This window comes from Gadus chalcogrammus, chromosome 13, assembly GCF_026213295.1.
Source record: "Gadus chalcogrammus isolate NIFS_2021 chromosome 13, NIFS_Gcha_1.0, whole genome shotgun sequence".
Lineage (NCBI taxonomy): Eukaryota > Metazoa > Chordata > Actinopteri > Gadiformes > Gadidae > Gadus > Gadus chalcogrammus.
The window spans coordinates 5,274,148-5,344,011 of NC_079424.1; the positions used below are offsets into that span (position 1 = coordinate 5,274,148).

Genomic DNA, 69,864 nt, shown 5'->3' on the forward strand with positions numbered 1-69,864 from the left:
AGTTACTCGTCTACTAAATAAATCAAATAATGAAATACTTTTAGTGCGAGTGTTTGTTCTGCACATGAAGGTAGCTAGGCCTAGCAAAAAATACCAATACTACTTATGTTATTATGCAGCTTTACAACAAAATACAACACGGCACAGGGAATGCACACGCATACACTACCTACTAAATGTGTTTTAAATACACTATCTATTAAATGTGTTTTAAATACAAGTGCTTTAGGGTTCGCAGCCAATGAGCTAGGATGCAGTACCGATGATTGAACAGCAGGGGCCACCGTCTTCCCTAGACGGCATCATTAATATTACGTTGCGATCATAGCCTAAAGAAATACGGCGTCTACCATTGGTTTACACACAACCACTGAAGATATTAAGTTTTTATGGTCTCACCTCGCAACCAGCAGCGGAAACAGTCCATTGAGGGCAAATTTCATTACTGCATTGCAGTAGTTAATGGCCAGAACTCCTTGATACTCAATCTAATAACGTTTTAATTAAATAAATGACAAACGGTATTTCTCCCAATAAAATGGAGATGATCTAGCCACTGAGAGACTTTTCTAACGAATGTGGTAGGAAGAGAATGAAATAGCAATCTTCTCATTGACTTCGAATGGTTGTGGACGTTAAATAAGAGGACCAACTACCAACCAACAGTTCAGGTCTGATCTATCACAGTCCCGCATGTAGGCTAATATAAACCCATAGGACCAGAGAGCTCCGGGTAAACAAGACTGTCCAACAAAAGCGCGCGTCCATGCGCGCGGGCACGGCTGCAGCCGCCAAAAAAACCTGAGCGCGTGACCTCTCACCCAGATAACGCAACAACGAGCGTCGAGCATTACGCATTACGCATTACGCACTGTGTTGTTCTGTGACGGGCGGCTGGGAAGTGCACACATTGGAGAACAACGCGACCCACGACGCGGCGAGCCGCTGTGAAGAGGTTCAGAACAACGGGACATCAGAACACAAACCATTGCGAGATTCAGACGGCTCCTGCAGCCAGACCAGTTAGACAACTGTGGTCTACAGTCAGTCAACCAGGAACCCGGTTCTGCGTGTCATCCCTCCTGGTCCTGAAACGTTTGACCCTAATCAGGTCAATGTTCCTTTACAGCCCCATAGTTCGGATAACTCTCACAGCACATTCATCTGGATCCAGCGCAATGGCAATAGATCTTTTATTTATTATCATTTATTTAAACAATATCAAAAATGTTAGTCTTGCTTGTTTTAATGCTCTTTCTTAGAAGTGACCTATATCGCATGAAGCCGCACATTCAGCGGTGGCAGTTCAGAGTAGAGATCTTTCCCAGGATGACAAAAATATCCCAAATCACTAACCATCCCTGAGGACACCACATGATGCACCGAGACACACTGTACCACCACAGGCCCACCAAACCATCGACTGCCCGGTCCCTCGTAACCCCACTACAGGACGTGGAGTTCCCTGAAGATGCTGAATTGATTTCCCCCCCCCCCCCTTTAGAGAGGATGACAGCAGGTATGAGGAACACGTCTCCACAGCCAGACGGACAGTAACCCTCACTCAACCCCTCACTACTCACTCAACCCCTCACTCAACCAGTCACTCCTCAACCCTTCACTCTACCCTTCATTCAACACCTCACTCAACCAGTCACTCCTCAACCTGTCACTGAACCACTCAACCTCTCACTCCACCTGTAGACCTACACAGAGTTATACTGTACAGAGGAAAGGTGTAGCTCACCTCTAAGACGGTTGAGCTCCACCTCCCCACAGAACAACAAGCTGCTACTGATTCACTTTAGTGTAAATGCTCCACTAAAGTCCGATGCCCAGGAGATGCTGGCCACTGGGGATGCTGAGCCAAGGAGAGGCTGCTCAGAGCCCAGGAGTCTGACAGTGGTGGCGGAAACTCGCAATACTAGTTTTCCATCTATTCGTTAATAGATCGACAACTAGATTCGTTGATAGATCGATCCATCGACGATTCAAAACAGGTTGGAAGTGTACCCCCTACCTGTCGGGTGTCGCGTGGCGGACCCTCTCATACTACGGCCGTTGATTTCCTCGAAGCTGTGCGGAACGCGTCAGTCTGCAGCGCCGGAGCCACCACAACCGTCAGACTCCATCTGGAGAACTTATCACCGCGACACGCCCCTTCTGCGTCCGCACACACCAATATAATAATAATAATAATAAATTAAATTTATATAGCGCTTAATATGGTACTCTAAGACGCTTTACATATTGCCCTATCAAAATTATGTGAGACAGACTAGGAATAAAAGAAAAACAGAGGTTTTTCTTTTAACCTCTACAGACACAAATGGGCGTTCTCGTGTGGTGGGAGTTCCCGTTTACGCAGACTGGAACGCCCCCATCTTATTCTTCGTCGCCTTTCTCGCTGAACTGTATTAAAATTAAAATACAAAAAAATATATATATTAAAAAAGTGTACTACTCCGAAACCATGTAAATAGTGTTGTAAATAAACTTCCAAAGCTTTTCAAATCTTATTTGGCAAATAACTTCACATGGTGTGTCTTTTTACAATTTATTCGTTACCAGCATTCGTAGTGTTGATCAGCAGTGAAATAGTCTGCTATAAGACGTTGACGTCGCTTAGCAACCGAAGACGCTGGGGTTGACAAGTTACCGGACTGCTACCCTTGCAAGTGAACAGAGCGTTCCACGGCATTGAGAAGACCAGTGTAATGAAGGCCTGTAAAATGTCTTTTTATGGCATAGATTTCTCCTCAGATTAGGCCGATAAAGCAATGATAACAAAAACAAAAAAAACACAAACGCTCGATCAAAGGCCCCCTCTCCCTCGGGTCAATCAAAACCCTCATTGTTTAACATGAATTGGCTAAACAAATGACCACTGTACCATATTTAAACACAATTCAAATTATTTCCATTGGTCATTCTCAGTGGCGGCTGACGATCAAACATGTTGGTGGGGCACAGTAACAGACAGGGGGTCTGAGGTCCCCCCCCCCCCCCCCCCCCATATTTTGTTTTGAATTTAATAGATTTGATTTCCTGTATTCTGGTGCATTTTGGGGATGGCCACTACCTATTTACCTACTTTTCATTCAGATTCATAGCCTACATAGTGGGCTGGTGCTGACCCCAATAACCTCATCAACTTCCGTCCTATCTCAAATCTCCCTTTCATATAAAAAATTCTGGAAAAAACAATAGCATCTCAGGTTCAAGCTCAATTATCCTTCAATAATCTTTACGAACAATTTCAATCTGGTTCCAGCCCCCTCCACAGCACAGAGACAGCCCTGGTTAAAATCACCAATGACCTTCTCATGGCAGCAGACTCCGGACACCTCACTATTCTCATCCTCCTTGATCTGAGTGCGGCCTTCGACACCATTTCACACAACACCCTCCTTGACAGACTGGCCTCCATTGGTATCACTGACACACCCCTGCACTGGTTTAAATCATATCTCTCCGGCCGTACTCAGTTCATCCAACTCAAAACTTTCAAATCCCAGTCACTTCCAGTCACTACCGGTGTTCCCCAGGGTTCTGTTCTAGGCCCCCTCCTGTTCATCATTTATCTACTTCCACTTGGCCATATTTTCCGTAAATTTAACATTCTTTTCACTGCTATGCGGATGACACCCAGCTCTACATATCCACCAAGCCCACTTCTACCCTTCCTCCCACCTCCCTCTCCGATTGCCTACAAGAAATAAAATCCTGGTTCACCTGCAACTTTATCAAACTCAACAGCAATAAAACAGAAGTCCTCCTCATCGGCACCAAATCAACCCTCACAAAACCTGACAGCTTATCCATCACTATCGACAACACCTCAGTCTCCCCCTCCCCTCAGGTTAAGAGTCTGGGTGTCATCCTCGACAGCACACTATCATTTCAAGCACACATCAATAACATCACCAGGTCTGCCTACTACCATCTACGCAATATCAACCGCCTCCGCCCATCCCTCACACCCCATAGCACAGCCATCCTTGTTCACACCCTGGTCACTTCCCGCATCGATTATTGTAACTCCCTCCTCTTCGGTCTCCCCCTCAAGTCCATCCGCAAACTCCAACTGGTCCAGAACTCTGCCGCCCGCATCATCACCAGAACCCCCTCCATTAATCACATCACCCCTGTTCTTCAGCAGCTTCACTGGCTCCCGGTCAAAACCCGCATCCACTTCAAAATTCTGCTCCTTACCTTCAAGGCCCTCCACAACCTCGCCCCTCCATACATCTGTGAACTCCTACGCACCAACACCCCCACCCGCACTCTCCGGTCCTCCTCTTCCATTCAATTCACTGTGCCTCCCGCACGCCTGGTTACCATGGGGTCCAGAGCCTTCAGCAGATCTGCCCCCCACCTCTGGAACACCCTCCCACCTGACATCCGTAATTCCGACACTCTTTCCACTTTTAAATCACGTCTCAAAACACACCTTTTTAAACTGACATATTCCATCTAACCCATCTCACCCCACTTATGTAAATTGTTCAATGTATCTTGTTCTTGTGTTTTTTTTATGATTGTTGATTATGTTTTCTGTTTTTAAACTGCCCTGTAAGGTGACCTTGGGTGCTTTGAAAGGCGCCCTCAAATAAAATGAATTATTATTATTATTATTACATCCTGACTTGCAGGGCCTGGACAAGCTTACACTGCAGACCTACTTCATGGCCATTCCACCAGCCATTGCTATTTGACCCATTGTTGACAAATCATGATCACTGTCCTTCAAATGCAGTTAGAAATATGGGACAGTTGCTTCATTTTGTTTATATGCTACAGGCCGAAAGACTAAATTAATACGTAACTTACTTGGTCCTTTTAAGTATAACATTGCTTGGGGAGTCCAATTCCTCCACTGAAAAGGTTGGAAAGTGCTTACAACTCTCTGCTAGGTAGCGATCTATTAAACTGTTGTTTTTTATTGGTCGTAATGAAAAAAAACATAAGGGGTAACACTGTTGTTTTTGATTGGTCGTCATGAAGAAAAACATAAGGGAAATAATAGAAAAACACACAAACATTTTAATGTCAAGTTTATCCTCTTTATTGAAGATTGATCATTGTGAATTTTCATCGCCTCAGTGGTGCAGTCGAGTGTACTCTGCCTAACCTCCTGGCGACCGCGGCTCAATTTCTGTGGAAAACACAATATCTTTATCTATCTGCAAAAACGTCGAAAGGGGTACAGCTGTCGATTTTTATTGGTCAACATGGAAAAAACATGAGGGGTAACTCTGTCGTTTTTTATCGGCCGTCATGAAATAAACATAAGGGGTAACACTGTCGTTTTATCAAATGAAACATGAGGGGTGACACTGTCATTTTTCTTTGGTCGTCATGAAAAAAACCATAAAGGGTAACACTGTTGTTTTTGATTGGTCGTCATGAAAAAAAACACAAGGGGTAACAATGTTGTTTTTTATTGGTCGTCATGAAGAAAAACATAAGGGGTAACACTGTTGTCTTTGTCAAATAAAATATAAGGGCAAACACTGTCGTTTTTTATCGGTCGTCATGAAAAAAACATAAGGGGTAACACTGTCGTATTTTTTGGTCGTCATGAAAAAAAACATAAGGGAAATAATAGAAAAGAACACATACATTTTAATGTCATGTATATCCTCTTTATTGATGATTGATCATTGTGATTTTCATAGCCTCAGTAGTGCAGTGGAGTGTACTCTGCCTAACCCACTGGCGACCGCAGTTCAATTTCTGTGGAAAACACAATATCTTTCATTTGAAACGTAATGCTATCATGTCTATTGCATCATATATAACCACAGACATATCTATATAATAAATCTCAGTGGGAAGTGGTGCGAGCTGTGAGCTAACCCCCTGGAGACCGGGGTTCAAGTACGGTTTATGTCCTCTGTTTGGAAGACTCTAATCTCTATTTCATGCGAATTATAAAGTCAAGTATAACCAATGTGTTGACTTTATTCGGTGTCTTGCTGGTGCATTGATAAGTTCGGAGGTTAATACTCTAAACAGCTCAGATTCGGATCCCTGCAAAAACGTCGACAGGGGTACCACTTTCGTTTTTTATTGGTCGTCATGAAAAAAAAACATGAAAAAAAAAAAATTTGTCCGTGTCAAATAAAATATAAGGGGTAACACTGTTGTTTTTCATCTGTGATCATGGGAAAAAAACATAAGGGGTAACACTGTCGTTTTTATCAAATGAAACATAGGGGGTAACACTGTCGTTTTTATCAAATGAAACATGAGGGTTGACACTGTCGTTTATCTTTGGTCGTCATGAAAAAAACCATAAGGGGTAACACTGTTGTTTTTTATTGGTCGTCATGAAAAAAAACATAAGGGGTATCACTGTCGTTTTTTATCAGTCGTCATGAAAAATCCATAAGGGGTAACACTGTCGAAATGTATAGAATAAAACATAGGGGGTAACACTGTCGTTTTTATCAAATGAAACATGAGGGTTGACACTGTCGTTTATCTTTGGTCGTCATGAAAAAAACCATAAGGGGTAACACTGTTGTTTTTTATTGGTCGTCATGAAAAAAAACATAAGGGGTATCACTGTCGTTTTTTATTAGTCGTCATGAAAAAAAACATAAGGGGTAACACTGTCGTTTTTCTTTGGTCGTCATGAAAAACACCATAAGGGGTAACACTGTTGTTTTTTTTATTGGTCGTCATGAAAAAAAACCTACGGGGTATCACTGTCGTTTTTTATCAGTGGTCATGAAAAAAAACATAAGGGGTAACACTGTCGTTTTTTATCGGTCGTCATGAAAAAAAACATAAGGGGTAACGCTGTTGTTTTTTATCGGTCGTCATGAAAAAAATATAAGGGGTAACACTGTCGTTTTTTATCAGTCATCATGAAAAAAAACATAAGGGGTAACGCTGTTGTTTTTTATTGGTCGTCATGAAAAAAAACACAAGGGGTATCACTGTCGTTTTTTATCGGTCGTCATGAAAAAAAACAAGGTGTAACGCTGTTGTTTTTTTATTGGTCGTCATGAAAAAAAACACAAGGGGTAACACTGTTGTTTTTATCGGCCGTCATGAAAAATACATGAGGGGTGACACTGTCAATTTTCTTTGGACGTCATGAAAAAAACCATAAGGGGTAACACTTTTGTTTTTTATTGGTCGTCATGAAGAAAAACATAAGTGGTAATACTGTTCTCTTTGTCAAATAAAATATAAGTGGTAACACTGTTGTCTTTGTCAAATAAAATATAAGGGGTAACACTGTCGTTTTCTATCAGTCGTCATAAAAAAAACATAAGGGGTAACACTGTCGTATTTTATTGGTCGTCATGAAAAAAAACATAGGGAAATAATAGAAAAACACACATACATTTTAATTTCATGTATATCCTCTTTATTGATGATTGATCATTGTGTATTGTCATCGCCTCAGTGGTGCAGTGGAGTGTACTCTGCCTAACCCACTGGTGACCGTGGCTCAATTTCTGTGGAAAACACAATAACTATAATTTGAAACGTAATGCTATCATGTCTATTGCACTCATATACAACCACAGACATATTTAAGTTGTAAATCTCAGTGGGATGTGGAGAGAGCTGTGAGCTAACCCCCTGGAGACCGGGGTTCATGTCCGGTTGATGTCCTCTGTTGGAAGACTCTTATCTCTATTTCATGCGAATTATAAAGTCAAGTATAACCAATGTGTTGACTATAATCGGTGTCTTGATGGTGCATTGATAAGTTCGGAGGTTAATACTCTAAACAGCTCAGATTTGTATCCCTGCAAAAACGTTGACAAGGGTACCACTTTTGATTTTTATTGGTCGTCATTAAAAAAAACCATATATCAAAAAAAAAAAAAAAAATGTCCTTGTCAAATGAAATATAAGGGGTAACACTGTTGTTTTTCATTAGTCATCATGGGAAAAAAACCTAGGGGGTAACACTGTCGTTTTTATCAAATTAAACGTAAAGGGTAACATTGTAGTTTTTTATCTGTCGTCATGAAAAATCCATAAGGGGTAACACTGTCGAAATGTATAGAATAAAACATAGGGGGTAACACTGTCGTTTTTATCAAATGAAACATGAGGGGTGACACTGTCGTTTTTCTTTGGTCGTCATGAAAAAAACCATAAGGGGTAACACTGTCGTTTTTTATCGGTCGTCATGAAAAAAAACATAAGGGGTAACGCTGTTGTTTTTTATTGGTCGTCATGAAAAAAACACAAGGGTTAACACTGTTGTTTTGTATCGGTCGTCATGAAAAGAACATAAGGGGTAACACTGTTGTTTTTTATTGGTCGTCATGAAAAAAAACATAAGGGGTAACACTGTTGTTTTTATCGGTTGTCATGAAAAATACATAAGGGAAATAATAGAAAAACACACATACATTTTAATGTCATGTATATCCTCTTTATTGATGATTGATCATTGTGTATTGTCATCGCCTCAGTGGTGCAGTGGAGTGTACTCTGCCTAACCCGCTGGGGACCGCGGCTCAATTTCTGTGGAAAACACAATATCTTTAATTTGAAACGTAATGCTATCATGTCTATTGCACTCATATATAACCACAGACATATACAACCACAGACATATTTCAATAATAAATCTCAGTGGGAAGTGGAGAGAGCTGTGAGCTAACCCCCTGGAGACCGGGGTTCAAGTCCGGTTGATGTCCTCTGTTTGAAGACTCTTATCTCTATTTCATGCGAATTATAAAGTCAAGTACAACCATTGTGTTGACTTTATTCGGTGTCTTGATGGTGCATTGATAAGTTCGGAGGTTAATACTCTAAACAGCTCAGGTTCGGATCCCTGCAAATACGTCGGCAGGGGTACCGCTGTTGTTTTTTATCGGTCATCATGGGAAAAAAACATAAGGGGTAACACTGTCGTTTTTATCAAAAGAAACGTAAAGGGTAACACTGTCGATTTTTATCTGTCGTCATGAAAAATCCAGAAGGGGTAACACTGTCGAAATGTATCGAATAAAACATAGGGGGTAACACTGTCGTTTTTATCAAATGAAACATGAGGGGTGACACTGTCGTTTTTCTTTGGTCGTCATGAAAAAGACATAATGGGTATCACTGTCGTTTTTTATCGGTCGTCATGAAAAAAAACATAAGGGGTAACACTGTCGTTTTTTATCGGTCGTCATGAAAAAAAACATAAGGGGTAACACTGTTGTTTTTTATTGGTCGTCATGAAAAAAAAAAAAGGGGTCACACTGTTGTCTTTGTCAAATAAAATATAAGGGGTAACACTGTTGTTTTTTATCGGTCGTCATGAAAAAAAACATAAGGGGTAACACTGTCGTTTTTTATCGGCCGTCATGAAAAAAAACATAAAGGGTAACGCTGTTGTTTTATATCGGTCGTCATGAAAAAAACCTAAGGGGTAACACTGTCGTTTTTTATCGGTCGTCATGAAAAAAAACATAAGGGATGACACTGTCGTTTTTTATTGGTCGTCATGAAAAAAAAAAAAGGGGTCACACTGTTGTCTTTGTCAAATAAAATATAAGGGGTAACATTGTTGTTTTTTATCGGTCGTCATGAAAAAAAAAAAAGGGGTCACACTGTTGTCTTTGTCAAATAAAATATAAGGGGTAACACTGTTGTTTTTTATCGGTCGTAATGAAAAAAAACATAAGGGGTAACACTGTCCTTTTTTATCGGTCGTCATGAAAAAAAACATAAGGTGTAACGCTGTTGTTTTATATCGGTCGTCATGAAAAAAACATAAGGGGTGACACTGTCGTTTTTCTTTGATAGTCATGAAAAAGACATAATGGGTATCACTGTCGTTTTTTATCGGTCGTCATGAAAAAAAACATAAGGGGTAACACTGTCGTTTTTTATCGGTCGTCATGAAAAAAAACATAAGGGGTAACACTGTTGTTTTTTATTGGTCGTCATGAAAAAAAAAAAAGGGGTCACACTGTTGTCTTTGTCAAATAAAATATAAGGGGTAACACTGTCGTTTTTTATCAGCCGTCATGAAAAAAAACATAAAGGGTAACGCTGATGTTTTATATCGGTCGTCATGAAAAAAACATAAGGGGTAACACTGTCGTTTTTTATCGGTCGTCATGAAAAAAAACATAAGGGGTAACACTGTCGTTTTTTATTGGTCGTCATGAAAAAAAACATAAGGTGTAACGCTGTTGTTTTATATCGGTCGTCATGAAAAAAACATAAGGGGTGACACTGTCGTTTTTCTTTGATAGTCATGAAAAAGACATAATGGGTATCACTGTCGTTTTTTATCGGTCGTCATGAAAAAAAACATAAGGGGTAACACTGTCGTTTTTTATCGGTCGTCATGAAAAAAAACATAAGGGGTAACACTGTTGTTTTTTATTGGTCGTCATGAAAAAAAAAAAGGGGTCACACTGTTGTCTTTGTCAAATAAAATATAAGGGGTAACACTGTCGTAATTTATTGGTCGTCATGAAAAAAATTATATTTGAAAATAAATAAATAATTGTATATATATATATATATATATATATATATATATATATATATTTTAACAAAATACATATTTATAATAAAATTACGAAATTATATAATAATGATTGATTTTACCATTGATTTTAGTTGATGGTGTGCGGTGGTTGTGCGTGCTGTTTGTCCAGTGTCCACGTGGAGGTTCCGTAGCTCAGCAGACGCTGTGGCTCTGTTGTTGAGGTTAGGATTTCTCAACTGCCTCTCTATTCAAATCCTTTCATAAGACAATAGTAATAATACTGTGCAGGACACATACTTTATGTGCACTTAACAAATCTGTACCGTTCTCTGTACATGTTTGTTATACCATCACGCAGCTTCTCTCCTTGACATCATAATTCAACGCATTCAGGTTCTGGCTGTGCTTGTCTATTACGTGTTGATCTATTTTGTGTTAGTGCCCCATTCAATCATAATTATCTTCACACAATCGTTCAAATCCAATCATACAAATTTTATTGAACATTTAAAACCGTTAAAACACATCAGAGGCACAAGGCGTGAGTTAGGGAGTTGGATTGTGAAAAAAACATAAAAGCTATGAATGTTTCAATCAGCCTCGGTCAGTCCAGTCCGCTCCTACTCCACCCAGACCGTTCCTACTCCACCCAGACCGCTCCTCCTCCACCCAGACTGTCTCTACTCCACCCAGACCGTTCCTACTCCACCCAGTCTGCTCCTACGCCACCCAGACCGCTCTCCTCCACCCAGACTGTCTCTACTCCACCCAGACCGTTCCTACTCCACCCAGTCTGCTCCTACTCCACCCAGACCGCTCCTCCTCCACCCAGACTGCTCCTACCCCACCCAGACTGCTCCTACTCCACCCAGACCCCTCCTACCCCACCCAGACTGCCCCTACTCCACCCAGACCTCTCCTACTCCACTCTTACTCCACCCAGATTGCTCCAACTCCATCCAGACATCTCCTACTCCACCCAGACCGCCCCTACTCCGCCCAGACCGCTCCTACTCCACCCAGACTGCCCCTACTCCACCCAGACCACTCCTACTCCACCCAGACCCCTCCTACTCCACCCAAACCGCTCCTACTCCACCCAAACCGCTCCTACTCCACCCAGAAGGCCCCTACTCCCCCAAGACCCCTCCTACTCCACCCAGACTGTTCCTACTCCACCCAGACCTCTCCTACTCCACTCTTACTCCACCCAGATTGCTCCAACTCCATCCAGACCACTCCTACTCCACCCAGACCGCCCCTACTCCGCCCAGACCGCTCCTACTCCACCCAGACTGCCCCTACTCCACCCAGACCACTCCTACTCCACCCAGACCACTCCTACTCCGCCCGGACCGCTCCTACTCCACCCAGACCGCCCCTACTCCACCCAGACCCCTCCAACTCCACTCAAACCGCTCCTACTCCACCCAAACCGCTCCTACTCCACCCAGACGGCCCCTACTCCCCCAAGACCCCTCCTACACCACCCAGACCCCTCCTACTCCGCCCAGACCACTCCTACTCCGCCCAGACCGCCCCTCCACCCACGCTGCCCTGCTCGTCCTCCCCCCTCTCCGCTGCCTCGGGCGCCGGCCTCTTGCGTCTCTTGATGAGCAGCGGGTTGTTGGAGGTGTCCAGGTCTTTGATCTTCACCTGGTCGTAATCCACGCGCATGGTGGCGAGAGCGCTGGTCATCTCCTCCTGCCAATGAGAACACAGGTTTATGTTGTTGTTGTTTATGCTTGAACCGGGCTCTCTGCCGCCCCCTGGTGGCTCCTCTTAAAGGACCAGGGCACAATGTATTGGCGTATTGGTGCTCTGCTGCCCCCTGGTGGCTCCTCTGGTATATGTGTGTCATCGCGGTGTTCAGCCTCACCTTCACGTCGTCCCACAGCTCTCTTTCCTCCGTCAGCACCCTGGAGGTGTGTAGCGGGGTGGGCGGGACCTCCATGGCTTGCTGCCGTACGGAACCGAGGGAACACAAAGTCACGCGATGGACACTAACAGGTTCACTGCAGCAGGCGTGTTCATAAAGGTACACTCACACTGATCCAGGGGTGGTTCATAAACTGTCCGATGGTCATCCTCTCATTAGGGTCCGTCTTCAGTAACTGGACAATGAGCTGTTTGGCTGAACAATCAAAACCAGGACCAGGACCAGCACCAGAACCAGGACCAGAAACAGTAGCAGAACCAGGACCAGCACCAGAGCCAGGACCAGGACCAGAACCAGAACCAGAACAGAGAACAGAGAGAGCAGAGGAGTCACACGCTGGCCTTCACAGAAACGCCAGAAACCAGAAACGCCCCAGAGGAAAGCAGTTGAGCTAGCAAAGAATCATGGGTAATGGAGTTCCTGTGCCTCACCTTGTTCAGAGACGTCCTCCCACTCCGGGGTGGGGAACTCGTACTGGCCCATGCGGATCCTCTGCTTCATGCCGGGGGAGATGGCCGCGCCCGTGTTGGAGTAGAAGGGGGGGAACCCACACAGCCTGCAGAGGAGAACCAATCAGTACGGGGCGGTCGGACACGCACGCCTCACGCACACACGCACGCACGCACGGATACCCACAGGATGTACATGACACACGGCCAGAGACCACATGTCACCCACAAATCCATACACTCACACACACACACACACACACACACACACACACAACGACACACAACTACACACACACCCACAGCGATACTCACAGGATGTACATGATGACACCCAGAGACCACATGTCACATGACTTGTCATACTTCTCCGGGCCGAGCACCTCGGGGGCTGACGGACAGACAGACACACCATCACCATGAGGACAGACAGACACACCATCACCATGAGGACAGACAGACAGACACAACGTCAACATGAGGACAGACTGACACAACGTCAACATGAGGACAGACAGACACGACATCACCATGAGGACAGACAGACACAACGTCACCAGGACAGGAGGACAGACAGACAGACACAACGTCACCAGGAGGACAGACAGACGGACACAACGTGACAATGAGGACAGACAGACAGACAGACACAACATCACAATGAGGACAGACAGACACGACATCACCATGAGGAGGAGACCCTCTGCATGCAGAGACCTTACCCACGTAGTAGGGGGTGTAGCAGGGGGTCTGCAGGGAGTTGTGGATGGTGGTCTCCTTGGCGAAGCCGAAGTCGGTGAGCTTCAGGACGGCGTTGCTCTCCTTAGTGGAGTACAGCAGGTTCTCCGGCTGGAGAGAGAGAGGTAGAGAGACTACAAGGTTACTACACTGGAGCGAGGAGGAGGACCATGCTATCACTACATGTGATCACTACATGTGATCACTACATGTTATCACTACATGTTTTCACTACATGTTATCACTACATGTTTTCACTACATGTTATCACTACATGTTTTCACTACATGTTTTCACTACATGTTTTCACTACATATTATCACTAAATGTTACTACAGCAGGTTCTCCGGCTAGAGAGAGAGAGGTAGAGAGACACCTGAATTTTACTACTGGAACCGGGAGGACCATGTTATCACTACATGTTATTACCAGTGCTGTCAGGCGATTAAAATATTTAAACGCGATTAATCGCATTAATGTCATAGTTAACTCGCGATTAATCGCACATCTTTTTCTATTCTAAATATCCCTTGATTTCGTGCTGCTAGCCTTTTAGTGAGATCAGAGAGTGTTGAGAAGGACAGTAAGAAGAGCGACCCGCAGTGGTAGGCCTATCGTAAAACGTCAATAGCAAAGGCTTTTATTTGTTTCAATCACTGAACTTTCGAACAAAACTCTTGCTCAGCAAAGATGGGAAATACTTATATTATTAACATTATTAATACTTATATTAATTATTTAAACCAGTATGAATATTCCTACCGTACGTAGGCCTATACACATTACCAGGCTATCGAATAACGCCTACACACACACACACACACACACACACACACACACACACACACACACACACACACACACACGGTGGCGGAGTGGTAATCGGGAGAGTCAGGAGAATTCGTGGTGGGGCGTTAACGTTTCGGGGCTTTCGGGCTGATTACTGCAGGACAACAATAATGCGTTTATTAAAGTTCCTTGCAGCACCGTCCGGCAGCCTGAGCTGTGCCCCCGCAACCTCTCACTCACTCAACAGACGCAACGTCGCAACCAAGTCTATTTTGTTTAGAGGGGAGTAACTGAGCGGCCCCTCCCGAAGTGGTACAGCCCAGGTGGGCCTTGAACTGCGATTGGTCAGAAAGACGTAACAGCATTGAACTCTCGTGCAGGCTCGAACAGAGTGTAGCTAGATCTGGTATGGTGTTGTCCTTTTTCTAACGTGACTAGTTGTTGCTAGACAGCAGGGGAAAAAACGACAACGTTTGCCAAGCCAAAAGAGCGTTAATCAAACGAAAAAAACAACAACTGCGTTAACGCCGTTAATAACGCGTTAAACTGACAGCACTAGTTATTACTACATCTTTCTTCAGCAGGTTCTCAGACTAGCAAGAGAGGAGGTAGAGAGAAACTCGATGGTTCCTACCCCCCACTGTAACGAGTAGATCATGATATCATTATGAAGCTCATCGTTAGGATCATCTACCTTCACGTCTCGGTGGGCCACGTCCATGCAGTGCAGGAACTGGATGGCTGAGCCGATGTCCCGCATGATGTCAGACGCCTCTGTGGACAGAAACCCCCGGTTACAGAGGACAGGACACCCCGGTTACAGAGTACCCCCCGGTTACAGAGAACAGGACCCCCATCACCTCTCTCTGTGAAGGCCTGGTCTCCTCTGTGCTGGATGCGACTGAACAGCTCTCCGCCCTCCATGCTGGGGACAGGACAGGACAGGACATCAAATATAGATCAAATGTAGGACATGATGATTTCATTGCTGATTGAGACAGTTGGTAATTTGACTTGTGTCTTTCGGATCAGGCCGTGAATGTTCAGGCTTTCACTTTAGAAGTCTGGTTACATTAAGCTAACCCTCTGACACCCAATCAGGACGTTAAGCTAGGCCTGTAGAACACCCACTAACCCTCTGACAGCCAATCAGGACGTTGAGCTCCACCAAACAGTCCAACCAAGGGATTGATAAATCACAAGATAAAAAAATACCCTTTAACACATAGTACCTGGTCCAGAATCAAACTCAATGTCAGAGACAGAATGAGGAGAAAGACCTCCTTGATGGAAGAACCAAACCGGCCAAGCTGAGATGTTCCTCACCACTCCATCACCATGAGCAGGCACCTCCGGCCCTGGTGCAGGTTCTCGTAGAGGCTGAGGACCCGGACGATGTGCGGCCCGGCCAGCGCACGGCAGTGCAGCTCCATCTCGCGCCGCGCCTTCGGAGTGTCGTACAGGATCTGGGGGGGAACCAGGTCCAGAGAGGCTTTAGATCAGACCCCGGGGAGCCTGGAGGCCACCAGACCACACCCACATGAAGATATGAACACATGAACCCGTGAACACATGAACAGGACCCCAAGCAGAGGCCCTGGTCCAGAGAGATGTAGGAGTGAGGAGCAGAACCATCAAATAAGCCAAGATCCGGGCTGGTTGAGTTCTCCAATGGGCCTCTACACTGGATAACCGAATAGAACTAAAGCGTGGAACCTTCTGTCTGAAGTGAGCAGGAAACCATCAGCCCCCCCACAACAAGGACTGCTCATAGACCGCCGGCCCTGGGGCTGGAACCCACAACCTCCCAGCTGGTAATGACGCTATGACCACTAGACTCTCCCGGGGGTCGTTTCCTTGGTTCCTTGGTCCCTAACCAATAGACTCTCTTGGTCTTTTTCCTTGGTCCCTAACCACTAGACTCTCCTCCCTTGGTCCCTAACCACTCGCCTGTCCTGCCCTTGGTTCCTGGGTCCCTAACCACTACTCTCCTCCCTTTGTTCCTTGGTCCCTAACCACTAGACTCTCCTCCCTTTGTTCCTTGGTCCCTAACCACTCGCCTGTCCTGCCCTTGGTTCCTGGGTCCCTAACCACTACTCTCCTCCCTTTGTTCCTTGGTCCCTAACCACTGGACTCTCCTCCCTTGTTTCCTTGGTTCCTTACCACTATAATCTCCTGGTCTTGTTTCCTTGGTCCCTAACCACTACTCTCCTCCCTTGGTTCCTTCGCCCACTAAGTGGAAGGCAGTGTGATATCAGACCGTTTAATGAGAGTGCTCTGAAAACATGAGCGTCACTCAGACCTTCTAATGGATCACCGTGTAGCAGGAAGTGCAACTGTTTGTTTTACAGAGAGAATTGGGATAATTGTATTATTTCTCGAGACTTTTAGCAAACAGTAGCCGACCCTGGTAGCGGGTTTGGACGGCGCATTGAGAAGTATAAATCTTGCGTGGTTAGGAGGAGATGGTGGAGCTGAAGCCAGTTTGGACTCCGCATCCCCAGGGGAAAGCCTAATCCTAACCATAAACCTTAACCTACCAAAAACCTAACACTAGCATTAACCCCAAACCTGACTCAGCATTATTGGTTAGCATAGCCATAACCACAAGGCCAAACACAAACCAGAGTCTGACTTCCTGTGTTTAGTCTCTGAAGGCTCCCTGACCATCACTGACGTCATCGACAACCTCTTCTCTACATTATTTACCAGTGAACCAGATGAGCTTCTAGGTCATACTGGTCTCCTGTCCTCCTCCTGTCCTCTATCCTCATCATCAACTTTTTTTTATTTTATATTTTTAGGTAAACAATCACTTCCAGTGGAGAAATCTGAACCGATGTATACCATTATAGAGGAACTGATAGCGAGCCTTCAGAATGAAGCAGCTGGACCAATCAGAAGCCTCCTGGACCAGTGACTGACAAGGACCAGTGATCGACCAGGACCAGTGATTTACACGGACCAGTGATGGACGGGCCTTATTGATGACTTGCTCATTCTTAGTCTACTTGTTCCGGTGTCGTGTGAACCAAGTGCAAAACGACCCAGACTCGAGCTCACCTTGAGGGCACACTTCTGACGGGTCTTCTTGCAGAAGCACTGCAGCACTTTGCCGTTGATGCCGAAGCCCAGGACCCGGGCCGTGAGCGTGTAGTCCTGGGTCACCGATGTCCTCCTGAACTCCAGCTGGACTGGAGCTTCTGTCGGGACCACCGGGTTCCCTGGACCGGAGAAGAACCCGCTCAGGGTGGTCCCCTGAGGATCAGGATTCTTCTGGTCCTCGGTTTGGTTCTGCATGTTTACCCGAAGACCCTCACTGGCTCCCGGCCAGTGGTCCTCCCCTCCGCGTCATCATCTTCAGTTCGAGTCCCGGAGGAGCTCGTTTCTTTCCGTGGTGAAATATATTTGAGTATAACAGCTAAGAAGCTTTTACAGCAGATGCACTCGAAGACGCGTTGATATGAACGGGTCCGATAAGTGATAACAGGAGATAACGGGACGGGAGACTAATCAGAAGACGTGACTCGGTCCTCTCCCTGCAGGGTGTGGGTTCCATCCCCGCTGCTTCCTGCTGATCATCTGAAGCCTCTTAAAGACACACGACGGATTAACGAGACGGCGCATTTGATCATGTTAAAATAATCTATTTCTATATACCATGTTAAAGATAAAGACTAGTTAAAACCGCTTCCATGTTTTGAACTGCTATGTCAATTCATGTGTTTACACCATGAAAAAAAATGACAAAGCATCTTCTTCACACGGTATTAACTTCAAAGGTCCCATGACATTAGTGTTATAGTTTTTTTATTACACGATTTATTTTTCACACAGTACTTTTATTAATAATTGTACCTCTTCAAAATGTACTGATCAATGAAAGGCAAAGAAAGATCTTCTCAAAGGACGGCTTCAGTGCTCTGATACTTCATGAATGGACGCCTTCTCTGCATCATAACAGCTCCCTGGGCTCCAAGGGACCGCAGCGTCCGTCTTGCCCTGCAGGGTCCCGGGCCTAATCCTAGTCCAGGGCCCGGTCCAGAACCTAATCCTAGACCAGGATCTAGTCCTGGGCCTGGGCCAGGGCCTAATCCTAGTCCACGGCCTTGTCCAGGACCTGGTCCAGGGCCTGGTCCAGAATCGAATCCTAGACAAGGGCCTAGTCCAGGGCCTGGTCCAGGACCTAATCCTAGTCCAGGGCCTAGACCAGGGCCTAGTCCAGGGCCTGGTCCAGGGCCTAGTACAGGGCCCGGTCCAGGACCTAATCCTAGTCCAGGGCCTGGTCCAGGGCCTAGTCCAGGGCCTGGTCCAGGACCTGATCCTAGTCCAGGGCCTAGTCCAGGGCCAGGTCCAGGACCTAATCCTAGTCCAGGGCCTGGTCCAGGGCCTGGTCCGGGACCTAATCCTAGTCCAGGGCCCGGTCCAGGACCTGGTCCGGGACCTAATTCTAGTCCAGGGCCTGGTCCAGGGCCTGGTCCAGGACCCTCTGGTCCTCCACGGCGTAGGGCATGGTGACGCGGAGCTGCGTCTCGGCCTCCATGCTGCGCTCCATGGTCTCATACGCGTTGGAGTTCCCCGACCAGCAGCGCCGGGCCACCTGTCAAACACCCAGGAGGAGGACTCATCAGACCCAGTCAGACCCTCAGGACCAGGTCTACCCAGGAGGTGGACCCCTCAGACCCTGTGGACCAGGTGGTCCGACCCTGAGGACCTCCTCCCCCCAGTTCCCCCTGTGGTCTCCCTCTACACCGCCTTACCCCGTTGGAGACGTCCCAGTTGAGCATCAGACTGGCTCGCTTCGCAGCATCCTCCGACCCGTCCAGAACCAGACCGAACCCTCCGTTCATCACCTCCCCCCTGGTGGAGAACAAGACCCACAACATTCAGTTCATCACCTCCCCCCCGGAGAGAACCAGACCGAACCCTCCGTTCACCACCTCCCCCCTGGTGGAGAACAAAACCCAGAACCTTCAGTTCATCACCTCCCCCCCGGAGAGAACAAGACCCAGAACCCTCGGTTCACCACCTCCCCCCAGAGAACCAAACCCAATCCGGAGCTGAACCCTGATCCCTGAACGCTGAACCCTCCGGTGCAGATCCCAGGTGTGTTTGGTGTCGCTGCCGGATGACCTCACCAGGGGGGTGTGTCTGGTGATGACCTCACCAGGGGGGTGTGTCTGGTGATGACCTCACCAGGGGGGTGTGTCTGGTGATGACCTCACCAGGGGGGTGTGTCTGGTGATGACCTCACCAGGGGGTGTGTCTGGTGATGACCTCACCAGGGGGGTGTGTCTGGTGATGACCTCACCAGGGGGGTGTGTCCGTTGATGACCTCACCAGGGGGGTTTGTCTGGTGATGACCTCACCAGGGGTGTGTGTGTGGTGATGACCTCACTAGGGGGGTGTGTCTGGTGATGACCTCACCAGGGGGGTGTGTCCGTTGATGACCTCACCAGGGGGGTGTGTCCGTTGATGACCTCACCAGGGGGGTGTGTCTGGTGATGACCTCACCAGGGGGTGTGTCTGGTGATGACCTCACCAGGGGGGTGTGTCTGGTGAGTGGCGCTACAGGATGACCTTACCAGCCCACGCCGCCGCCGTTGTGCAGAGACACCCAGGTGGCCCCCCTGAAGGCATCCCCCACGAAGTTCTGGACCGCCATGTCTGAGGGGAGGGGGGGGGGGGAACACCAGGAGAGAGACTCTGTTAGAGGGATGGGCTACGATCATCACAGAAGAACACAGACAGGATGGATGGAGCCGATGATCTGCTCAGAGCCAATGAAGGGGTCCCCTCTGGGGGGCGCCGTTCTGAAAGACCAGTCGCTCCACTTCCCAGCCAATCAGAACGGAGAACAGAGAACCAACGCACCCGCACAGAAGGCCGAGCCGTCGTACACGTTGGAGGTCTCTCTGAACGGGCTGTCGGTCCCACTGACGTCATGGTGGTCCCTGCTGATGACCACAGGAGCCTGACGGGGACAATGCAACACAGATCAGACCGGCCCCGACAACAGGCTCCCGTGAACCCCCTCTGAAGAGGGCAGAGGTCAAAGGGAACAGGAACAGGAAGTGAGGGCCTGTGTGCCTCTTACTGAAACCCTTCCATCGGCGATGGCCTTGTTGATGGCGAGTGCGATGCAGACTCGGCCCTTCTGGTCTGAGTACAGGATCCGAGCCATGGACCCCACCACCTGGGCACAGAGGACAGTGAACCACATGAGGCCTCATTTGTGTGCGTCACTGTGGTCTCCTAGGCAGCCAGACCACCTGACCTCAGGGCCTACCATCTGGTGTTTCCCGGCCTCCCTGATCCAGCGGATGTTGTCGTGGTACTGCTGCCGCACGCCCTCGCTCACGCCCACTGCGATCTCCTCCAGGACCGTGGCGGCGATCTGGTCCGTGACCTCCAGGTCTTTGGGGTCGCACGAGGTGCACACCCAGCGGAACGGGCCGAAGCCCAGCGAGAAGATGTCCCTGGTGGAGAGAGGGGGCGGAGGTCATCATGTTAGGAGGGGACCGGTCGGGGTCTGTCAGTCGTCTGTCAGTCCGTCAGTCAGCGTAGCTCTCTAGCAGCCTGTTAGTTCCACTCTGTGTTGAACCCACCGCTACTCCCATCACTCACCCCATGATGTGCTGCACGTAGGACGGATAGCGGAACTCCGTCGCGCCTCCACTCCCCTCCTCCTTCGCTACCTTGGCCCCTGAACCCAGAAACCAGAGGACTAACTGTTACTGTGGGTTACAACAGTGTATAGCTGTGTGTGTGTGTGTGTGTGTGTGTGTGTGTGTGTGTGTGTGTGTGTGTGTGTGTGTGTGTGTGTGTGTGTGTGTGTGTGTGTGTTATAACAGAGTGTGTAGCTCTATGTATGTATGTTATGACAGAGTCTGTAACTTCATGTGCGTTTGTATGTGTGTGTGTGTGTTTGTGTGTGTCTGTGTGTGTGTGTGTGTGTGTGTGTTATACCAGAGTGTGTAGCAGTGTGTGTGTTATAACAGTGTTTTTAACTGCGTGTGTGTGTGTGTGTGTGTGTGTGTGTGTGTACATGTAATAACAGTGTGTAGCTGTGTATGTGTGTGTGCGTGTCTTATAACAGTGTGAAGCTGTGTGTGTCTGTCCTCCTCTCACCAGCTCTCTGGGCCTCCAGCAGGAAGGCGTTCCCGTAGTCCCAGAAGAACATGCCGGCTTCCGCCAGCGTGTCGATGGCCGCCACGTGTCTCTTCAGGCTGGACAGACAGACGGGGGGAGAACGGACGGCAGGTCAGACAGGGTTCACTCCTCTCTAAACACCCTCAGGCCCCGTCCACACGGAACCGATTCTTTGGTGAAAACGGACGGTCGGCGTTTGGGCCGACCGTCCAGACGGATCCAGCCCTGACCTATGTGTTTTTAGTGTTCAGATTCGTGTGGATGCCTTAAACGCAAACAATGACATCATCGGCCCCCGACCAACTGGGCGACGTTAGAGTTGCGTTGATTTTTTGGGTGGGGTTTTTAAAATAATTTTTGGTAAATCTAATTACAGTACATTCAAAAGTATTTCTGCTCAATCTAAAAGGTTTAACAACTATGCTATCTCCTCCTCGACCGTTTGTATACAGCGCGCAGGCTGGATGCGCGCAGGCTGGACACGCGTGGCTGGATGCGCTCCACTCTGGTGGAGAACCAGCGCATTGAGTACCGCAGCGTTTCTACAGCTCGACGCGTTTTCGCAATGAGTCCGTCTTTACGGAGATATTCCTGAAACGCATCAACAGGGGTACAGGGGACAGGGGCCGGGGGACGAGGGGTGGACGGGGCTTCAGTCTCCTCTCCGTGGTCCTCACCTCTCCTCCACGGCGGTTCTGAACTGGCTCGGGCTGGAGGCCATGAGCTGGTTGGCCTGGCGGAGGCTGAGCTGCACGGGGTAGTAGCCCCCGCTGAAGGGGTTGTGGAGCGAGGTCTGGTCCGAGCCCAGGTCCACCAGCAGCTCCCCGCTCCGCTGGTACTCCAGGACCAGCCTCTCCCTGCGGCAGAGGGGAGGGTCAGAGGGGAGCCCCACACAGGGACAGGTCAGAGGGGAGGGTCAGAGGGGAGCCCCACAGAGAGGAGGGTCAGAGGGGAGCCCCCCCAGAGGTTAAAGGTCAGAGGGGAGCCCCACAGAGGTTAAAGGTCAGAGGGGAGCCCCAAAGAGGTTAAAGGTCAGAGGGGAGCCCCACAGAGGTTAAAGGTCAGAGGGGAGCCACTGAGAGGTTAAAGGTCAGAGGGGAGCCCCAAAGAGGTTAGGGTCAGAGGGGAGGGTCAGAGGGGAGGGTCAGAGGGGAGCCCCACAGAGGTTAAAGGTCAGAGGGGAGCACCCTTAAGTGCAAAGGGTCAATGGAACGGCGGCGGCAGCGGTTGAAGGGTTTTTCACCTTACACTCACCATAGGTCTACGATGTTTCCATGGTAACCCAGGCTGAGGGGTAACTTGGCCGCCCTCGCCTCTCTGTAAATAACATCAAAGGATCAGTCAGAGAGCCAATCACAAAGCCCAGAGGGGACCGTCCAATAGGGTAGAGCAGGGATAAGCGTGAGGAGAAGTGGGCGGGGTCAGCCTGATGAGAGGTGGGTGTGGTCAGCGGGCGGGGGGAGGTTGGCCGGTTCAGTGTGAGGAGAGGTGGCCGTGACCAGCGTGAGGGTAGGTGAGCGTGGTCAGTGGGCGGGGAGGTGGGCGTGGCCAGCGTGAGGCGAGGTGGGCGTGGTCACCTGATGCGCTGGATGCAGTGGTCCAGGCTGCTGCTCATCTCCATCAGCCAGCCCTGCTCATGCCTCTTCCTGATGGGGGCCTCGTCCACCTAGGGGGGGGGGGGGGGGGGTCAACCAGTCACTCAAGAACCGGGCCTACAGTCAACCAGTCACTCACTACCAGTCAACCAGTCACTTACTACCAGTCACTCACTAACCAGGCCTACAGTCAACCAGTCACTCACTACCAGTCCACCAGTCACTCACTAACCAGTCGCCCAGTCACTCACTGACCAGTCAACCAGTCACTCACTACCAGACCAGTGTCTCTCACGCACACACACACACACACACACACACACACACACACACACACACACACACACACACACACACACACACACACACACACACACACACACACACACACACACACACACACACACACACACTGACCTCGGCCACGACCCCGATGCAGCCGGCGATGACGGCGGCCTTGGCCTGCGCTCCGCTCATGCCCCCCAGGCCGGAGGTCACCAGGACACGCCCCCTCAGGTCCCCGGAGCCCAGGTACCGGCGGCCCGCGTTCAGCAGGGTCAGCTGGGGGGGGGGGACGACGAAGACACATGGGGGGGTCAACACCAGGGTAGGTTAACACCAGGGGGGAGGGGGGGACACACACCAGGGGAGTCAACACCAAGGGGGGGGGGGGGGGGGAGGGGCGGGGAGACACCAGGGGGGGGGGGGGGGGGGCACTGGAGGGGTCAACACTAGGGGTGTGTCTGAACCCACCATGGTGCCGTGGACGATGCCCTGAGGCCCGATGTAGCAGTAGCTCCCCGCCGTCATCTGGCCGTACCTGGAACAGACGGAGAGTCAGGGAGGCAACACTCACCCACCTCATCGGCCCATGAAGATCAGAAGGTAGGGAACAGAACACCTACATGGACACACCCAGGGCGAACATCTTCTCATACTGCTCTCTGGACGAGTAGTTAGGGATGACCTGCGTGGAGCAGAACACAAACACCGTTTTGAGTAAAGAAGGCCCTGAACCAAGACTAGAGGCCCTGAACCCAGACCAGAGGCCCTGAACCCAGACCAGTGGCCCTGAACCCAGACCAGAGGCCCTGAACCCAGACCAGAGGCCCTGAACCCAGACCAGAGGCCCTGAACCCAGACCAGGGGCCCTGAACCCAGACCAGAGGCCCTGAACCCAGACGAGAGGCCCTGAACCCAGACCAGAGGCCCTGAACCCAGACCAGAGGCCCTGAACCCAGACCAGAGGCCCTGAACCCAGACCAGAGGCCCTGAACCAAGAGAGAGGCCCTGAACCAAACCAGAGGCCCTGAACCAAACCAGAGGCCCTGAACCCAGACCAGAGGCCCTGAACCCAGACCAGAGGGCGTACCATGCCGTTGGTGATGATGGCCCGGGGGGAGGAGGGCAGGCTCGGGAACAGCCCCATGGGATGACCGCTGTACAGCACCAGGGTCTGCTCCTCCGTCATCACACTGAGGTAGTGCATCACCAGGCGGAACTACACACACACACACACACACACACACACACACACACACACACACACACACACACACACACACACACACACACACACACACACACACGCACACTCTTGTTATGGAATTATGTTTGGACTAATGTTTGCTGCTGCACCACACCCTTCTGGAGGCTCCAGTACTCACCTGGGCCCAGTTACTGAACACCTGTCCGTTGCCACCGTAGGTCACCAGCTCCTGCGGGAACTGCACGGCAAAACATAACGAGGTCGTTAATTAAGGTTGCAGTGTGTAACATTTTAACTAGCTTGCATCTTGTAATAACCAGCTTCTGATTGGAGGGTCTTTAACAGGAGGAGGTTCTGATTGGCCGACCTGGGCCACGGCGGGGTCCAGGTTGTTCATGATCATCAGCATGATGGCGGCTGCCTGGGGGGTCCGACAGGGGTACTGATGTATGGGGTAGGCTCTGTGGGGACAGCACACTCACACTGAGTACAAATCAATACAGACTGTACCACTGTTTACACCCCCCCTGAATACAGTAAACATCAATAAAGACTGTACCAACATTAATACAGACTGTACCACTGTTTACACACCCCCCTCCCCTTTATATATTACACATTATACAGACTATACCAACATGAATACAGACTGTTCCACTGTTTACGACCCTCACTAATACATGTGTTTGGGAGGACTTTTATCAAGCAGAGAGAGGTTTCATTGCTCACTTGATGCGCATGGGAGGGCAGAAGCGGTACATGTAGATGTGGCCGTGCTGCCGCAGCTCTTGAGCAAACTCTGGCGCCAATGTCGCATGATGGCAGGGAGGGAAGTACCGGAGGGCGTTCCTCAGGGCCAGCTGAGGAGACGGAGCGATGGACAGGGGAGACAGACAGAGAGACGGACCGGAGACAGAGAGATGGACGTGTCATTGGACATCAGTAGCGTCCAACAGGAGCCCCTTCACTTATCTCTCTTAATTATTGACTGCGGCCTTTGCTCTGAGTTTGGGCAAACATTACAGACAGAGTCACCCATTACTTTGGGGGTTGGTTAACACGTGACTTTACATCTGTGATCTTGTCATTGTGAATTGAAACAACAGGGACATGATATCAGACACGCTTACATGACCATATGGTACATCTTGAAGAGGTCATCGTCTTGACCTTTCCTAAGAGGCCCTGTAATCTGTATTCAGCTCGATTGCCCTTTCATCGCTCAGCTTCCGTACTTCATGCTCCCTTGTGGCTGTGTGTATCTGTCCTATGCAGCACACTACACACATGTACGTTCACCACTCCACCTTACCCGCTCCTCTGCTGCTGTGAGGTGGGGTGTCCGGGTCGGGGCGTGGGGTAGGCCGGGGTTTCTGCCGCGGTTCTCCGGTAAGGGCTCCACGAGCAGACCGCTGCAGATCTCCTCTAGAGTCGACATCCTGACCGAGTGCCCCCCGTAGTCCGCTTCAGCCTCACTGTCATCCAGAACGAGGGTGGGCCTGGTTTTACCTGACTGGGGAGGGGCTTTGGAATGGGCAGGCCGGAGGGGCTGTGCTGATTGGCTGCTGACCCTCGCCCCCTTCTTTCACTACAGACGAGCCGTTAGAAGGACACTCTGATAATTAGGGATTCACAAAGTATATTCTGTAGCGCAGCCCCTGATTGGTTAAGGCGCAGCAGTCCTAGTCATTATGGATTCCTTATGTACTCAAACCCCCCCCCCCCCCCCTCCCCCCCAAACACACACACCTCTGGGCTTAACGCTGCTCTTGTAAACATTGACCGACCATTCCCCTTTCTAGTCCTGATTTAGTAAGGCGTAGCAGTCCTTGTCATTATGGATTCCTTAAGTACTCAAACCCATCCACTTCAGAGCTTAACGTTGCACACGTAAACATTGACTGACCATTCCCCTTTCTAGACCTTTGGTCGGGTCATGTGGTCAAGGTTTTCATAACCAAAACAAAACATTGACGTGTGTAAATTATTTAGCGTTCAGAGATCAGTAGAGCAGGAGAATGCCTCTTTAGACCAGACCAGTTGAGCAGGAGAAGGCCTCTTCAGACCAGACCAGTTGAGCAGGAGAAGGCCTCTTTAAGACCAAACCAGTGGATCAGGAGGGGCCTCTTTATACCAGACCACCGGGCCATCGGCCAACTTGTCCCAGGATCCCCCTCCCCAACATAAGGGAGAAGACGAGCATGATGGACATATTTCAATTCGATTCATATTTACATGAGTTTCACATCAATATGTTCCATCGGAAACCACCGCCTTCAGGTCTGAAGAAGGTCCTTTGATCTTTTTTTTGTTTATAGCAGAATTGTCAATCTTAGATGCTTCTCATGAAATATCAACACCAGACAGCGGCCGTCCTGTGCGTGGTGGGGATTGTGGATGGGGGGGGGGGGGGTTACGTATGGATTTGAATTAGGAAAGGAAAACAAATTCATCATAGGGTTTACTACCTACTTTAAGGGAAAGTGTTTGGATGTATCGCTCTGTTCGAAGACATGCCATGTCTGTAACACTTTAAATCGGTTTAAATGGGTACCAGTCAATCTAATATTTAAAGCCCGCCCACTCGTCTACGTCACTTTGGCTGAGGCTGCCTGATGACGTCGTCGTCTGAACGGAACCCTTCGGTGCTCTTTATAATTCCTGTTCAAAAGGCTGTTTATACAAAAGTATTTTTTTTGAATAAAATACATTTATATTAAATGTTTAGCCCTTGGGTAAACGTAAGGATATAGATGCTCGATGGCAACTAACGGGCACGATATTACTAAATTAATGCTTCAGCCAATGCCCCCCCCCCCCCTCATTCCCCATCCGGCTGGGGGATGAGTGGGGGCTAATTATTCTCCCTAAACGTCTCTGCCTCCTTTCTGAGCTAACGGTCCCTTTCTTTAGCTCCAGGTTCCTTAAAGGTTCATGAACGGTCCGCAGCGTGTGGTCGGAGGGCGATTACGTTCTCCCTAAATAATCTACCGAAGCAGAATCTGTTGACGTGGGAATCAACGTAATGTTTACAGTCACGTTATGAATCTCAAACTTTCAATACGCTATGTCATGTTGTTTTGACCGCAGACACATCTACAGCTTGGTAGTAAGATAACCTTGTTTCACTATTATAATGAAGTGACATAACCAATGGCAGGGAATCAGACGTTCATGTAACCTTGTGAGGGGGACCTCTAGCGGCAGGATGACCAAACTACAGGTCCTGGAACGTTTGTGATCTCTCGCGACAGGACGAAAGCAATCGGGCCTGATCTCCGTTCGATCCGAGTAACCGAGGAACCAAGAAGCAGGAGTCGGACAAAACACGAGTCAAAGAGTACCCTCAGAAAAATGAGGTTTATTTGAGAATGTTTTCAAGAAAAAGTTTGTTCAGAACTCTTTTTACATAGTCAAAAGACATTTTACAATTTAGATGTATTCAAAGTGATGCAATTTATGGTCTATATACACAGGAACCAGAATTTACAACGCATGAGAACGTTTTGAAATGCAATACTTGAAGCAGACGATTAAAAAAACTAAACCTTGATTTTACAATGTGGATAATGTCGTGAAGTTGCAAAAGAGAATTATAATTTAACCGGAATTGAGTTTGCTGGTCCACATTGTTTCTGGATACGCAGGTTAGAACCACAAAGAACATCGATCACGTTGATCAATCAGGGATCGTAAGGATATCAATTTCTCTTTCCACCAAGCGAAGGTGAACATGTTTATAGGCTGAACATCAAACACACCTATATCTTTACAGTTTGGGGATGGACCAAAGCGGCAGGGAGAGGCCCAACAGGAAGAAGAACCCTTAGGTCCAGGTCTGGTTTGCACTCTGAACGGCTCCAAGGGCCTGGAGAGCGACCGGCTCCAGCTTCTTTCACCGGCTCACCTTGCGCACAGCGGAGGTTCCTTCAGCCGATCTCACGAGCTTGGATCGATCTCAGGGGGTTGGAAATCTGTACACGACTGTTCACCGATATGCGGGTCAACATTTCAAAAGGCCGAAAGAAGAGAGCGAGAGGGGGGAGGGGGGGGGTAGTGTATGACAGGATGCGGTCCCACAACCCTGCTGCATCCCTGCCCGACGCCCCACAGCATCCTAAAAAGGAATTTGATGGAACCTCCTGAACACCCTGAACCAGGAGAACTATTGCAGGGACGCGACGGACGATGGTAAGAGGAACACAGTCTGTGGGACGGGGCTGGTGCTTGTCCCAAGTATAAAAAAATAATAATAGCGAGCGACTTGATGGCTTTCTCTAGAAGAGCAGGGCGCCCATGCTCCCCATCTCACTCTGCTCCTTGACGAAGATCTCAAAGTACTGGTAGATGATAGTGACGGCCAGCAGGATGCCGGTGCCTGAGCCGATGGCGCCCAGGAAGTCGGCCATCACGGACAGACCTCCGATACAGAGGCCGCCAAAGGCAGCGGCGGTGGGGATGTACCTGGAGAAAAAACGGGGAAACCTTTAGTCCGACGCGTCGTACCTTACTATACCCATCAGTCAAGAAAGGAACATTCATGGATTCATGTCTAAATATTCACAAGAAGATACAATATATGACAAAGCTATGGAAGGCCAGATGTGGTACCACAATAGTATTCACAGTTCTTGTATTTAATGGATACGGTTCTGAGATACTCAAGTCCAGCTGTGGCTCCTCTTATTTGAAGAGATGATTACCTGTTGAGCTCGTGGACCATGGAGGTCTCCCTGTGTCCCCTCATCACCATCTGCTGCTCCTTCAGCTGTTTGGCCACCTGGAGGGCAGAAAGTACCGTTATCAGACACAGCTTCGGACACCAAGGCCCGCAGCAGACAGCGGAGACACTCGGCATGGTGGCGTCATTGCGGATACCAACGTACGTCTTTAGCAGAGGAGCCAGACACTTCGATCCAAGTTTTGGAGAAGAAGGCACAGGAGCCCAGCATGAAGACGATGTAGATGGAGGCGTGGACCGGGTCGTCCAGGACAGAGCCAAACGACTCCGGAGGGGAGAAGTAGTAACAGAGCCCCCCTACAGGATAGGCCCGTGCCGGACCACCCGTAGACGTGTCCTACAAAACAAACAAAGATAAGAATATTATACATAAGGAATTGACCATGAAGAGGGCTGAACGTTCCTTCAGTGGAGCACGTGTTCCGGTTCTTTGGGGAAATGACGGTGTTCACAGAGCCTCGACAGGAGGGTGTACTCACAGACCACGTGCCAAGCAGGTTGACTAGGAAGTTGCCGCTAAATCGCGTGGAGAGCATCTGAGAGATGACGTAGAGGTTGGAGACCAGGGCGGACTGCAGGATGATGGGGATGTTGGAGGTGTAGAACAGCTTGATGGGGTAGGTGTTGTACTGACCACGGTAGCGGGCAGACTTGATGGGCAGGTCGACCCTGAAGCCCTGGGCAGGAGGGAAGAGCGGCGGTGGTCAATCATTTGTGCTTTGTGACCTTCCTCTATGTAATCTCCACCAAATGCAAAAGTTTGAGACGCACTTGAAGAAACATCCACAACTAACCTGGAAGTATATCACTACAGCAAAGACGAAGACTGTGGCGATCAGATTCATGAGGTTGGGCAGGTTCTGCCTGTAGAAAGCCTCTCTCAGAGCTCGCACTTTGTCTGTCCGCGTGGCCAGCAGATGGAAGAGAGCGATGATGGCTCCCTCGAACTCAGTGCCTGGAAACCATAAGGGACACATGACATTAGCTGTGGCTCTTTATCGTCTGCATGAGGTGCATGTACGGAGGTACGAGTGCATGCTGACGTCCAGCCACGTACCTCGGCCGGTGTTGACGGTGGTGGGGCTGAAGGCCTTCCAGACAATCGTCTCACAGATGTTGGTTGCGATGAAGAGGGAGATTCCTGAGCCCAGGCCATAGCCCTTCTGGAGCAGCTCGTCCAGGAGCAGGACAATCAGACCTGCCACGAACAGCTGGAGCCCAAAGGAGAGAAGCATGGAATCAGGTCCAACATAAACGGTCACAGGAACCAATACTCTCTCCAATGGCTGGTCTGTGTCATTCGTGTTGACAACCCTTTTGTTTACAGCGTTAGGACTGTAACCATGGTGGCCCACCGGTACGCATATGGGGTCACAGGAGATTGCTGTCTAAAGCTATAGATATCTGATTATGCATTTTAGCAGATCCTTGTTTTTTTTAGACTTCCTATATTTACAAACTGGAGCCACGAGCAAACTACTACTAATCACTTAGTGTGTAGCAGTGCGATGCCGTTCACTCCGACATCAGTATTACTGACAGAAGCTGATTGGGTGTAAATAGTAATACCAAGTTCAGTTTAACATTTCAGAGGTAGAAATTGCCTTATGGGCCAAAAGGGTTGCGAACCAGTGGACTAAGACAACAAGTGGTGTTGCTCATATGGGAGGTGAGCCTGTATGTTTACTACACCTCATTCATGTCTCTTAAAGTCACTTTAATGGCAGAAGGTCTTCGGTTCACATAACCTAGACAAGTTACCAGAGTGACAGTCCTCACCTGAATGATGATCACCAGACAGATCCCAGCACCCATTTCTGAGGGGTCTCCGTACATGCCCGTCATAACGTAGACGATGGCCTGGCCGATGGTGATAATCATACCAAACACTGAGGAGTGAAAGAGCTGTGAAGGTCAGTGAATGGAAAGCCTTTATGATAATAATTTCAGCTTGTACAGTGCTTTTCTTAGTACCCAAATTTGCTTAACAGAAACACAGAATGACAGATGTATCCATCCATCTATCTATCATATATTTAAAACTGAACCCAGTCATGAGTCGTGGTGGACATACGTTTCTGTGCGCCGTTGAAGAGGGCTCTGTCCTTGGGGGTGTCTCCCACCTCAATGATCTTGGCTCCAGCCAGGAGCTGCATGATGAGGCCGGAGGTGACGATGGGGGAGATGCCCAACTCCATCAGGGTTCCTGAAGAAGGAGCGACCGTTAGGAAAACACACCAAGAGAAGATACAGAAACACACCGAGAGAAACTACAGGTTTACTATTCAACTAGAGTAGAGAAGCACCTCTGTTGGAGGCCAGGATCACTCTCATCCAGTAGAAGGGATCGGCCGAGTCCGAGGACATGATGCCGAAGAGGGGAATCTGTGAGAAGGTTACAGATACAGAGGAGGGGGCAAATGATTAGATCAGCTGTTTTCAACTCCAGACGGCTCCTTGTGAGTACTGCTTAATAAATCACTAATCACATCAAAGCGCTGATAAAAATGAACACAGGGGACTTGCCTGGCAGCACACAAGGAAGATGAAGAGGGTGATGGCTGTCCATAGTACTTTTTCTCTGAACTGAATCTGTAAATAAAAAAAATAAAATACATGAACTCCACACGTCACGACCACAACGCGAAGAGTTCTCCAGTCGATCGTAAGAATGACGAGCCACACACCTTTCGTTCTGGTTTCTGGATCTCTGGTAATACTGCACAGAATGGCTTTATGACTTCCAAAAATTTGACTGTAGAAAGGAAAGAGCAAATGGAGAAGTGGAGTTAGTGTCTGAATGAGCTGGATGCCACGTCCCGCTGGGCCGTCGGCATCCGCGGGGCGGACGGAGACCAGCAGCGGGACCACAACAGCACAAATACACACAAAATGTGAAAAATAGAGACGAAAATATATTGGAAAATACTAATGAACCAAAAGGCTCAAGGTCGTAGTCCCCTGAGCAGCGCTGGGTCCGTCCCGAACCCCGCTGTCCTCACAGCCGGCTGTCTAATGCGTCGTCATCACTAACTCTGCTTTGAATGAACGGCTAACGCTAGCTCCTTTAGTTAGCCTGTATGCCCCTTCATAATGTGAACAGAAGAGCTGGAACACCAGAACCAGACCCATATAGTAGAAAAATACTGATCTGTTCCCTGAGTACAAGGTTAAACAATAGGGGTTCTGCTTTGTAAGCGACGAAGTGAGAGAGGAAGGTTAGCGTTAGCCTACTAGCTTAGCCCTCAACCCTCCATGGAGCTCGGCTGTCATATAGAATATAACATAATTAAACCTAAAAAGTATGTTACACATAAGCTACACACAACTTAACGATACATTAACTTAACAAAGAAAACCCAACGCCGGCATACTAAGCATAGACGATACTCACTCCCCATGGTTGCAGTAGCTCTGCGGGTCGTCGCTACTGTGCTGCCGGCGCGGAGCTCGTCTTCAGCGGACTGATCAGTGCCCAGAGACACGTCACCATTCAGCCTTATGGACCGGATGGAGATTCACCCACAACCCACCGACGCATTTACATCTAGTAGTTGGTAGTATAGTATAGAATACTATTAATAATAGTATTGGTAGTATTGGTAGTATATATATGTGTATATATATATATATATATATATTTATGTATATACGTATATATAGAGATATATATTATATATATATATATATATATATATATATATATATATATATATATATATATATATATATTTATGTATATACGTATATATAGAGATATATATATACACATAGATATAGATATTGCTATAGTTATACATACATAAATATGCATAAACATGGATATAGATATGGCTATATCTAAAGATATATATAGCTATATTTATATATATATATATATATATATGATTGTGTGGATCACCATACCATTGTATTAATGTGTAATGTTTAGTATAATTGCACATAACGAGCCTTGTTGGTCACATCTCATCATTGCAGGATTTCTCGTTTCTTAAGTTTAGAAGGCAAATCTTTTGGTCTTTAGAAGAGTTAAATGATTATATTTTTTGAAGTACCAGGACCATTGTTACTGCAAATAAGACGCAACAAATATGTGTAATGTAAAAGCCCTCTTTCATTAAATGTATGTGTTATTGCACCATTACACATATTGTCCTACTACTAATAACATTTGTAGGCCTTTTGGTTACCATTGAAGCACAACACAAAAAATATTTGAATCTTTCGCCTATTAAAAAAATCACGGAGGAAATTACAGTTTCAACAGTCCCCCTGTGTAGTACGGCTCTTTCCATAAGGGGGCAGCACATGACAGACCACTTTCTGTCTGGAAACGTTTGCTCAACGATAAGCGCCCCACATCCCATTACAACCAGCATGTAACCAAGGCAACCGGTTACCCCCACGCAGATTCATCAGACTTCTTTTTGTTCTTCAACCTTCCAGGATACATGTGAGACAATCTTCTCTCTCTGTCTCTCTTTCGCTCTGTCTCTGTCTCTCTCTCTCTAAATTCAAGATAATTTTCCTATTAATTGATGCAGATATAATGTGCCTAGGTGCCTGTTTGTCAGGCTCGTGTGTTCATTGTGCGTACATTGCCGATCCATTGCATCACTGCAGTAACCAACATGACTTATCAGTTGACACTTCTCTCTGTCTCTCTCTCTCTCTGTCTCTCTCTGTCTCTTTAAACCCAATCCATTAATCAACGGTCTGAGATCAGAGATGTCTCAGATTTGAAGCTAGTCTATACACGTATTAATATGAATCTGCCAATGTAGATTCATAGTTTGGGATCGATCTTAGATTATGAAACACAGAAATGTTCAATGCAGTGTAAAACATACTTGCACTTATCTTTTACTAAGTCACTATTATTAACTGACTATTAATTGCTTCTTTCAAGAGTCAGAGCAGAATGGACATGAGGGTTCGGGTTCGGGTTCGGGTATAATCTCTGATGTGGTTGTGGTCCTTAATCTTCCCTGTAATCCACTGCATTACCGTGTTAACGTCATAAACACTCTCACTCTGAGAACATCATGTCCACGACCTCTGACCCCCGGTTAACATAAACACACAACACAGAGCTGCTATAGGGGCGTGACCTCTAGAGTACGGAGCACTGCTATTAATCCTCCAGGCTGGAGGACGGAGCGATGCTATTGGTCCTCGTGTCCTATTGCTTCTGTTGGTCCTCATCTCCTAATGCTGCTGTACCAGCTGTATGGAGCTCCGGTTGGTCTCATCTAATGCAGGTTATCGGTCTTCTGCCCCACAGCCGTCCAGTGGCCACAGCTGGGAGACGGCATCTTGGCATATCATGGGATATACGTCCGGGCTATGGATCGTCCCATGTCTAGGTTCATTATGGTGTGATACTCCAGGCTATGGAACATACCATGTCTGAGTCATGGAAACAGTGTGTGTGTGTGTGTGTGTGTGTGTGTGTGTGTGTGTGTGTGTGTGTGTGTGTGTGTGTGTGTGTGTGTGGTCGTGTCCTCTCAGCAGTGACTAATGGACACCATTCAGAGTGTTTTTTTGTACTACCATGAACTCCCCCCGCCTCTCAGACGGTGATGAAAGTTGAATTCTGAAGGCCACAGCGTGGGCTACAGCACAGCGTCGACTCGTCATCCTTTTATCTAACGCACCCTCTCTCACCTCCTTCCCCTGTTCTGCAGAGATACTCACCGGTCTCTGTGCATGCTATTTTAAACACCAGGACGCTAAGCTCGCTGGGCTCTGTGGGTATTCCTCCATACATAATATGGTATTCTTGGAAAATTAGGATAACATTGTCTGGTATGTGTTGGGTTTTAGAAGGGCTTGAAATCGAGTTGACCTATGACATTGAGTTACGCAAGGCTGTTATGTTTGTGCTTCTGCACCTGCACATGTGCAGCGGAGAGACTGTGTGAGTTACAGCACGACAGGACAACGTGGAGTCAGCTCTTATCTGGGCTACAGAGGGCTGTTATGCAACTGCACAATGACATTGAAGGTGGTCTCTCTCTCTCTCTCTCTCCCTCTCTCACACTTTCTCTCTCACACTTTCTCACTCTCACTTTCTCACTGTCCCCCTCTCTCTCACTTTCTCTCTGTCTCTGTCAATCTCTCTCCTATTGTTTCCAATTTTCTTATTAAAAACACAACGTATGTATATGGTTCATTCAGAGTAAATCCTTTCTACATTAGAGCTAGGGAATGGATTTCAGAAGTTGGCAAGTGTTTTTACATCGTGCCAGCCGTGCTGATAATGTGGCGTCATGGTTCTTATCACGATGGAAGTCTTATCAACATGCTACCGGGAGGGACTTTGGAGGGTCATGAGTGTATCATGTGCTGTGACTCTAATGAGTAGATATGGTTGTGTTCTGATACAAAAAGGGTCCACACCTCAGATACCACAGCTCTGTTATGATCAGACTACGTAGCACAGCTTAAGCACTCGTATGATGGAGATCATCACCGTCCCCCCTGTGGCTCGAGACCGGCTGTTCAAAAACACGTAGGCCATGCATCCCTGGCATCGTGTGACTCGCTTCGGCCGCCACCGTCCAAACAAGACGCCTTCAAACATCTAAAATAACTTTCCAGAGAGCCAAAGTCCTGATCCCGGAATACAACAGGAGGATGAATCTAGTTATGCTCTCTGTCCCTTCTCTTCAGACCTCTATTTAGAGTTTCACAGGCCAGTGGAAATAGAAGTGATTGTCTGCATAGCTCACGGCTCCACGCTGATCCTCAGTCAGTGAATGTGTCTTAATCTCCCCCTGCTCCCCCCCCCCGCCCCCTCCATGTCTCTCTATGATGACATGATGATCTCCTGACTCCCAGCCAATACAGGCCGTAAACAACAGATTATCACCTGTTGGCACATGAATCCCTAATTAGGTATGGACAACGTCTAAGCTAGATGTCGTCAGGAGACGTTATAAATCAAATGCTAACGATAGGCGAGACATCCTTATGAGAGCCCTAAGCCGACGGGAACGTGCGAACGAACCCCTGAGTGACAGAGGTATCGGCTCTCACCATGCTGGAGGGTGCACGGTCGAAACGGGGGGAAAGCTGGAAGTATAACAGTAGTAATATTCAAAAATATCCTAAATGTCTCTCACAGCAGCTTTGTGTACACGTCAGTTCTACACACACTTCATACTCGTGTTTATAAACCCGACAGGATATTCTGCCCTCCTATGACGAGACCAGCAACTGGAGGAGACGTCAACAGTATTTCCACATCCAAAAAAAATGTCTGACTCGGTTTCCTCAAGCTGCCACTGGAGGAACAGCATGCCTGGTACCAGTCGGTGGCTTCATTGGAATCCTGCTTTTTAAGTGCAAAAACGGTTTCAGTGGCTTCTCGGCGAGCTGGCTGGGACACCACTGAGGATGAACTGTGATTAACTCTTTCAAGCGGATCCCAGAGTCCTGGAGAGGGCGTCAGATCTGCCTCAACATGCGTCAGAGCGGCAGGCTTTCCTCCAGATAAGCCCTTCAGATCCGTTTGTGGTGTAGTTTGCTACCAAACGACGACATCGCCGATCTCCCTCCCCTCCAAGGCCTCCTCCGGGCTTCAAGGATTAAAGACTTCGACGTGAGGTCCACAACCAGAAGGTACACATGGCAGGAGTTCCCTTAGACACGGTCACATGGTCCCAGGTTTAAAGTTGGTTCACTGCTCTGAAGAAACAATAATAACAAACACAGTAGGTGCCGGTCACCTCAGATGAGCCTCTTGTAAGCACACCAACTCTTTTGCACTCTCTAACCCAACTCCTGCCACAGTACACCGAACTGCCAGGTACAAACCACCCATGTGTTGACAGGTGTTGCGGTACAGGGATTTCTTTGAAGTCAACACAGCACTCGAGGGCATCTGACCTATGACCTCGAAATTCTCCGTCAGGACAAAAGGCGCCTCGCTTCAAAGCCTCTCTCCTGCATTTTGTTCTTCTATATATAGATTCACCAGTTTACATACATAGCATTCCTAATGCATGCAACGTAGAGCTCAATAAAGAGCTGAGGGGACTGGCCCGCATTAATCGAATTTCAATCCCACAGGAAACCGCACACAGCTCAGGTTGACTTCCGTCCCAGATCACTCCGATCTCTCAGGAGTCGGAACTAGCCTTCAGAGCCGCCCGACGGTGACCTGAAGGTTCCAAACCCCGTCCTATCAGGAGGCCGGGAGGAGACCACCGTCCTATCAAGAGGGCGGGAGGAGACGGGGGCAGAGCGCTGTCTGATCTCCCGGTGGTGCCAGACGTCTAGCTCTCACTCCGTCGATTGGAGCGCACGGATCATGCAATTTTTCCTCTGAGCCCCATCGCCCGCTCATTCTGAAAGTAAACATTAACGCAATCAAAGTCTTTATCACAAAAAAGGTTTATTTTCCAGACACTGTAGACACAAGTTTACAAGAGGTGCTTGCAATCGCACAAAAACACTAAGTAAAGTCAAATCCCAATCAGAACAGAATCTCAGAACAGTTTTCTGGAATGTAGTATTTTTCATTTCTAGCTATACGTCTTTTTGTTTACAAATAGCACCAATAAATAAGTCTCTACATAGTCCTTATATATGGTTCTGATACATGCACTGTCTTCCTTATTGCCCATTTAAGGAATGAAGAGAAGTACATCAGAGAGAAATCAACTAATTAATCCACAAAGCAAGAACAGGATTCGCTTAAAATGCCCTTTGAAAATACAGGCAATAAAGTAGAGGGGAGTGAAATGTTGGACATTACAAAAACGCTACATTCCCTCATCTACGACAACAAGAAATGTCCTTCCGACAAACAGCAAAATAACAAACTAACAAATATTCAATGTAGCGGATTCAGCTTCCAACGAGCTAGCGACCCAGCGGTCTCGGGTTGAGGACACGGTGATAACGTCCTCGGTACTACGAGGTCGCGGCCCGGGAGCCGGTGAGCCAGTGAGCCGGGACCAGCGGCCCGGGTCCGAGTGTAGTTCAGGCCCTCACTAGTGTGAGCTGTGCTTTACACCGACGGCAGTCTGACAAGTCTCAGTCTCTCCACAGGAAGCACCGACAGAGGCTCAAAGAAGAGCTACAAAAGCGCCACACGATGTTTCCCTCTCGTCCTTCACGAGGATAAAGTAATAAAGTAAATAAACGAGTTGGTAACAGAAGGAGCGGTGTGACGGAGACGTACGAGGTCGCTACAGAGCAACACCCCTCCGTCAGCAGGGGTCGCCCCCCTGGGGTGGTCCAGCCTCTGACCACTAAGAGGAGCGGCTTCCTCCGAGGCCTGGGGGAGGGAGTCATCGCCACGCGTCCTACTCCCGCTGGTGGCGAGGAGGGCGACAAGGGTGGCTCCGCAGTGGGAACCACGAGAAGACCCCCGCACTACCCCAGACCGGACCCCACGGGCGGGGTTCCCCTCCCCCTGTGGAGGAGGGGGTCTGGCTCTTCCCCGGGTGCCTCTCAGCACCACTCAAGAGAGGAGTCATTGAATCTCCGAGCAGAACAGACTCTGCGGCCGGCGGTCTAGTCGGCGCCGTGCTCCTGCAGCCGGGAGATGAGGGTGATGAGGTTCTGCAGGCCGAAGATGAAGCCCTTGTCGCCGCCCTCGTGCAGCACGCTGTCCTCGCCGTAGTGCCGGCACGTGGTGTGCGCAAAGTCGATCATGTGCACGTCCACCGGGGACCCCCCCGCCTCCGGGGCGCCGCGGGCCGAGCGCCCGGCGCCGCCCTTCGCCCCAGCGCCGCCCGCCGAGGGAGACGGGGGGAACCCGAAGGCCTCGTCCTCCCCGTCGTACTCCTCCTCGTCGGAGGGCTCGTCGTCCTCGCCCTCCTCGCCGCCGCGGGGCCGGGGCCGGGGCCGGGTGTGACCCCGCTGGGGGTCGCCGTCGTAGTTGATGAGCAGCGAGCTGGAGAAGAAGCGGTAGGACTCGCAGGCCTCCAGCGTGGCCTGCATGTCCCGCAGCCGGCGCAGCACCGGGGAGAGCAGCTCCTGGCGCAGCCGCCGCCCGTTGTGGAAGAACTGGTACAGCGCCTGCTTGAAGCCCGGCAGCGTCAGCTTGCGGCCGTGGTACTTGTTCATGAAGATGAGCTGGCCCGAGTCCGGGTGGTACACCTGCAGCGGGCAAACACACAACGTCAACAACTGTAGCGGGCAAACACACAACGTCAACAACTGCAGCGGGAAAACGCACAACGTCAACAACTGCAGCTGGCAAACACACGTCAACAACTGCAGCGGACAAACACACAATGTCAACAACTGTAGCGGGCACACACACACAACGTCAACAACTGCAGCAAGCAAACACATGACATCAACACCTACAGCGGGAAAACGCACAACGTCGACGTCAACACCTGCAGCGAGTACAGGCAGTGCTATGACTAAGGCGGGCCAACGAGAGACCCTGAGCGACACAGCATCCTCCAAGACGTGGGGGTCTTCCGACCCCGTCCTAAACCATGCGTTTTCTGGCCAGGCAGAGCAGCAGGATGTTAAGAAGCCTTCACCCTCACGTAGCATGCATCGCTTTTAAAAGGCTGTGTAAAACCGTTTTTAAGCGTCTAGCAGCCAGAGATGCTCCAGTCCAGAAGCAGAGCGCCAAGTCAGAACAGAACAGATCATCTTAACGGTACACAGGAACAGAACTTGTCCTTTTGGGGGATTCCTTCCTATATAACAACGATTCATAGAGTAGATATTATTCCACATATAATATGTATTAGTATGTATATAGTTCCTATGTGTAACACTGTGTGAGCTGAACAGTGAGCTGAATAGTGAAGGGTGAGCTGAACGGTGATCGTATGGTGAGCTGAACGGTGAGCGTACAGTGAGCTGAAAGGTGAACGTACAGTGAGCTGAAAGGGGAGCGTACGGTGAGCGGAAAGGGGAGCGTACGGTGAGCTGAACGGTGAGCGTACGGTGAGCTGAAAGGTGAGCCGTACCTGCATGCCACAGAGGCGGACCCCTATGGAGGCCGACGTGCTCTGCTGGCACTTCCTGGTGTGGTTCGCCTTCTTCTCCTCGGAGGCGTCGTCGCCGTGCTGCCGCGTGCCCATCTTCAGGTCCAGCACGCACGGTACCGAGTAGCGCCACGTCAGGTTCTCGAGCAGGATGAATTCTGGGCCGGGGTCAAGGGTCAACACACAGAGCCACAGAGGGGTTTTCCCCCCCGAGCCAGTCCACGCCACACCACCGACCGACCCTAACCCTGACCCACCCCAACCCTAACCCTGACCCATCCCCGACCCTGACTCTAACCATTGAAGGATACTGTGCTGGTTGCGGAGCTTGGCCGTGTCCCTCAGCTTCTGCAGCAGCTGCTGGTGACACTTGAGTCTCCAGGGGTTGTGCTTGGTCTTCTCCTGGCTGAGGAAGAGGACCTCGGCCTGCTGGACCTCCTCCCTGCACACACACACACACACACACACACACACACGATTAATGTTGTTGTTTAAGTACTCAGTCCTCTATTCCAACAACAAAATACATGGTATGATTTTGTAGCAAGCTAATCCCACTAGCATGGCTCAGTACCGTGCTAATCAAATTGGGCGTAGCTCGGTATTATCTGGAACCGTGCTAATCAGACTAGCGTGGCTTGGTACCTTCATAATCCCACTAGCATGGCTCGGTATTATCTGGTCCTGTGCTAATCCCACTAGCATGTCCCTGTACCGTGCTAATCACAACAGCGTAGCTCGGTATTATCAGGAACCGTGCTAATCAGACTAGCGTGGTTTGGTACCATCCTAATCCCACTAGCATGGCTCGGTATTATCTGGTACTGTGCTAATCCCACTAGCATGGCTCAGAACCGTGAAAATCACAGTAGCATGGCTCGATATCATGCAAATCCCATTAGCATGGCTCGGTACCGTGATAATCATCTAGCTTGGCTCGGTCTAATCTGGTAGAGAGCCGTGCTAATCACACTACCGTAGCTGTGTCCATTCTGGTAGAGAGCCATGCTAACACTAGCGCGGCGGCGGCGCTCACCTCACGAGCGCGTCGTCCTTGCGCAGCGCCCGCGCTCTCTGCTCCTTGCTGTAGCTCTCCGTCTCCCCCAGCGGCGGCTCCCCGCTCCTCTTCAGGGCCTTGGGCTCCGCCGAGAGCCGCTCCTCCCGGGGGGCCGGCGGGGAGGGGTCCCCCGGGGACGGGTACGCCATCAGACACAGCTTACCCTCCTCCGTCTCCTCGAACCGCACCGACACCACGCCTGGGGAGGGGGGGGGAGACAGACAGGCAGAGACCGAGAGAGACAGGGAGAGAGAGAGACCGAGAGTAAGAGAGAAAGAGAGAAAGAGAGAAAGAGAAAGAGAAAGAAAGACAGGGAGAGAGAGAGAGAGAGAGAGAGACACAGGGAGAGATGATTTAGTTTAAGAAATAAACCGAATGCCTAGATATATTCAAACCGATAAAGCAGCCATTCTGACGTCCTTACATTAACGAGCTATAAGATCAACAGCGTGGGCAGAACATTGGAACAATGACATTGAAGTAGGCCACAATAATGCTGATAAACCCCAAGGTACAGCAAACATGACATCCTTTAATGACCAGAACCACCACCAACACGACCCCATGATGACCTCTCAGCGGTCCCCATGCCCGGTCTACAGCGCTGTGAATCAAAGCCCAGAATGCATCAGGTCCGAGGTCCCCACGGAGACCACTGCACTAGGACACCCGGGGCGCTCACTGCATCATCCCCCAGCTACAGGGGCGCGTGCTCGTCTGAGCAACAGCAGAGCTCTGAACCCTGGGGGGCATCTTACTTCTCTGACCGCTCGCCCCCACACGGTGACGTCACTGTGCTGCAGAATCTCTCCAGCCTCTGAAGTGTCCCGACTGCCCCCCCCTCCTCCAGGGGAACAACGGAACCCGGGGTTCTGTAGGGTTCTCTAAAGCTCATTCACTACTAGAACCCGGGGGGTCTGTGGGGTTCTCTAGAGCTGGTTCATTACTTTAGTTTCTGCAGAACCCAGAGCAGTTAGGCCCCGGTCCTCGGAGACCCCCACGGTGGGGAACATTCTCAGAGTCTCTCCGCCGTTCACGCGGGGATACAGCCCTTGATTTTGAGCCAGATGGGGTCTGGAGGGTCCGGACCCCTCAGTCAGTAACCCAGGCGTGGTCAGCGGTGATAACACAGACTACAGCCGGAACTTAGAGCTCTGAGGGTACACAGGAGGGGAGAGCAAACGATTTAGAATAAAAGACACTGCTATGCTCCATCTGCTAGGAGAGAGACATGGAGTAAAGCCGTGTCTCTCTGCTCGGAGAATCAAGGCTATGCGAGGAGAGAGACATGTCTCAGCCAGGAGCCACTGTGCTCATGGCGGCATAGCGAGGGCCTCCCAGGACGGGACTAACGGTACCCGGTATGAGGGGCTGCCAGAACGGCACATACGGTACCCGGCGAGGGCTCTCCAGGACTGAACTAACGGTACCCGGCCGGTATGGTCATAAACTAGCCTTCCCTACACCCTCCATTCACTCCGGTCTGATATGTCGGTTTTGATCGGTCAAAGCCCTCCGTGTGTCCATAACCGCAGAGGTTCCCTTGTCACTGCTTGTAGGTTGGATTTGGACCGCAACTGCACGGCAGGAACCGAACAAGAACCGAGCGGTATCGAGACCAGGGAACGAACGAGTCCGACCATAGCGGTCCTGAGTACAGGACACGAACGAGTCCGACCTGAGCGGTATTGACACCAGGGACCGAACAAGAACCGAGCGGTCCTGAGACCAGGGACCGAACACAGACCAGATGACATGCAGTCAGTAACTTCACACTAATCCACCATTTTAATGATTCCACTAGAATAGCCTTCAGTCCTAGAAGGCTGAGCTCCAGGAGGGAACCAGATACATTAAGACAAGCCGTTTGAACCGTCTCACCTTTATACTGAGGAGTGAACTTCCTGATCTCCGGAGGCAGGCTCTTGTAGAACTGGTGCTCCCGGGGGATGAGCGGCTTGCAGATGGCCTGCTCCCCGAAGCGCATGATGCAAGAGTGTCCGGCAACCTGGTGCACGAAGGGCTCCAGCATCACCCCCTTCACTTCTGCCTTCAGCAGCGCCTCGTGAGCAGGACCCATCCTCGCTCCGCATCGGACGGCGGGGTGAACGGGACCGACCAGGGCTGCGGGGGGGCGACCAGCTCGGTCACCGGCGGGGCTCCCTATGGTGTAGTCCGGTCGTTCCTGTGTCCACCACCAGGGGGCGCTGCGGGTCGTCTGATTCACGTAGAACAAAACAAAGGACGACAGGAAGCAGAGAAAGGACCTCTGCGATTCTTTAATTTCCGGTATATTCAACTCCAATGTCTGAATATGAAAGCGATCCGTTACTGATGGAGGTTATCCGCGTTTATGTATTTACGATACGAACAATATTTGCACAGTTGGTCGCTTAAAAAATTGTCCGTGCGTTAACATGTCCGTCCACCATCGTCCTCTGTACCGAAACTGACGTCGGCGCGAACATACAGCCTGCCAGCGCCGCTGAGCCCCTCCTCCCTCAGCAAGTAGCCAATCACAGGTCGGTAGCTGTCACTGGGCGGGAACAATCGTCCGGATAGGACAGAAGAGGATTTTACTGAAACGAGCAACAAAGCGTCGGGGGGATGGGGCTCAACTGAAAAACAAGACGTAGGCATGCGCATAATGTCCTATTGACGTTCCACGAGGACTCGGCTGACACCTCTGTCTCCACCTGCAGAACTCATGTTATGGAATCAGAACATCAACATGCAGCACACAACCCACTAACTGTTCTGTCAGATATATTTTGCATATTTTACTTTTCTTTGCATGTAGATTGTACAAAATGTGTATTGCTAAAAACCATCGCCACTCATAAGACTCCCTTGCATACATTATCATCGAATGACAAACATCATGCTTATTAAATGCAAGAATGAAACGATTAACAGAAATTGAAGATGTTATTGAACTTAACCAAAATATTAGATACTTAAACATTCTCTACTATATGTGCACATATTTTTTTAATTGCATTTCAGTGAATTTGTGCACAATAAAGGAAAAATAAAAATAGTGGCATACCATCTGAAAATATAACCTATTCTCATCTACCTACTCTGACTGGGTTATTATGGGATGCCTGGAAAAACACAAGTCAAGTCAACAGCAAGATGGCCGCTATGCAGTGCACGTCATTAGTGCACGTCAGGTAGTGCACGACTCTAGTGCACGTCAGTTTAGTAGTGCACGTCAGCCGAGAGAGAGGAAGAGACTATTGGAATGTGTGCTTGTGTGTGTGTATGCACACCCGTGCACGTGTGTGCATGTGTGTGTAGGGGAGAGCAAAAAGGAATGATTATTTTGCTTGCAAATGTTTCAATGCATTAGTCTGTAATGGGGTCATCCTTCTCTGTAGAGATCATCACCGTGCTATCGGAGGAGTCCCTTTGTGGTGCCTCAGCCCCTCTTAGCCCCCCTCCAAGCCCTCTCTTGGCCCCTCTCTGAGCCCCTCTGTAGGGCTCCCCTCCTGACTGATGACATCATGCCTAGCCCCCCAGCGTGGCCCCTGTAGACCCCCCCTCCAGACTTAGCTCCAGGACCCAAAGAAGTTGGCTCGATGTGCTAGGGTCAGAGCCTCTACAGTGGCACATTCCCAGGCAGGAGGTTTTCCATCTCCTGGACACTTTCCCCGGACAGCCGATGTAAAACACCAGCGCGTTGGGGAGCGGGCCAGGGGGAGGGGCCTGTATCCATCCACGCCCGAGGGATGCGTTCGTAAAAACACCCTGTGGATAGAGAGCACCACCGCTGACATCCACACCCGGCCGGCGGCAGCAGTTAACCTTAACACACCCCGTCCCTCTCAGAGATTCTCTCTGTATCAGTCTCTGTTTCCCCCTCTTATACACAACAGAACCGCAGAATAAACCCGGCATGGTTCCCGGCGGTGATCGGTCCACCGTATGTAAACACATCCAGTCATCTGGAGCGTTTGAGGAAACGAGCCAACGGCCAGAGCCAGGAACAGGGTGTGCTCTGTAACCTTCCGCACTGCCGAGGACAGGCCTGATGGTCTGTTGGTTTGTGTGCTGTAACACATCTCCCCTCTGAGTTCAGCCTCTAGAGGGGGGTCAGCCTCTAGAGGGGGGTCAGCCTCTAGAGGGGGTCAGTCTCTGGAGGGGGGGGGGGGGGGTCAGCCTCTAGAGGGGGTCAGCCTCTAGAGGGGGTCGGTCTCTGGAGGGGGGGGGGGGTCAGCCTCCAGAGGGGGTCAGCCTCTGGAGGGGGGGAGGGGTCAGCCTGGAGGGGGTCAGCCTCTGAAGGGGTTCAGCCTCTAGAGGGGGGTCAGCCTCTAGAGGGGGTCAGCCTCTAGAGGGGGGTCAGCCTCTAAAGGGGTTCAGCCTCTGGAGGGGGGGAGGGGTCAGCCTCTAGAGGGGGTCAGCCTCTGGAGGGGGGGAGGGGTCAGCCTGGAGGGGTCAGCCTGGAGGGGGTCAGCCTCTGAAGGGGTTCAACTAGATCCAGGGAGGGGATGAGGATGAGTCCAATGTCCTCTAGAGGCTTCACTCAAACGTGCTAAGAGCTGCAGTACTTCTATCGTACTGTTGATGCATCACTGACACATCGCGTTGATCTCTGGTAGAAATAGATCCGACCCCTAATCCGTGGCAATAAATAGCCCGTGGGATGTGGAAGAGGATGTTTAAACCAAAACTGTCAAAGTAAACAAGACCATCAGTCTTCAACACGCAGCCACATGGACCAACCGGAGCTATAACCGACTCAGGGGTCACAAGGTCAACACGTCAGGTCAAGTTGAGTCAAGCGGTGGTAGGTCTGGCTCTGTAGGCCTGCTCAGGTTGTGGGAGACGGACTGCAGAAGGCCATCAGAGCCGCGTCTGACCAGCGGCTCTCCACCACCCAGCAGAACCTGGACCGGCCGGGCCTACAGAGGGGATCTGGGGGTCTGGGAGGGGCAGCTGGTGTTTTCAAGGGGGGGGGGGGGGGGGGAGGCAGTCTGCTTCAAGGTGGACTGGGGTTGGTAAACATGTGGAATATACGCTGCAATACGATACGGCCTCTGTGTGCGCAGCTGTTTGTGCCGTCAACACATGTCTGTTTAGTGACCACACAGCCTATTGGGCCTACTGGTGTGTTGGGTCTCCCTCAAGGGGGACTGGTGTTGGTAAACATGTGGACCAGCTCCAATAGGATACGGCCTCTGTGTGAGCAGCTGTTTGGGATGTCAACCGATGTCTGTTTGGTGACCACACAGCCTCGTGGGCATGCATGTGCAGGATTAGGTACGAGAGACAAGTGGCTCCTGGCTCTGCCCTAGTTTAGTGCAATCCCTTCAGCTCAGGGCCAGCACCAAAGGGACTGCCATGTGGACGTGACGACATGAAACAGGGCGAAATAACGCCTTCATCTCTCGAGGGATGGCCTGTGATCCAGCAGCGCTTTGAGTCCAGGTCGGGCTTTAAATAACCCAGCTTTAGATCCAGTCCCGGCACACCGCGTAACCTGACACAATTATACGCTGCGTCACGGCCCCGTCTCACTGCCCTGTCTCTCTGGCCATGCAGTCTCACCACATCTCGACATGGAAAGATACTAAAGCACTCCAGGAATCCCTGTGTAACTTCAACCTAAGAGCTGGTTGGTTCAACAACACACGTCCACCATCTGAGTCCAGCTGCAGAGGGGGACAGTACAGCACAGTCAGTACTTTTACATTTACATTTGCATTCAGTGCATTTTGCAGACCCTTTATCCAAGGCGACTTACAATAAGCCCATTTGTCAGAAGAAAGTGAAATCTTGATAGAACCAATTGCAAAGCACTAACAATCGCTAGGTTAACCCATTCCCTGTATACAACAATGATAGCTGGGATAAGATGCTACACAATGAAGTACTATAACTAAATGCAGCATACAATAAGTGTGTACATTAATGGCCAGGACGTACAACGTACAATAAGTAAGACGGGTTTGATATCTGTCTCATGACCGTGAACTTTCAGGGCGGGCGACTGACCAAAGTTCCGCCGTGGGAAACTAAAGCCGGTGTTACTGGAGTGCTTGAGTAGAGGGACGTGGTCTCAAAGGTTCTGTGGCTCCCGAACAGAGAGCTCTGGGGAAGAAGAGAAAGTGCAGAGGTGACCTTCTCAACGCCGCCGTCCTATTGGTCAACGCGTCTGAATGCAGTCCAGCTGCTGTCAACACCGCCGTCCTATTGGTCAACACGTCTCACTGCAGTCCAGCTGCTGTCAACACCGCCGTCCTATTGGTCAACACGTCTAACTGCAGTCCAGCTGGTCTCAACAGCTCCAGTTTGGGCCGATGCATTCAGCAGTTGCATCAAAACATGCGATGAACTCAAACCAGTACTGCACACGACTGCATTGCAGAACGAAACCACACAAAGGAACAGGTGGAAAAAAACACAAGAGTATTATGGGTTGAATGCACACATTTGGCCAAAGAATAGTTTTCTTTTAGGACACTTTGGCCTGTGTTTGTTTGACGGCGTCTCTGTCGCTCTGGGAGTAAACACGGCCTCCGAGCCCGGGGGCGGAGCCTGTCGAGGAGAAGTGAACAACAAGCTTCTCTTTAAACCTCTGGCCTAAATTCCAACTCTCACTCAGAGGAGACGGGGGATTTGTCACTGTAGGATCTCCCGACTCTGATAGACGATCCGTCACACTTAGAGCTTAGCGCTTGTATAAGCTAACTTTCAGTCACATGCACACACACACACAGACACACACAAGGACACACACAAAGACACACACACATGGTGGTGTGGGCCTGCCTGGAGCCCGCCTGTGTGTGATGTATTCCATATGACAGGAGAATGTGTGTGGAGTTATGCAACTGAATCCTCTCAGACACGTGAAGGTACAGGAAGTCACATGCACCCGCACACCCAAACACACACACACGCACGCACACACACACACACACTCACACACACACACACACACACACACACACACACACACACACACACACACACACACACACACACACACACACACACACACACACACACACACACACACACACACACAATGCCCCTCTCTGATCCAACAGGAACACACACATGTTGACATGTAGATGTTTAGTCCAAGCAAACGAAGCCAAGAGGACACGGGTAAGGGGGACGGTAAGGAAGGTTTAGGAAGGTTCCTCAGGTTGCACAGGTTCCTCATGTTCATCAGGTTCCTCAGACACACTGGAAGGTTCTGTTGTTCGTTCAGTCCTTGAATCAGAAAATGATACAACAGGTACAGCAGTAATATCTAATCAAGGTTTTCATGGTTGAGCTCCTCAACTTGAGCTCCTCTGTTCAGCGCCATGCCTTCTGGTCTTCATTCGACCTAACAAAGTCGATAACCTTTGGATATTCTCTAATTAGTTCTGTAACATGATGAGAGGAAAGGACTGTTTGTGACAGAGAATGTCTTGAGTTCGGAAGTCCGGCCCAGAGGTCATTCCTGGTCTGTTGTGGTTTGAAGATTTTAAGGGAGTGACAGGGACTCTAGGAAAGGAGGCGTCCTTCCTGGAAAAACATGATTCCGTTTCCTGCTGCACACGTGCATTTGTCCACGTTAGAGAAACAGCATGTCTCTGTGAGTAAGACAGCTCAGATGAATGGATCCCAGTCTCTGTATATCAATGGTTGTATCCTGTAACAGCTACAGTATCTCACAAAAGTGAGTACACCCCTCATATTTTGTAAATATTTAATTTAATCTATTCATGGCACAACACTGAAGAATTGACACTTTGATACAATGTAAAGTATCCAGTTTACAGCTTGTATAACTGTGTAAATGTACTGTCCCCTCAGAATAACTCAACAAACAGCCATTAATGTCTGAACCGCTGGCACCAAAAGTGAGTACATCCCTAAGTGAAAATGTCCAAATTGGGCCCAAAGTGTTAATATTTTGTGTGGCCACCATTATTTTCCAGCACTGCCTTAACCCTCTTGGGCATGGAGTTCACCAGAGCTTCACAGGTTGCCACTGGAATCCTCATCCACGCGTCCTTGAGGACATCACGGAGCTGATGGATCAAAGTGTAATTTCTTCAGTGTTGTCCAATGAATAGATTTAATAAAATATTTACAAAAATGTGAGGGGTGTACTCACTTTTGTGAGATGCTGTAGGTGCTTCAATTGTATAATTGGTTCCCACTCTTTGGGGGCAGTCCCCAGAAATTCCTCAGAGAAACAAAATAAGATTGAAAGAATATTTGAAGAAGTGCGTCGGATGATATCTTCTCGATGTTTTGCAGGGCAGTGTAAAGATCCAGTGTAGATAGTAGATACATGTACTAACATCACTTTGTACTGTAACAGTCTGCCAAGACAAGCCCCTTTTTACAGCTGCTAGCCTCTTCGCCAGGGGGGCCTCGGACGGGTCAAAGTTCATGCTGCAGAATGCAGCATTACCTGCTGGCCGTAATACAACAGCCTCCATTTCCTTTGTTGTCATGAAACACTGATCTCAGGGACAGAGTGGTGGGATGATAACTGGTCGGGCCTTTAAGTCTGTTTCGAAGTCGTGTTAAGATGTGTATCGAGGATGGAAGTACGAACAAAGTAGCACTGACTGGAACATAGTGGTTCTAAAGTACAGAAGTACTGGTACTAGTTACTTCTAGTACCTAGTAGTAAGTGGGTCAACGTTGGGCATATTGTGAGAACAAATCAGACTGCAGGTTTCAGGGGCAATGATTGATTTACTTTTTCTAGGTATCAGCAGGTTTTGATAACGCAGCATTCAGCACGTTGATGGGCGCTAAGGCTGCTTCTGCAACCAGTGAACCCATGAAGTCAAGTAAAGGGCATTTCAGTTCCTGCTTTCGTATCTCTCCCCCCCCCCGCTGCAGTGTGGAAAGTTCCGAAGGCGAACCGGAGCGCAGGGGAAAGGTTCGGTGACCGATACCCAACACTCTGACAGGCCAGACTCCTGCATTCTGCATGCTGCTGACGTCTCACAGACAAACGCATGCATCCATGCAAGCTAGGAGACACACGCACACACACACCTGCACGCTAGTAGACAGACACACGCACACACACAAACACACGCTAGGAGACAAACGCACACACACTAGGAGACACGTGCACACACACACACGCACGCTCGGAGACACATGCACACACACACGCACGCTAGGAGACAAACGCATGTGTGTGTGTGTGTGTGTGTGTGTGTGTGTCTGTGTGTGTGTGTGTGTCTGTGTGTGTGTGTGTGTGTGTGCATGTGTGTGTGTGTGTGTGTGTGTGTGTGTCTTGCGGTCAGCCGGTGCATTCAGCCATGGTGTTTGGTGGTCCCAGTAAGAGTGTGGACGATGACCAGTAGAGGCCGTGGCGTCACCAACAGGGCCTGCTGATTACATAAGGCCCGCAACACACACTGCTCACCCAGCATGTACCAGACCACACTGTGTGTGTGGTCACACTCACATGCACACACACACATACACACACATACAGACAAAAAGACACACACACACACACACACACACACACAGACACTAAGTACGAAGGTCCAGTGGACCCAAGGTCTAACACACATGCAAGCACACACACACACACACACACACACACACACACACACACACACACACACACACACACACACACACACACACACACACACACACACACACACACACACACACACAGTTCTCCTACAAATGGGTTAAAACAAAGTGTGTTTTACCTTACTTCGCTGTTTGTTTGTTCTTTTCCAACAGTCAAGGCCAGCTGTATCAGATGTGTGTGTGTGTGTGTGTGTGTGTGTGTGTGTGTGTGTGTGTGTGTGTGTGTGTGTGTGTGTGTGTGTGTGTGTGTGTGTGTGTGTGTGTGTGTGTGTGTGTGTGTGGGTGTGTGTGTGTGTGTGTGTGTGTGTGTGTGTGTGTGTGTGTGTGTGTGTGTGATGCAAATAAAAAGGAACATGCAAATGAAGGGAAATGTATTTATATAACCTCATAGCCAAAGACCATCCAAAATACTTTACAGTACACAAGCAAAAGCACGATAAGAAGACAATGAGAACTAGAATAGCAAGCAAGCAGAAACCCCTCGAATAAAAAACTATAAATAGTCTCAAATGTTCAGTCGTGCAAGTAGAGGAGACTGGTGTGAGGATGAGGTTGAGGGTAAGGGACGGGTAAGGGTTAGGGTTAGGATGAGGGTTAGGGTGGTGGTGAGGGTTAGGGGAAGGGTTGACATACACACAAATACATATCATTAGGGCAGCACTTAGGCTAATGAGCAGTCTGAGCGACACCTGATCCTTAGCGGAGCCAGGCTGTAACAGAGAATCCCCGGAGAATCTCCTCACCAGCAGCTCACAGTCACGTTGTGCACCAATTCTAGTTCAATGTAAGATGGCTTTTTGTGTGCGAGACATCCATCGTGTTTAGCTTATTGAAGATACAGTCTGAGTTGAGAGGAGCTAACAGCTCCTAGCGGACAGAGCACAATGCTAGTTAGCCTTATCCCTCTGAACACTTCAGTACCAGTGGCTGCAGCGGTGCAAACACACCATTAAGCAAGTCAAACATAAACGTCATTTCCACCAGATTTCTATTAGTGTCCAATCTTAGATTTGATTGCTGTTTGCCGTTCAGGATCTCTGCATGAGTTGCTGTTGGACCCCTGGCCCCCCTGCTGCCTGGCGCCATGATGTTGTTGGTTCGGTAACCCAGGTATCAGCTCTCTCGCTCCCCAGCGCTGGCCCAACATTGGCGGTGCGGAGACTGATAGCAGAGCTTGACGTGAATACAGGCTATTAGCTCTACATAAACACAGTGGGCCGGACCAGATGATAACAGTGAGCCTATATGCTTGGCTCACATAAAGCTCAGTTTACAAAAGCCCACATCTGCTGACACAACGCAGGTAAAGTCGGCGACCGCCCGCCGCAGTCGAAGGCAGAGGCAAGCACCTCCACCCTGGCCGAGATGACCGGCTCCGTGTCTCCTCAGGCCTGTGGTGCGATGACCTCCACTCCACTCAAACCCCCTGAAGCCCGGGACTTATCGGCATCCCCGCCGTCAACAACTGTTCTGCAAAGCCGTTTTCCAGCTCATTTATTTTCTGCCGGTGTCAGTGCTGAGTCAGAGTCGTTACCTGGGACTCACGTGCTGCATAAACACACACGTGCATTTCGCCCTCAGGATCCCACTGTTTAGTTACTCCTGGTCTGACCAGCAGACCACAGCTGCGGGGGGGGGGGGGGGGGGGGGGTCTAGCCGTTGGTTTCCAGCTGTCACCCCCTAACCCAGATCTGGGTTAGTACAGTAAGTTCTCCTGAAGACTGTTGCAAGGCTTCCAGTAGATCTGAAAAGCTTGCCTTTGATCATCAGCCACAAAGAGGAGGTGAAAATGCAAATGTAATCTTTTGGCCCACACAATTCTGCTCAAATTTGTAGACGAGAGTTAAATTAGCAATCTCAAAATGTAGGCCAAGGTAAATTTGCAGTTAACCCATTCTGAATGAGACTCTACTTTACTCATATGTGGTTGCACGTTTTTCCTGATCATCATGGCAATGGATCTCAACGATTAAATATATTAACGTTCAAAAGCATTAACCCCTTCACACAGATGTAGCCCAGAATCAAATGTGTTTTTGGAATGCATCTCTCAAGGGTTAATGGTTCCCTGTTGACACATTCACAGCCCATAACCATGGTAATAGGTAGCGTGGAGGCCAGCCTTCTAGGGCCTGAGTTGACCTCCTCAACCATCTACAACACGAAGACCTCTTCAACCATCTACAACATGAACACCTCTTCAACCATCTACTCCATGAAGCTGATCAAACATGAGGCAAGGAGCCCATTGCATTCCTAAGAAACATACATCAAAGGAAACCAGTGCAGTAAATGTCCTTGTTCCTCCTTCCTGTATGATAACCATCACCGAGCCTTATTAAACAGATAGTTATTCTGGGTGCTGTTTTTTATCCGGTACATTTAAATGCCATCTCATGCAGTCAATGCCTCGCTTACGGCCCATAATAACCAGGTTGAGCTGGAACGTCTCCAGTTTGAAACATGTGATAGACGAGCTGACAGAACGGAACAGAAGAACGCCTCACAGTCGTTCATACGAGCTCAGCCTGTGAGAGAGATACGATCACATTGTGTTCTATCTCCCCTGAGGCTTCACTTCCTCATTGGGTTCAGCAGAGCCAATCGCCATGACAACAGGGCGAATCCTCACACATAGAGGAAGTTCCCTCGGAGGGGTTATGGCCAAAAGTACTCCGGTTCTGGGTGTCGACCAATGGAACGTTTACTTTATTATGTCTGCATATCATGCCAAACATAAAGTCATAAACTCTACACGAGTCAGTCACTATAACCATAGTAATGAGTTACATAAGTCTGAAATAATGAAAGAGGTCTTTAAGACATGTCTTCAGGGTTAAACCATGGACTGCTTAACTGTTTACTACTGGGGTTCGTGTGTGGGGGAGGGAGTGGGGGAGAGGGGTAAGAGAGTGGGAGAGAGACACAGAGCGAGAGTCTGTTAATCATGTTCATGTTTTTTAGGGCTTTCCTAGAAGGCTTCTGTGGTTTGGGACATATTTGCACAAGTGTGTATATGTGTGTGTAAGTCATGTGTATATTTGATGTGTGTGTGTATGTGTGTGTTTGTAAGTGTGTAAGTGTGTAAATCATAAATGTTTTTCGGGGTTTCCTAGAAAAGGCTGTCTGGGAGAGCGACCAGATTCTGGTTGGCCGTAGAACGTGAGCACAATAACAGCTCAGGTTCCACGGTTTAACAATACAATAAAGACAACGTTCACACACCCACCTTGTATGCAGACATATAGAAACACAACCACCTTTACACACAAGTGTGTTCCTGCTGGAACACACACACATTAACCCAGCACACGTGGAACGGGATGGACGTAGCCTTGGGTTCTCTCAGCCTGAAGAACCGTACCAGCAGATCCTCAGCCTGAGGAACCCTAAAAGCAGGTTCTAAGCCTGAGGAACCCTAAAAGGAGGTTCTCTGAGGGGTGAGGAACCCTATACCAGCAGGTTCTCTGAGGGGTGAGGAACCCTACCTGCAGTTCCTCTCAACCAGCAGTTCCTCACACCTCCAGTAGGGGGCAGCATGCAGAACCTTTCTTCCTTCTAAAGGCTGACCTGTTATCAGAGTTGGCTTAAGGAAAGGACATGAGGAGAGAAGGACGTAGATAGAAGAAAGCCGTTGGAGTAGGCCGTAAAGAGGCGAGAAGGAGGTAGAAGGAGGGAGAGGGACAGGAGGACCGAAGGAAGGTAACAGCACGTGTGTTTGGTGTTAAGGATATGAAACGGTCTCTGTTATTTGCATGCTCTCTTTATCTGTGACAGATTTTGACTTAAAACTTATATTTTCTGTAGTCAAGTCATCCATTATGTGGGACAGCTATAGATATTATCAGACAGAATTGGAAAGGATTGGATTAAGATCTCTATACAAACATGGTGATTGGTTGTTATGAGGTAGTTCACTGTAGTGGTCTCACCAATCAAATCTTGGATTACTAGTCTCCATAAACAGAAAACGGGATAAAACGTTGGTATCCAAATCGTTCTTGTTTCCGTTTGTAGGAGTTTGTAGTCTCGAAGTAGAGTAGTTTCGACCCAATCAGGTTGGAACGCAACGATCTAGGAACCAGCCGGCTATTGGCTGACGATGACTTCGTTTTTGAACCGCCTTCATATTGGTTTACAGCTAATTGCCATCTTGCACTCTAACACCTACAAATAATACCCCTGATGTAGGCCTAACGTCTGTGGAGATGCTGGACTAGACCTCAAATAAAAAAATATCTGAAAAAACGCTTTGCACGATTAACGCCATCGCGAGACCATCGCGAAACGTCACGGACATCCGGCTACTCGCAGCCGCAGACAGATCGCCCGTCGTCGAGTTAAGTCTTCGTCAGATGGTAGTTTATGGTCTCCAAGATTATTCAATTACTTTACAACATCGGACGGGAGACGAGGTCAAACCTGTATGAACAGGTGTTTTTTGCTCTTTCGTTTTGACCAATCATGTTTCTGGAAGGTTGCTTCGTTAGCGCATGCTAGGCTATTAACCGACAACACTCATTTAGTAGTAAGCAGGAAAAGGGTATCTGTGAAGATTTAAAATCAACATTGTGCAGACTGACTGCAATATAAATAAAATCCCATTCTGAAAGTTTTGTCTACTTGCTTTAATCTTTTTGTCGTTGGTAGAATAAACAGGAAACCAGACGTAACCCCACCCCCTAAGGCTGATCGTTTCCGGTCCCTCGTCGCCCCCTAAAGGTTCTGACTGAGACGAACCTCAGCCAACCGGTCACATCTGAACAGGAACCTATTGCGGTGGGATTCAGTGGAACATCAAATTGGGCCGATGTGTGCTAATGGATTAAATACAGAAAGCCAAATGCATGTGTAACTTATTCTACAGTCACTTAATCAAGTAGGTTAATATGGGACCACGTGAAATAAGAGTGCAGTTGGTTTATAAATCATAAGCTACATGAACGTCTAAATATTAACGACATATATAATATTTATTTTAAATTCCAGGAATATCCTTTTACTATGTAATAGACCCTTACCCAGAGGTAAAAAGGTCGCTCGTAACATAATCTACCAGTACAGCGCACCAGTACACCGCACCAGTGGAGATGACCTCCATACTGGGTCCTCCTGCTGGGACTCCACATGTTGAAGGTGGGACTGGGAGTTCACCAGTTCCAGCGTGCCCTGCCAATCATTAATGTGTTCAGCCCTACGTCTGTTTATATCTACGGATGTTAAATGATCCGGTGAAACCTCAGCTCTGACCATTAGGACAACAACGCTCCGACCAGTAGGACAACAGCCCTGACCAGTGGGACCACAGCTCTGACCAGTAGGACAACAGCGCTTTGAAAAGTGATACCGACGCTCCCCCTGGCGGACAACTGATCTGACACACACTTCCCTTCGGATTACAAAGGCGTGGAAGGACTTTAAAAACACTCCAAATTCTAACAAACCGACATACCTGTTAGGAGAAATACAACAATGTGCGATCACAGCAGCCGGATTCGTCACCTGTTGTGATGAGAGAAGGACCTCAAACTCCCCATAAACGGGCTTACCTCCTTGGACTCACTTTTTCCACAATGATTGCACTGTTGCAAACGTCCTCCATATTGTAAATACTGTGTATTTAAAGTGTATCTTTAATTTATATTTTTATAGGAGATACTGGAATTTTAATATCCCACATTTTACTTTTACTTCTTTATTGTTCACCCGCTTTTGCATTTAAATTGCCAAAGCGGTTTGTTTCCCATGCCAATAAAATTTGTTGACTTGAATTTGGAGAGAGAGAGAGAGAGAGAGAGAGAGAGAGAGAGAGAGAGAGAGAACAGAACAGAACAGAACAGAACAGAACAGAACAGAACAGAACAGAACAGAACAGGTTCAGCAGTACGTAAACTAACTCGATGTGAAAATCAAAATATTCCTTCTGCCGAAACCCGGGATCGAACCAGGGACATTTAGATCTTCAGTCTAACGCTCTCCCAACTGAGCTATTTCGGCGGGATGCTATAGTGTGTTGACATTTTCATATTGTACTGTTTTATACATTTTCTTCATTTCTATTCGATGTACAAAAAGTGAAGATTATTGTAAAGATGTTAGGTAGACGTGTCCGTCTGACGTCACAGCATCATATATGCAGTATTGAAACAGGAAGTGTCGTGAGTTAATCAGTGCTGCAGCTCCTCCACCGCCAGAGGGCGCAATCAGCACGTCAGCACAAAACTACACTACAATAGACTACTAGGCTGCTAGTACATAATGATACACTATAGGCATTCGAATGCAACTCATATTAATATATATAATGTCACTTTGTTTTGTATTTGTAGTTTCCTCTAACTATTAGTAGTCATAATTAGTAAATAGTCTCCTCATATTGTTTGAAAACGATTGCAGGTTTAAATTATTGTTTAGTTTCTTCTGTATTTACTTGTTTAACTTCTACACAGGCCTACTTCTGATGCTCATATCACTGCATCTTAATGCAAGGTGTTATTGGGCATTCATAAAGCTATCATCTACTTCTGATCCTCCTAACGCATCTTAATGTAACATGGCGTTGGGCGTTCATAATGCTCTCCTCCTTTGGATCCATTCCAAACAGTGGAGACGTTCTCCTTCCTTGTCCCCTTGGGGATATGGATCTATAAGATCTGCTGCCCTGCTGAGGTGACGCGTGTTCAACAGCCTGCTGGGCAACACGTGCGGTTCTGTTTGTTTTGGTTCCGCGGTTCTCCTGCAGCAGCACTGCAGTACGCTGATCATCGTGTCATTTTGGCCCCGCCCCCTGCCCCCCTCTCGGCTCTGGGCCCCCGCCCCCCTCTTGGCTCCATGCCCCCACCCCCACTAATCCCCCCTCTGCTCTCTCCCCATCCTCCTCACGTCTCCCCCACACAGGCGCGTCTCCCTGCAGCCTCTCGTCTCTCTCTCCCTGGCTCAGCCTCTCTGGTTTCCTTCTCTCTCTCTCTCTCTCTCTCTCTCTCTCTCTCTCTCTCTCTCTCTCTCTCCTCTCCTCTCTCCCTCTCCCTCTCCCTCTCCCTCTCTCTCTCTCTCTCTCTCTCTCTCTCTCTCTCTCTCTCTCTCTCTCTCCCTCTCTCTCTCTCTCTCTCTCTCTCTCTCTCTCTCTCTCTCTCTCTCTCTCTCTCTTCCTCCCCAAGGTGACTTTCCCTCCTTCGCAGACACTGCAGCTATTTCCCTTTTGTTGTTGAGCCCGGGTGGACGAGATGAGAGATGAACCTACGCAAAATGAAGAGGGATTGAGAGAGAGAGAGAGAGAGAGAGAGAGAGAGAGAGAGAGAGAGAGAGAGAGAGAGAGAGAGAGAGAGAGAGAGAGAGAGAGAGAGACAGAGACAGAGAGAGAGAGAGAGAGACAGAGACAGACAGACAGACAGACAGACAGACAGACAGACAGACAGACAGACAGACAGACAGACAGACAGAAACAGAGAGAGAGAGTGGGAGAGAGAAACAGAGACACAGAGAGAGACCCCCAGAGACAGAGAGGGGGGGAGAGAAGGTAGAGAGGGTAGAGGGACTAAATGGGTTGAAGTCTTCCCCCGACCTGATGACACTCATGAAAGAGAACAGTTAAATCTGCTGTTTGCTTTTTCTGGTCTTTTTTTGCAATGAAGCAATAGCTATAGTTAGCCAGTACTGGCCTTTGGTGAAGTACTTATCAGGACCTCTATTAAAGTACTTATCAGGACCTCTAGCAAAGTACTTATCAGGACCTCTAGTAAAGTACTTATCAGGAGGACGTCTAGTAAAGTACTTATCAGGACCTCTAGCAAAGTACTTATCAGGACCTCTAGTAAAGTACTTATCAGGACCTCTAGTAAAGTACTTATCAGGACCTCTAGTAAAGTACTTATCAGGACCTCTAGTAAAGTACTTATGAGGTCTCACTGGTTGCAGGGCTGTGGTCCCACTGGTCAGAGCTGAGGGTTCACCTGATCAGTAACATCAGTAGATATCAACAGATGCACAGAAGTTATCGTAGGGCTGAACACACTAATGATGGCAGGGAACCGCTGGAACTGGTGAACTTCCAGTCCCACCCTCAACATGTGGAGTCCCAGCAGGCCAACCCAGTGTGGAGGTCATCTCCACTGGTGCGGTGTACTGGTACATAATATTACGAGCAACCTTTTTACCTCTTGGTAAAGGGTCCATAAAAGGATATTCCTTGGGTTTAAAATATATATTAGTAATCTAGTAAAGTACTTATCAGGAGGACCTCTAGTAAAGTACTTGAGTGAGGACCACACTGTTCCCCTTGTTGAGAACCCATCACCAGTCCTCTCTTTATTCATGCTTGCGATTCGCACTGTTGTCACGTGGAGGTTGAGAGTGGTTCCAGCGACTGGGAGATCCATCAGTAAACACTGATACAGCATCTGGGGCAGAGCTTCTAAATTTAGAGATCAGAGTAGCTGAACGGAGAAGACGAAAAGGAACATGGAAGATTACGATCCGATTTCAAGGTCCGGATGAACGTATGATAGTTGCTTGGCTTCTGAGACATCCTTTTTTGATTAATAGATGCCATTCTCCAGTCAAAGCCACGACAAGTTTGTCATACCGAGACGGATGATCCCGGCGTCTTGTTCATTAAGATTAGCCATGCTCTACATACAGCATTATCAAGTGTTGCAAACAAGCTACGCTGAATAATTCCTTAATGCGATGCAGAGGGATCTCAATGAATGTTTGTGATATTTAAATACATCCAATGATTTCCCCAGTGCCTTGTCCACATGCTAGTCAACATGCTAGTCCACATGCTAGTCAACCTTCTAGTTTACATGCTAGTCTGAGTCTCCATGCTAGTTGTTGGCCCTGAAGCGGCGCATTGTGTGAATATTAACGCAGAAACATAATCTCACTTTTTTGGAGGTCATGAAATTGAAATGAATACACAACTCAGCAGACTATAATGAAGGTCAACGGCGAACTGTGTTTGGTTCCATGAATGTAAAGACAGAAGGGAGCGAGATCGTTAGTTATATATATTGCAACTTGTTCTTTTTAATTACAGACTGTTCTGTTCTATATAATAACACATTTTTATAAATCATGTACAGTACTAACATTTGTCTATACACATGGTCATCAATGTACATTACAGAGTACACACATCACACCAACTACACAAACTGAAGTATTCTGTCTCTCTCCACTCACTCTCTGGCCAGCACTCCGACCACAGGGTCAAACTCTAACCTCAAGTGGACTTCTCAATATTTACATCCCTGAAAAATGTACACTGATTCAACAGAACTCCTGTCTTCTGCTCGGGTTCAGAGGTCAACGGGTGGGGGGGTGGGGTGGGGTGGGGGTGAGCCCAAACAGTCCTTCAAACCCGACAACACAGCGCTGTGACGGCCTGCAGCAACACGTTAGACTGAAACCAGTGGACTGAGTGCATTTCTACCGTCCGTCAGCAGGTAGTAAGGTAAGATCGAGCCCTGAGAGGAGGGAGGCTGGTGAGCTGATGTCCAAACAAGGCGACCCGCCACCGCTGGGCTAACGGTGAAGCTGAGACCTGACCACACAAACCTTACAACGCACGTTTACAGGGAGAATACATGAATAGAAAGAAAATAAATCTTTGCATTGATGTTGTTGCACGTCAATGCATTTTTTCGCATTGCTCTGAATAATTAAATTGCAAATGTAATGCGTTTAACCATTATTCAGTTATTCATTTTTAAAAATAACCTTTTACGCTTTTTGGATATCAATAATAAGTATAAGTTCTTCGTATTGCTGTTGTCACAAATTAAAAACAAAAAAATTGTAAATCAGAAAATATATGTATATAGATTCAGAGCTTATGCTAAACTACCTCATTGTAAAAAAAAAAAACTAAACCAGGATTCTGATTGAAATTCACCTCACTTGTACCGTTATTATCTTCGTATTAGAGGGAGCCGATACAGTCCAGCAGATATTGCTATTGCCTGCAGGTGACTGATGGCGGTAAAGTACTGGTGGATCATTTGGTGTCCTGCTTTCGCTGCAGATGGGAGGTGTTCTTCAGGGTTTTGGAATATAGATCAAAACTAACATCACAAGGGTTTGTTTACATACACGGGGGTCATTGCTGTACTTGATGATTTATTGCACATTATTGAAGACACAAATGCACACATATCCAACACACACACGCACACGCACGCCACACACTCCCACACGCACGCACTTGCGCAAACACACAAATAAAGTTTTTCATGCCTCTTATGAAACACATTTCTATCTATAATTTGGTGCTTTGTTTAGGAGATGTGATTCGAATAATTGAGCGCTCATTTGAATTAACCATGAGGTGTATGATGCATGTTCTGTAAACCTTGAATCCGAATGCTTACACTTTTATTTTGACTTTTACGTTTCATGTGCAAAACCGTTTCGCTCTTGATCATTTTATTGTAAACATACCGCTGGTCTTTGAGCACCGCAAGAAAAAACTCAATTAAGGCATGAAAAACACGTCCTCAACTGTCTGAGCAGATAGACACTGGTGTGCTTCACTTCACAAGCTTGTATTGGTAGATATATACGAGTGTCTCTACCTGCAATGGAGTAACGTTATGTTACCGGTTGTAACATACATGTGGATACCTGGGTTGGAAGCCTTGTATATTAATCGGCCACGGGTAAATCACATATTTAACATCATGTCACCTATTGCATGGCCACTGTTGCCATGGTGACCCGGTGGCCATTTTGTCATGCAGGGGTACTGCTGACTTGCGATGGCCTGCGTCCAATTAGAGCCCTGGGTCACTTCGGGTCAAGTGACCCTGACCTTTGTAAACGCTTTAACCTTCACAAAGTTCTGCACACACATATACCCACACAAACACAAACACACACCCTCACACAGACACACACACACACACACACACACACACACACACACACACACACACACACACACACACACACACACACACACACACACACACACACACACACACACCCTAACACACAGGACCCCGTCTCACTCCCTGACCGCGTCTGTGAGGCCCCGTTCGGTCGCCTCGCTGGCCTCCAGGCGGGACTTGCGCGCCTTCCTCTGCCCGCCGCCCTCCACCCAGGAGTTGTGGATGACGGCCCCCCCGCTGGGCGCCGGGTCCACCTGCAGCAGCGACACCACCCTCTTCTTCACCCGCGTCTTCAGCGCGCGCCGCAGCTTCTGCCGGGTGAAGGCGTAGAGCAGCGGGTGGAAGATGGTGGTGCCGTAGGCCATGGCCAGGAAACAGAGGCGGATCCTCACCAGGCCGTCGCTGGGGCCCAGGCACAGGATGAGCACGTTGACCACCGACAGCGGCGCCCAGCAGCCCAGGAAGGTGGAGATGATGATGAGGGACATCTTCAGCACCCGGCGCTGTCGCTCCCGCCGGTCCCGGTGGCGCCGCACCGCCCGCCGCAGGGCGATGATGGCGGAGACGGACGCCTGCACGCCCAGCGTGGAGGAGGCGGGCAGCGGCGCCGCCGGCCGGCCCGAGGGAGGGGGGGCGGCGGCGGCGGGGGCGGGGGTGGCGACGGCGGCGGCCGGGCCGGGCGAGACCGGGGGCGCCGGGGTGGAGGCGGTGGGCGTGGTGGCGGCCGTGGTGATGGCGGTCACGGTGGTGCCGCTGTCGGACACCACGAGGGGCACGGAGGAGATGGGCGGGGGGGAGGTGGGCGTGGGCACGGGGGACGGCAGCAGGGGGGCCTGGCTCTGGCTCTGGACGGGGCCCGAGGACAGCGTGGCCGTGGCCAGGGCCAGGTCCTTGCGCTGGCGCCTCCTCCGCAGGATCCGGCAGCCCGAGTCCGAGGACCGGGTGGCCCGGGTGGCCCTCATCATGTGGGAGCCGATGCGGATGTTCAGGGCCTGCAGGATGCGGGAGTAGGTGAAGAGCATGACCGCCACGGACACGAAGAAGCACGGCACCTGCAGCAGCAGGTGGTAGTACATGGACAGGCCCGTGTAGTAGCCCTGGCCCCCCACGCACAGAAGGGTCCGGTTCTGCCAGGCCGGGGACAAATGGTGGGGTGGCGAGGGGCTGGAGGAGGAGGGGAAGGAGGAGGAGGAGGAGGAGGAGGAGGAGGGGGAGGAGGAGGGGGACGAGAGGAGGACGGGGATCAGTCCGGTGGTGAGATCAACGTAGGGGTTCTGCTGCACGCCGTCGCCGTCCTCCGCGCTCGAGAAGAAGTCCCCCTCGAGGAAGGGCAGGAAGAAGACGGCGAGGGACACGGCCCACACGCAGGCCAGCAGCACGAAGGCGCGCCGCGGCGTCAGCAGCCGGCTCGCCGGCCGCACCGAGATGTCGTAGCGGTCCAGGCTGATGACCAGCACGTTGACGGCCGTGGCCACGCTGGTGAAGGTCACGCAGGCCTCGTGGAAGCAGCACAGCGTGGCCAGGCTGCCCACGCTGCCGCCGCCGTCGGCCGGCAGCAGGATGACGGCCACGGTCAGCGGCAGGCACAGCAGGCACACCAGGATGTCCAGCACGTGGAGGTTGACCGTGACCAGGTTGGAGACGGAGTCCACCAGGTTGGACTGGGCGCAGTACAGCACCAGCACCGTCAGGTTGCTGCTGAAGCCCAGCACTAGCTCCAGCAGGAGCACGGCCGTCAGGGACACCTGGAACCCCAGGGGGTAGGGGCTGCTCCAGCCCTCCCCCGGCGGCGGCCCCGGGCCCCCGTCGGGCGGGCCCGCCAGCTGCCCGTCGCTGGTCTCCAGGAGGTCGCTGTAGCCTTCGGTCTCCATCGAGCTGCGTCCGCTGCCTCACACATCGCCGGGACACCGGCCCTGGGCCCGGGCCATGGAGACGCAGCGGGGGGGCGGGGGGGGGAGAGAGAGAAGTCCTGAGGTTCTGGAGACACAGAGAGAGAGCGGGTCAGACGACAGCATGGACACACGGGACGATTGTGGGGGATTATAATAAGAACTACAGGGTTAAGGATCATGCCGACTCTTGACAGACAAAACATGAATCAACAGAACCACACATGTGATGTAATACCCTTGTCGTTTTTGTTTCAAACCAAACAGAGAAACTGGAAGGAAATCCCACACATGCACATCTGTTTCACTTCACAATCAGTGGGGATTTGAGGAGCAGGGAGGTCTAGAGGTGAGAGGGTCTCGGTCAGGGTAGCGGCCAGAGGGGCCAGAGGAGCATTGCTCTCCAGAGGCAGGACTTCAGCAGTCCGACTGTGTTATCGCTGTGAGGTATTGTAGAGATGAGATCTAATTTGAGTGGATGAAGCTTTTCTGTGTCCAGACAAGATGATATAGCTTGGGTTTGTGAGTGGATGCGTGTGAGAGTGTGAGTGGATGTGTGTGTGTGCGTGAGTGTATGGTTCTATGTGCGTGCGTGTGTGTTTGCGTCTGTGTGCTTGTGAGTGTGTGCGTGTCTGTGTGTGAGAGAGTCTTTTAGTGCCCGGTGAAGTCGACAATCAACCAGTGCAGCGAGAATGGTGAATTATTAAATGATTTTATGATCGTGTTTTCTCACTCTCAACAGAATGTGAGTCGTGAACTGATTCGAATACGCTGGAGTTGGGAGATATTTTTAGATGGTAAATGAGAGCATGTGGAGCTATAGTAGCAGAGAGAGGAGTCTCACGATCCAACAAGGGTGAGAGGAAGGGGATGGGAATCCTGGAGCATTTGATCGCATCCAGGCTAAACGGGTTAGAACGAGTTAGAACGAGTAAGAAAGGGTTAGAACGGGTTCCAACGAGTTAGAACAGGTTAGATGGTTAGAACGAGTAAGAAGGGGTTAGAACGGGTTAATACAGGTTAAGACGAGTTAGAACAGGTTGGAAGGTTAGAACAGGTTACCACGAGTAAGAACAGGTTAGAACGGGTTGGAACAGGTTAGATGTTTCTGCTTCTGCCACTAAAGCCCTGGGGTTAGACAGTGTGACATTTTATTCAGTCCTATCTACCGTTGGATTCCAGGCTCTCCTGCAAGGGGATAAAATGGGCCAAGTATTGATCCCTGTGGGCCACCACAAGGCAAAAGGTGGACTCACAAACCCACAGTTGGGTTTATTCTGCATTAGTTCTGTTGGATACCTCAGCCTGAAAGGTCGCTTGAGAGACGGATATGGATTTACAGGAGTTCAGGGGGAGATCCAATCACAGCGTGGGAAATAAAGGGCTGAGGTCCAGAAGCTCCACCACACCATCAGTGGTATCCCAGTCCTAACTGGAGCTAGACCAGTAGCTCTACACTGTCTCCCAGTCCTAACTGGAGCTAGACCAGTAGCTCTACACTGTCTCCAAGTCCTAACTGGAGCTAGACCAGTAGCTCTACACTGTCTCCCAGTCCTTACTGGAGCTGAACCATTAGCTCTGCACTGTCTCCCAGTCCTTACTGGAGCTGGACCAGTAGCTCTACACTGTCTCCCAGTCCTAACTGGAGCTAGACCAGTAGCTCTACACTGTCTCCCAGTCCTAACTGGAGCTAGACCAGTAGCTCTACACTGTCTCCCAGTCCTAGCTGGAGCTAGACCAGTAGCTCTACACTGTCTCCCAGTCCTTACTGGAGCTGGACCAGTAGCTCTACACTGTCTCCCAGTCCTAACTGGAGCTAGACCAGTAGCTCTGCACTGTCTCCCAGTCCTTACTGGAGCTGGACCAGTAGCTCTGCACTGTCTCCCAGTCCTTACTGGAGCTGGACCAGTAGTAGCTCTACACTGTCTCCCAGTCCTTACTGGACCAGTAGTTGAACAGGGGGAGGTTGGACAGAGATGGGCTTTACCAGTTACCCATGTGAATATGGACCAGTTCGTCTTAAAGGGCCGGTTTTATCATTGAGGGCCGAGAACGAGCAGAGAAGGCCAGTGTTTTTTTTGAAGTGCCTAATGAAGTTAAAATTGAGGTGAGATTGTTGAGATCCTCAGCAGAGGGTTAACTGCTGGGGCGGTTGGAAGCTTCTGAAGTGAGAGAAAGGATGTGAAGAGGTCAGTGGTGGTATTATTACTCCGCTCTGCAGCGACTTATCAGGATGAAATAAGTGGAGCTTCAGGAGACGCTTTAAAACCGAGAGCGATTAAAAGACCTCCGAGCTTCAATCGTCACCAATTAGCTTTGAGTGGAAGGTCGGCCGTTTGAACTGACGGTCTCTTGATGAACTGTGAGGTCATTGTTCTTGAACTTCCTTTTTATTCCCCCGAAGGACAAAGGCAGAGGTCAAACTGTGACCTCACCAGCTCCCTGTCCTGAGAGGTTGTCACAGAGAGCCACGGCTGAACCGTGGCTCTCTGAAACATCTTTCCCTCTGAGAGTAAAGTGGCCTTCTTAGCTTTCAAAAGTAAGAAAATGGTAAATGGTGGCAAATCGTGTGAGTCTGTGTCTGTGAGCGTGTGTGTGTGTGTGTTTGTGAGAGCGTGTGTGTTTGAGAGAGTGAGTGAGTGTGTTTGAGTGTGTGTGTGTGTGTGTGTGTGTGTGTGTGTGTGTGTGTGTGTGTGTGTGTGTGTGTGTGTGTGTGTGTGTGTGTGTGTGTGTGTGTGTGTGTGTGTGTGTGTGTGTGTGTGTGTGTGTGTGTGTGTGTGTGTGTGTGATTAAGTGCTTCTTTCACCATAAGTGCAGTTCCATCCCTGAATAAGAAAATCATTTTTGTACAAAAGAACAAGCTGTCATAACTCACTGGAACAACAACAGGGAGCCTATTTCTACCTCTCTCAGGCTGGTCGCTCCCAGATGAAGACTTCTTTCCTTTAAGTGTTAAGGCCTACGCAGGCTGCTGTTAAGCAATCATCGTTTTACAAAACACACAATGGAAATAATTACATAATCATACGTAATCAAGCAATTTAGATCTGTGTGTGTGTGTGTGTGTGTGTGTGTGTGTGTGTGTGTGTGTGTGTGTGTGTGTGTGTGTGTGTGTGTGTGTGTGTGTGTGTGTGTGTGTGTGTGTGTGTGTGTGTGTGTGAGTTGGTGTGAGTCTGTGTGTGTGAGTTGGTTTGTGTGTGTGTGTGAGTTTGTGTGTGTGTGTTGTTGTGTGAGTGTGAGTTTACCTAGCAGACAGTGTGAACCAGGAGGACCGACAGAATCTAACCGGACCACCGGGGACTACAAGAGCTGAGCGGCTCTACCGGGCCAAGGAACTGAAGGCTGTACATTTACAATTAGGGCATTTAGCAGACGCTTTTATCCAAGGCGCCTTACATCGGTTAACACACACATTGTCACGCCGACGGCAGAGTCAACCATGCGAGGCGACAGCCAGCTCGTCTAGAGAGCATCAAGTTACCGGGTTCACAACAAGTGGTCCAAAACACAGAGCACACACCGAGACCTGAGTCTGATGCCAGGGCCACAGATCCTCCCGCCTCGCGTCCTGAGACCAGCCCTCATCTCCGTCCTCGCTATGCCAACACAACTCAAGTCTCCACAAGGCAACGGGCAACCCGCTTCTCGCTTCAAAACAGAACATGGGGGAAGCGACCGTCACCAGCTTGTATCGGTGCGGAGGGGGAAGCCGGGGGGGGAGAGGCTGTGGGGGAGAGAAGCTTTGGGGGAGAGAGATGCCGTGTGCTGCATGTCAACAAGGTGTGGCAGCAGCTAACGGTGCCTTCAGAGGTAATGAAGAGAAATGGGTCGATGATCCAGAGACAGCGTAAACAACACGGTTAGACAGGGCGGCTCATCCCGCCCCCTCTCCCACCTCTCTCCCTCTCTCTCCCTCCTCCCTCTCCCTCCACCCTCTCTCTCTCCCTCTTCCCTCTCTCTCCTCCTCCCTACCTCCTTCTCCCTCCTCTCTCTCCCTCCTCCCTCTCCCTCCTCCCTCCCTCCCTCTCCCTCCTCTCTCTCCCTCCTCCCTCCTCCCTCCCTCTCTCTCCCTCCCTCCTCTCTCTCCTCCTCCCTCTCCCTCCTCCCTCTCCCTCCTCCCTCCCTCCCTCTCCCTCCTCTCTCTCCATCCTCCCTCTCCCTCCTCCCTCCCTCCCTCCCTCTCCCTCCTCTCTCTCCCTCCTCCCTCCTCCCTCCCTCTCTCTCCCTCCTCCCTCTCCCTCCACCCTCTCCCTCCCTTTCCCCTCCTCACTCCTCCCCTACAGCTGGTCTTCGGATCTGATTGATTTGATATTTGAAGGCCTTTCTTTGGTTTCTGTGTTGGCGGTCTGTGAAGGGTGGGGTCTGAGGGGGTCTGTGGCGGTCTGTGGGGGGGGGGGGGGGGACAGCCTTGTTGAGTCCTTGTTATTGGAGATAAGAACATCGGTTCCATCGCCAAGGAAACACTTTTTAAAATGTATATTTTCTACCGTTTTGATCTCTTGGTCACAAAACTGGGCAACACTTAGAGAGACTGAGAGAATCTCTCGCTCTGCTCTCTCCTAATCCACTAATGGTCTCTGTATGCTAGGGCTAGGGTTATGCATAATGTGTATGTATCGATCTGCAAATCCAACAGGCCCGAAGGCAAGGGACAGACACACACAAACACACACACACACACACGCATACACACACACATAGACTGCCTAACCCAGGGGACCCCATATGCGTTTGGGGTCAAAGGAGATGGTTGACATAAGCTTCAGATGTCTGATTATGCATTTTTTATCAAAGCTGTGTTGGTTGTACAGCTCTCTCGGACGTCCTGCAATACGACCTGGTGACTCTTGGCCACGAGCTGACCCCAACTGATCACTGAGTGAGTAGCAGGGCGATGACATCCTCATCACAGACAGAAGCTGATTGGGTGGAACCACTTTGAGTGGCAGCAGATACACAAAGTTAACATTGGGGTTCAATATTTTCAGAGCTAGCAACGGGCCCCTAGCCCCACGCCTCACCACAGGGTGGGCCCTGCCCCTCTCCACATAGGGCCTCTACACCTCTCTCTAGGGGGGGCCCTACACATCTCTACAGGGGGGGGGGGGGGCTACACCTCTCTACAGGGGCCCCTACACCTCTCCCTAGGGGGGGGCCCTACACCTCTCCCTAGGGGGGGCCCTACACCTCTCCAGAGGGGGCCCCTACACATCTCCACAGGGGGGGCCCTACATCTCCAAAGGGGGGCCCCTACACCTCTCCACAGGTGGGCCCTACACCTCTCCAGAGGGGGGCCCCTACACCTCTCCAGAGGGGGGCCCCTACACCTCTCCACAGGGGGGCCCCTACACCTCTCCAGAGGGGGGCCCCTACACCTCTCTACAGGGGGGCCCCTACACCTCTCTACAGGGGCCCCTACACTACTCCAGAGGGGCCCCTACACCTCACCACTGGCCCCATAGCCTGTCAGAGATTGTTACCGCAGTTACTAGTTGTGATTCAGAACTATTATTTTTGTGTTTTAAAACTCTTTTTTAACTCCCCTATTCATCAACGAAACGGATAGTTGAACATAATAATTGATTGCCTATAGACAAGGATAATTGAAGGATAATTAAATATCGCCCCCTGTGGCACACAAGGGCAACTTTCAGCGTTAAATCGCCGCAGGGGGAAGGGAAGGATCAGATTAAATTTGGCGCGACGCCAGGCTGTCATGGGACACGCTCAGTGCCTCGGTGAACTCCACCTCGTTCAGGGAGAGCTTCTCCCAGCGTCTGAGGCGGAGCAGCACTGGGAGAGACGCCGGCCGGTGAGTCATGTGGTGACTCTCTCCGCAGACTTCCACCTTCACCGTGCCGTTAATTACGAGGTGTTGTTTGCAACACGGTGCGGCGGCCGCGCTAATATGCATGCAGGCGCCGTCTTAAGACTGCATTAGCCCAGAGCCGCTGACGGCTGAGTAGAGTCTTATCTGAGGAGCCCAGGAGAGGGGGTGGAACAGAGCTCCATCACTGGAGAGGAACAGAGCTCCATCACCACTGGAGAGGAACAGAGGTCCATCACTGGAGAGGAACAGAGCTCCATCACTGGAGAGGAACAGAG

General features: G+C 49.5%; 6 protein-coding genes and 1 non-coding gene across 9 annotated transcripts in view; all 7 read right to left on the reverse strand.

Annotated features, from left to right (window-relative positions):
• The window catches only part of LOC130401571 (6-phosphofructo-2-kinase/fructose-2,6-bisphosphatase 4-like), an 11,294-nt gene extending 9,039 nt beyond the window's left edge, over positions 1-2,255 (reverse strand). Inside the window, exon 1 of one of the 3 annotated variants that reach the window (XM_056605406.1) lies at positions 1-1,013. This exon is cut by the window's left edge and continues 841 nt beyond it. Coding sequence is in view for 1 of the 3 variants with exons in the window: in XM_056605407.1 (XP_056461382.1) it covers positions 2,021-2,051 (31 nt within the window). In the remaining 2 variants the exon portion in view is untranslated. Of the gene's footprint in view, positions 1,018-2,020 lie in introns of those variants that run through there. The other 2 variants (XM_056605407.1, XM_056605405.1) reach the window with 2 other exon arrangements.
• A 9,742-nt stretch (positions 2,256-11,997) lies between these two features.
• Positions 11,998-18,071, reverse strand: LOC130402233 (MAP kinase-activated protein kinase 2-like). Its single transcript, XM_056606374.1, has 10 exons — positions 17,456-18,071; positions 15,719-15,858; positions 15,253-15,317; positions 15,087-15,166; positions 13,588-13,714; positions 13,181-13,256; positions 12,848-12,972; positions 12,526-12,611; positions 12,357-12,437; positions 11,998-12,181 (listed from the first exon to the last, which is right to left on the reverse strand). Exons 1-10 carry the CDS (start codon positions 17,690-17,692, stop codon positions 11,999-12,001), a joined length of 1,200 nt encoding a protein of 399 aa, XP_056462349.1. The 5' UTR covers positions 17,693-18,071; the 3' UTR covers position 11,998.
• Positions 18,072-18,183: 112 nt separating this feature from the next.
• Positions 18,184-26,125, reverse strand: uroc1 (urocanate hydratase 1). Its single transcript, XM_056606373.1, has 19 exons — positions 25,941-26,125; positions 25,358-25,488; positions 24,996-25,089; positions 24,807-24,866; positions 24,512-24,640; positions 24,045-24,106; positions 23,893-23,959; positions 23,557-23,700; positions 23,122-23,210; positions 22,799-22,861; positions 22,222-22,401; positions 21,524-21,621; positions 21,020-21,098; positions 20,682-20,871; positions 20,490-20,588; positions 20,267-20,366; positions 19,978-20,059; positions 19,153-19,252; positions 18,184-18,992 (listed from the first exon to the last, which is right to left on the reverse strand). Exons 1-19 carry the CDS (start codon positions 26,064-26,066, stop codon positions 18,843-18,845), a joined length of 2,043 nt encoding a protein of 680 aa, XP_056462348.1. The 5' UTR covers positions 26,067-26,125; the 3' UTR covers positions 18,184-18,842.
• Positions 26,126-27,955: 1,830 nt separating this feature from the next.
• sec61a1a (SEC61 translocon subunit alpha 1a) lies at positions 27,956-32,851 on the reverse strand. Its single transcript, XM_056606343.1, has 12 exons — positions 32,764-32,851; positions 32,057-32,124; positions 31,896-31,961; positions 31,676-31,754; positions 31,444-31,575; positions 31,149-31,258; positions 30,427-30,580; positions 30,164-30,324; positions 29,849-30,046; positions 29,515-29,706; positions 29,332-29,408; positions 27,956-29,092 (listed from the first exon to the last, which is right to left on the reverse strand). Exons 1-12 carry the CDS (start codon positions 32,768-32,770, stop codon positions 28,906-28,908), a joined length of 1,431 nt encoding a protein of 476 aa, XP_056462318.1. The 5' UTR covers positions 32,771-32,851; the 3' UTR covers positions 27,956-28,905.
• Positions 32,852-36,260: 3,409 nt separating this feature from the next.
• Positions 36,261-43,858, reverse strand: ip6k2b (inositol hexakisphosphate kinase 2b). Its single transcript, XM_056606226.1, has 5 exons — positions 43,278-43,858; positions 41,376-41,595; positions 40,651-40,781; positions 40,322-40,497; positions 36,261-39,485 (listed from the first exon to the last, which is right to left on the reverse strand). Exons 1-5 carry the CDS (start codon positions 43,474-43,476, stop codon positions 38,898-38,900), a joined length of 1,314 nt encoding a protein of 437 aa, XP_056462201.1. The 5' UTR covers positions 43,477-43,858; the 3' UTR covers positions 36,261-38,897.
• Positions 43,859-56,905: 13,047 nt separating this feature from the next.
• On the reverse strand, positions 56,906-56,978 carry trnaf-gaa (transfer RNA phenylalanine (anticodon GAA)). Its single transcript has one exon. It is a non-coding gene; the product is annotated as a tRNA-Phe (tRNA).
• Positions 56,979-61,986: 5,008 nt separating this feature from the next.
• Positions 61,987-63,741, reverse strand: LOC130402555 (G-protein coupled receptor 22-like). Its single transcript, XM_056606768.1, has one exon. The coding sequence runs from the start codon at positions 63,739-63,741 to the stop codon at positions 61,987-61,989; it is 1,755 nt and encodes a 584-aa protein (XP_056462743.1).
• Between the last annotated feature and the right edge of the window lie 6,123 nt (positions 63,742-69,864).

What these genes read in the sequence shown, in the direction of transcription:
- LOC130402233 (XM_056606374.1), bottom strand. Translation starts at nt 17,692, where the DNA reads ATGCAGAACCAAACCGAGGACCAGAAGAATCCTGATCCTCAGGGGACC. An exon ending in GTCAGAAGTGTGCCCTCAAG is followed by an intron (nt 15,859 to 17,455) that starts GTGAGCTCGAGT and finishes GTTCCCCCCCAG; the next exon opens with ATCCTGTACGACACTCCGAA. An exon ending in GGTGTCATCATGTACATCCT is followed by an intron (nt 12,973 to 13,180) that starts GTGAGTATCGCT and finishes TCTCCTCTGCAG; the next exon opens with GCTGTGTGGGTTCCCCCCCT.
- uroc1 (XM_056606373.1), bottom strand. Translation starts at nt 26,066, where the DNA reads ATGTCGACTCTAGAGGAGATCTGCAGCGGTCTGCTCGTGGAGCCCTTA. An exon ending in AGAACCGCCGTGGAGGAGAG is followed by an intron (nt 21,622 to 22,221) that starts GTGAGGACCACG and finishes CTGTCTGTCCAG; the next exon opens with CCTGAAGAGACACGTGGCGG. An exon ending in TCGCCGATGGAAGGGTTTCA is followed by an intron (nt 20,367 to 20,489) that starts GTAAGAGGCACA and finishes TGTCCCCGTCAG; the next exon opens with GCTCCTGTGGTCATCAGCAG.
- LOC130402555 (XM_056606768.1), bottom strand. Translation starts at nt 63,741, where the DNA reads ATGGAGACCGAAGGCTACAGCGACCTCCTGGAGACCAGCGACGGGCAG.
- ip6k2b (XM_056606226.1), bottom strand. Translation starts at nt 43,476, where the DNA reads ATGGGTCCTGCTCACGAGGCGCTGCTGAAGGCAGAAGTGAAGGGGGTG. An exon ending in AAGGACGACGCGCTCGTGAG is followed by an intron (nt 40,782 to 41,375) that starts GTGAGCGCCGCC and finishes GTGTGTGTGCAG; the next exon opens with GGAGGAGGTCCAGCAGGCCG. An exon ending in TCCGCCTCTGTGGCATGCAG is followed by an intron (nt 39,486 to 40,321) that starts GTACGGCTCACC and finishes TGCCCGCTGCAG; the next exon opens with GTGTACCACCCGGACTCGGG.
- sec61a1a (XM_056606343.1), bottom strand. An exon ending in GATCCTGGCCTCCAACAGAG is followed by an intron (nt 31,576 to 31,675) that starts GTGCTTCTCTAC and finishes CTCCTTCTTCAG; the next exon opens with GAACCCTGATGGAGTTGGGC. An exon ending in CTGTAGTGATATACTTCCAG is followed by an intron (nt 30,047 to 30,163) that starts GTTAGTTGTGGA and finishes CCTCCTGCCCAG; the next exon opens with GGCTTCAGGGTCGACCTGCC.